The sequence below is a fragment of the Prinia subflava genome, chromosome 3 (assembly GCF_021018805.1).
Source record: "Prinia subflava isolate CZ2003 ecotype Zambia chromosome 3, Cam_Psub_1.2, whole genome shotgun sequence".
Classification (NCBI taxonomy): domain Eukaryota; kingdom Metazoa; phylum Chordata; class Aves; order Passeriformes; family Cisticolidae; genus Prinia; species Prinia subflava.
The window spans coordinates 50760523-50832611 of record NC_086249.1 but is presented as its reverse complement, the minus strand read 5'-3'; positions in this window follow the sequence as shown (position 1 = coordinate 50832611).

The following is a 72089-nucleotide window of genomic DNA, read 5'->3' as shown; positions in this document are numbered from 1 at the left end:
GTGGATTTTTGTATTTATTCAGCTAATTCCTTGTGTCTTTCTGGTTAATTGAAGGATGTAGGAGTTTAATAACAATAAAACAGAAAATCTGTATGTACAATCACATAAATAACTAATGTTACTTAATCTATGTTTATCAAAAGTTTAGAATATAGTAACATGATTTTGATGGCTTGAATATCTGGGGTAAGAGAAAAAGGGAGAAAGTTCTTCAGCAGTTATATATAGCTTGGCTCTAATGGTTGCAACTATTTTTATCAACTCTTATTTATTTGCTCTTATTACTCTATTATCATATGCCATAAATCCTACAGACCAAATTATACGATTATACATGTTGCTTATGCTGTGTATTTGAAAGAATAAAATAAAAGGGAAGAAAATTTTAGAAATATTTTAGCTCATTTCTTTTTTTATTATTACTATTTTTCATGCCCTTCTAGTTTGAGTCAGGTTGGCTTCTTTACCATGCCCTCCAGATCGCGGGATACGCAAGGAGAGGAAAATGGTAGCTAATAAATTTTTGAAACCTCTAAAAATTACCTTCTGTAAAATAGCTTTTCTATATATTAAAATGTCACTATTTTATGGCCTGATGTTGCCTGACCTTCCATTATGAGAAGCTGAGGCCCCTCTTCAGTGGCGTGAAGCTCACATTTATAGCCTTGTGTGGTTGTAAGATACTGGCCCTTAAACATGTTACTTATGGCTAAGAGAGAATTGCCTGTTCTGGGGCTCAGTTTTATTTGAATGCATGGAGAGGAAAATAGGGGAAGCGTGATTTTGGTATTTGTGTCTGACAATATATACTTCAGAAACAGATTTAAAACTAAATATAAAATCCTGACGCTAAAAGCCCCCACATATCATGGACTTTGAAGATTTTATTCCATCATGTGTGTACTTTACCATGGCTCTGTGTGGAAATACAGCAAACTAGAGTACAAGTCACTTTCAAACAATCTTAAGGAATTTATTCCAACATCTATAATGACTTAATAAAGATTTTAATGTAATGGAGTGAGAGAAGTAGCAGACCTTAACTAGGTAATTTTACACAGTGATGTGTAGTTAAGTTTGTTAACAAATTAGGTTTACTTTAGGAGAAAAAGTCATTAGTTTTCCAAAATCCACAAAGCTGTAGTATCAATGTTTATCAGAAAAGTGTCTATTTCACTGTGTTTTTATTGTAAGCCTTAAATTATTTCTTTTTGATAAATGAAACATATATTTCTTCAAAATCTTTCAGTGACAGAACAGGAAATCTTGAATTTTGAATGATCGTGTTTTTTTCAAAGGATTTGCCACCCTTGGTTATTAACCCTCAGTGTTAACAAATTCAGGAAAGCAAACACCTGCTACTGTTTCTAGTTTAGTCCTTTACCAGTCTCCAACTGTTCACTGTTGGAAGAGGAATTTAATTTTCAATGCAAAAAATTATGCACTTTATTTTGGTTAAAAAAAAAAATCTCCTAGCTTTATTGGAATTTTGCTTGCAGTTTGAAAACCTGATTTTTATGTTCACAGTTCAGAGAAGATACATGATGAGTAAATATAATCTGGGCAGGATTGAATAAATGGAGAGAGACTAAGAATTTCTTTTGTTTGGTACTTTATTCACAACCATAAAATTTGTACTGTGCTCTTGACCATGCAAATTCATGTTTACCATATCTGTGTGGGAAATATCTGATACTGTGAACACTCTCTGCACATTGTATTTTTAGACCACAGGTTTCTAAACTCAGTGACATTAGACTGACTATTTTCAAGTGCTTACTTTAGCTTGAAAATCTTTTTCTACTTAGTAAAATCTTATGTTTTAAAGTGCTACTGGAGCTGCACAGGAGTTTTATCTGCAGTAAATCATGAAAGATCACAATATTGAGTCTCAGAGGTTTTAGATATATTAACATTCCAATAGAATGCTAAAGATCTTGTTTTACTAGCAAGAACTTGATATAACTTGACCTTACAATAGGAAAATAGGATTTTTCTATTCAGGATTTCTAAGTGCAGTATCAGGGCAGATGTGGGGAAAAAAACCCATCATAATGTTTTAAAAGCCTCTTAGAGAACTGCATTTTCAGTGCTAGAAAAGAAGTTGTATTTTGGTATTTCTTTTAGGAAATCCAAATTAAGTACTCCTATTTCTGTCTCCTCGTCGTATCTCTCACAGCTGCATTGTATTAGGCTGTTCCTTTAGAAATATTGCAAAGGAATGAACATTTTGTGAAAGAATTCCTGTGCTTCAGTGCAGTTAATTTAAGGAAAGATTAATAGAAATTTCAGCTGAACACAAAGGCAGCCCAGGAACCTTGAGACAGTTGCTTAAAATTGCTTTTTCATGATTGCTGAAGACTGCATTGCTATTTTTTGAAAAAAAAAAATCCATTATGTTGCTCTAGTATGATAAATCTTCTTGTACAGTCTCAGTATTTTAATATTGTCTAGATATCTTCCAGTTTAAATCTTGGGTTGTTATTTGTATTCAGATTTTGATGAACATAAACCAGGAATCTTAGTAAACAATAACATGTTAGATGAATAAATCCTAAACACAGGAGGTGGGGAAACTGCAAAGCAATAGTGGCTGTCAGGTTACAGACTACTTAAAAACAATCTTCATGTATAAAAAAGAAGAAATAAATTGCATACACCAGAAGGCTAAAGCTATGTCAGACACTAAAATAGAAATTATTAGATGGTATTTCTAAAAATTTGAAAGCTTACTTTAAGCATCCTTCTACCTACCTCAAACACACTCCAAAGTTTTGAGAAGCAAAAGGCTTTTATGTACTGCTTTAATTTGTTTCTTTTCCTTTTTCTTCCTCTTCTGTCACAAGGGCAAGAACAGCTGACTCTCAGAGTTACAGCAAATTGATTTTATGTTGTTCACTTAAAAGGAGATTTCTGAAGTTTTGCTTTACTATTATTTGTTCTCAAACATTTCCATTTTTATTATTGATTCTATTTTTTTTTCTTTGCTGTGAAATGCTGTAGGAACAAGAGACATTATTTTCATGGAACAAAAGTATACTCCTGCATGGAATACCTGTGAGCATTTTGGTGTTGTACACCAAATTCAAAACAAACTAGACTAAAAACTCCAATGCATTAGAAAAGAACTACAATGACCATTGTGTGTCTATTTTTGTTAACTGTCACAGATTTTGTGTTTTAAAGGGCATGACCCTGAATATAGGAGGTGGAGACTAGAGGACAGAGAGCTAATCGTGGGATTAATGTAGATTTTATTTATAATCCCTCCTGAGTTTATATGCTTTTATCCACTGTTAGTGTGGAAACAAGACAAATCCCCTTTTAATTCTTGTTATTAATGAAGATTTGTCCAAAAGCTTTATTGTGTCTCCAGTGAAAGCCTCATGCTTGGGAAATGCGTAAGCTTACCATTGCAGCTGGAGGACTTAGAGGTATTATTCCTCAGGGACATGCAGTACCATCTCAGGTTCAACAGAGGCGTTGTGGAAGCACATCAGCTGGTGCAACACAGAAGGACCACGGCTGTGGATGTGGAGGGCAGTGCTTGCCACCAGCTCCATCCTGCCATTCCCTCCTGCATCCTGACCATTGTTACAGTTATGCTGAGCAGCGCCGGCTTGCTCTGAAGAGTGTAGAAATCCTGACTAGGCATGTGTAGGCTCAGGGCTATTAACACAGCACACTGAGCATTAGTCCCACTACTTTTGGCTCATTTAAGGTTTTCATTCATAATTAACGTGATAATGCCCAAACTCAGAAGCGAGGAATATTGTGAATGACTGTTGTGAATGGCATGAGGGAAGGGATAGATAGTGAGTGCAATAATTTCACAAAAGTTAACCATTCCAATTTTGTACCTTTTTGGCCAGAGCTGATTTGCTGAAGTAACCTTTTTCAAATACTAAAAAACCCCTCCCAAACTCTGTTGAAGGTTGCGCAAAGTCCCTTGCCATACTTTATGGTTGGATGTATTTGTTTCAAGGGCTCGCAAGACTTGGTTCAAGATTTGGTTGAAGATTTGGTTCAAGATTTGGTTCAAGATTCAGTTCAAGAGTCACACCATCTTTACTTTTAGAATTTCTTAGAAGTTACTTTGGGGTATTTTTTTGATTATCCATACTTTTGGAATGTGCCTTCTTTCTTTGTTGAGTACACAGCTGCTGTATACTCAATTTAGTGAGACTATCTTGTCAAGGGGAAGGTTTGGTATAAGCTGTCCAAATTTTAGCGCCCTATAAGAGACATAGCTAATATAAACTGAATGGCTTCTGGTTTTTGTTCTTTATTGACAACCTCAGTACAGGATATTTTTGTCAGAAATGTCTGTCTCTGAGTCCTAACCAATCCATTTTTAAAGGCTAAGTTATAATCAAATGTTTTATTATCTTTGTACCTGTTGATGTTCTATCAGATAATATGCTGTTGGGAGCTTGTGCCTGACCAAAGTACAACATTAATAAATAGACTATCTATGCTTTCCTGTGGTTTGAGCCAGCATCGTGGAGTGTGCAGGCTGAGCTACAAAAGGAATGTGAGAAAGAAAAAACACCCAAATACTCACAAGATTATAACAACAATGACTTAAATTATGAAGGAGAGAAATCTTACAAAGGTTTTCTTGATGAAATTACTTTCTTCACTGCATGAAAATTAGAGAATCCCTAGATCCAAGCCCCTTTAATACCCCAAAAAAGACTCTTGCCACCACAGGAAGTCAATTATCTCCATGGTAACCAAAACAAACAGTGAATATTGCTTTAGCAGCCACAAAGAATAAAAATTGCATCTAAAATTCATTTATGTCTTGGGATCAGACACTTGAGATGAGAGAACTGGTCCATAAAGTACCCCAGAGGAGCTAGTAAAAGGAAAAAAAAGTCACTCCCTTTGAAGAGCACAGGGAGCTGTGCTTGGAGTGCATAAATTTGCTTTTTGCATAAAAGAGTATTGTCAGTGTGTCCATATTTGCATGGATATTCCCTTAACTTCCCTCTATAAATCTTATTTTTGACAAAGGTTTGGCAACAGTTGCCTGAAAAGACAATTACCTCGTAATCTCCCTCACTATGTGGAGAATCTCTTCTTTATTGCATTAATTAATTTGGGATGAACAATTTATTCTAATTTCCTTCCTCGTCTAAAAAAAATGCATAGAATTTGTTTTATAAATATTTCAGTGGAATAAAGAAAAAGAGAATTAAAATTTACAACTGTATAAATTTTCCTTCACATTTATAAAGTGTGAAGACAAGCTCAATATAATAACTAGTAAGGTGAATTAAATGGGAAAAAGACACAAAAATCATGTGATTTCTGTGTAACAGTGCAGCTAATCTAGGTTTTTGTGCATTTGCAGGCAACACCGATGCCATATTTTTCTTTAGAATCCTCCTTTTCTACTGCTGCAGGACAAACTGCTTTGGCTTTAAAAACAATTGTATCAGTATATCTGAGATATTGTCTGTATAAATGGGCTTTGGTTCATGCTACAGAGCCTAGGGAACAGCATTCTTATCAGAAGTGCCTTTCAGTCTTTGACATTTAGGAAGACCTGGCTAAGATGAAATCATTCATCACATATACCCTGTTTCTGTCATTAGTCACTAAGCAGCTCTGCTAGCCACAGCTAGGGAGAGTACAAGTCAGCCTCTGGTCTGCTAGGGCATGTCTCATGTTCCTACAGTAAGCATAAATAATGCCCAGAGTCTCATAATGCTTCAAATCTGCCACGTCCTACTACAACACCTCAATAAGTGAACTTTCAGAAAGCTTTTTCTCAGGCTGACCTGCTACATATTGAATGCCTTGAAAGTCTGGCCCTTTGCCTGATTTTTTGTGTCGTTTTTCTTATTTGTGTATTATGAGAAGTGTAATTTAGTTTTGTCTTAAAAGTGTGTTTTCCCCAACACCCTACGCCTCCCCTCCCCCTTTTAAAAAGGTAGTATTTTGACGTTTGTATTTGCAAAAAAAACACCACAAAAATCTTTGGGCCATTAGTAAGACATAGCAAAAAGAGCCTGGAAAGGTACACAGACAGGCAAAAATTGCTATTGTTATTTAAGTTAAATGAGTCTTACCACATCTTTTGGGTTTTGCTGTGAATTATCATCTTTCTATAGCATAATGCAAAGAAAAAAGCTAGTGAAGAATTTTGACCCATATGCTTTCCACAGCAGATGACATTTTCTGCAATTTAACAAAACAAGAAACTGGAAGAGGATTTCTTGCCATTTGAATATTATTGCCAATTATTAAATGATGAAAGAACATTACAGCCAGCTCTAAAATGTCCCCAAAGGGAAGAGCTTGTGCTTGGTCTAATTTTTTTCTTTTGTTAATCTATTAAAAATTGGAAGGAAAACTGCCATATTAGAAATATTTTGAAATTATGGTCTGTGCGCTGAAGTTGATTGCAGTCACTAAAAATAACTGAGAACACCTTTTCCTATTAGCTATTAGAGATTCATCTTCTGGCCTGGCTGACCACTTAATAAGTGCAGCCAGACATGACAAATCTGAGCCTTGGCTCCTGTTTTCATTCATTAAATTTCATTAAAGAAAATGCAGACATTTAAAATAAAGTCCTGCTGCCACTTTAGCAATTTCTTTCATGGAAAAGGGATTCTGTGTGACTGTAAAACATACGCATGAGATAATACTTTTTCCAAGTAATTTGAAGTTTAGACATCCAGGCTGTATTTGTCAGAACCCTCATTGGGACTAACAAAGCAGGGCAGGCTGGTGGCCACTGGTTTTGGGACCAAAATCCTGTGGCTATATGTGACATACCTGTTGTGAATAGTCCTTGCCACATTCTAGTTAGTTCCCGGATTGTGTCCAGGAGCTCTTTCAAAAGGTGGGAATTAGCATTGCCTAAAATCGTGCCAGGCAAAGTGTGAGTAAGTCTTGCCTGAAAGGGATTCTGTGCGTTACTTACCTCGTTAGCACATATCAATCACATACCTGCCCCTGTGTGAAAATTCATATCTTTTGACCAGTCAGGATCATTTGTCTACATTTTAGAGGGCTGAATCCAGAGGAGATAAATGTAAACCCTATAGATACATATTGCATTCAAAACATTTTCTTTAGATGTTATTTTATACTTATCATAAAATATCCACCTCAAAAAGGAGAAGAGAAATCTTTTAGACAAGCTGATCTGAAAACCTCTTGCAATATACTCTGCCTTGGGTCAGCCAGGAAACCTAGAATAGAATCAAATAATATGTAGTAAGAGAAAACAAATGAAGGAAAACTCTTATTTAATAATTTTATTTATTGAATAAGGACAGCATATAAAAAAATAGAATATAGGTCATGTTAGTAACTGTACTGTAAATATTATTTCAATGCTTTAAAGGGGAAATACACTTAAGTAATCAGACCTTGAACAATGTTCTTTTCTAGAACCTTAAGTATTTTAAAAGTTATTGGTAAAAAACCTACTCAAATAATCTCCTACGTGCTGAATGTAACTCGACCTTTTTGTAACACTGCAGGACTCTGGTTCAGTGTTATTTAATACAACACTGTAAATAGGAAAAGTAAAGAAAAACTTAGAACATGGACATATGTCTTTACACTAGGAAGGGGTTAAAATCTAGATGATATGATGAGGTAGTAAATAAACCAGGAAAATTAGGAAACTTGGACAGAATTAATATATTTTAAAAAAGATAAATGAACAAGTAGAATAAATTACCAGTAAAGGCAATTGAAACAAAGGTTATAAATAAAATATGAAATATAAAGTATAAATGAGGTTGGAAGACTTAGATTTATTTCCTAAGAAAGAGGAAAGTGAATGATCACATAGAGAAAAGAGGGAAAAGTGGGAAAGTGAGACTAATACGTTAAAAATGAAAGGTTGCAATTGCATTCAATAATTTACTTTTCATACCTCACTGAAGTAATTATTAAAGACAATTTATAATATGTAATTAAGAAACAGTACTCAAGATGAATCTTTTTTTTCCTCGCAATTTGGAAAGTTCCCTTGACAAAATGGAAAATTGACAAGGAAAGCAGCAGCACAAATAAAGACCATTATGTATAAGATAAGCAAGTGGTGCTTTACCCGGAGAAGTTACAATGTAAATATTTAAAGAGAACAGATGAATGTGAGGACTCCCAACGTAAAATAAAAGAGGAATAATAAATACCATGCAAGTTTGAAAGGTCAAAAGTCTCTCAGACACAGATTAAATTTTCATGGTGTTTTTGCTAGAAATATGACTGTGTTCCCTTAACAGAACCATGACCTCAATTAATTTGTGTTCTAAATAGAGAAAAAGCAATAGAGAGCAGGATTTTTATTGTTGTAAAATAAAAATAAGTATGCTAAAAATCTTCCATACACAACAGACAATTTATAAAACTTTATGGATATAAAGTTTTTCGTCAATTCCTTTTGCACATTCAGTGTCATAATCTCTAGGTGTAAAAAGGCTTGCTGTGAAGCATCTGCAAATGTCCAACAGAAAACGACACTAATTTTTTAAAAAATATTTTGTAGTTAAAGAGAACAATAGCACTATGCAAGGATATGCAGCATCATTTCAAAAAGAGAAAACAGGGGTCTAACACCGAAATAACCTGACTTTAGTGGGATGGTGCCTGAGCATAAAGATACTTTTGTTCCTAATCCTAGTAGTGTTAGTGCCTTGGGCAATACTTTGCAGAATACAAAGAATTTCACCATTTCGGCAGTCAGTGCCACAATACTAACACATCAAGAGCACTAACCTCAGCCAAGTCTTTTAAAGTTGATTTTTTTACCTCAGTGTTTTGGCTTTCTCAAGGGCATATCCCTTTTAATGTTAATATTTTTGCAGCCTTTTATCTCCATAGGAAGAATCAATGCCATTTAATACTCAAACCTCCTGAAGGGGAAACAGCAGAAGCTGGGTTAGGTAAAGTCCAGAATGAACTTTCAGTCAGCATAGCATGAAAATATACAAAGACCCTGAATTAATTTCTGCCTCCTCAAAACTGGTAGCCTGCAGCCTGAAGATTAATTTTCTCTGGCAATATTTTCCTCAAAAGGAATGTGTAATGGCCAAAGTCTTCCCTGTTCCTGCACAGTCCTGTGTTTGCCAGCCCTTTCACTCTGACAGAGAGGAGTAATAGGGTAGCTCTCTTGTAAATGTGAGTGATCCAGTAGAGATCACGGAGCTAAGCTACTAAGGCACAACTAAGATTCCCTTACTGCAGCTGTACCATATTTCTAGCCCTGTGGTTTGAATGGAAGTCTATCACATACAGCAGGGACTACAGCAGTAAAAGGTGAAACTAGAGGTTGCAGGTGACACTCCAGAACTGGAAGTAGTCTGGTCTAGCAGCACTGAGTTACTCATGTTTTGCCATAGGTGTTCATTATCATGTATATATAATGATTCAAATAATTGCAAGCAAGTTAAATGGAAATATTTCCAAATGTTAGATTTGACTCAGTGAGACTATTTTGTCAAGGCTGCCTTTACAGACAGTGGAAGGGAGCTGTTTGATAAGGCTGATTACAAGCATCTAAAATTAGATTTTTATTCGAATCAACTACACAAGAAATCACTCTTTAAAATAGTTGTAAACAAAACCGACATAGGTCACTTTTGATAATGCAAGAGATAGACTTTGTGACTACTTTACACAGTCTCCTCCTCAAATCTCATAGTTGGGATATCTTGGCTATAGCTTTGGGTTTTATTTATTCCGTTGTGGTGCATTATTTATTGAAGTAGAGCACTCAATGTGCTATTGAATTCCTTGGAAATAATTTTCAATTTTAAACACCTGACCTATAAAGGCTTTTCAGGCCAGCAGGGTTTTGGTAGTGGAGGGCTACAGGGGTGGCTTCTATGAGAAGTTGCTAGAAGCTTCCTCCTACATCCAACAAAGCCAGTGCCAGCCTGCTCCAGGACAGACCCACTACTGGACAAGGCGGAGCCCATCAGCCATGGTGGTAGCACCTCGGGGATTACAGACTATAGGGGGGAAAAACTGAAGGAATACAGCCAAATATGTGAGGGGAGCAGCCCTGCAGACACCCAGCCAGTGATGAAGGAGGGGCAGGGTGTGCTCCAGGCGCTGGAGCTGAGGTTCCCCTGCATCCTGTGGTGCAGACCATGGTGAGTCAGGATGTGCCCCTGCAGCCCATGGAGTTCAGCCGGAGCAGAGATCCTCCTGCAGCCCGTGGAGGACCCCACACTGAAGGAGGCTGCACCTCCATGGGAAGCCTGTGCTGGTGCAGGTTCCTGGCGGGACCTGTGGGCTCATGGAGAGAGGAGCCTTGTGACTGCATGGGGGACCCACTGGAGCAGCCTGTCCATTGCATTGTCCATAATAAGAGCTTTGGTAACTATATAGTTAACTCTATAGTTATATAGATTTAATAATTCTATAGTTGTTTTCTATTACCAAAAAAAAAAAAAAAAAAAAAAAAAAAAAAAAAAAGTGAAGAAAAAAATGCCATTTTAGTAGGAGGAAATTCGAAAATTCTGACTACTACAGAGGTGTGCCTTAGGATAAGATGTAACATAACATTCCGTTTTCATATACTATCAATAAAAGGAAATCTAGCTCAGATGTAAATGTTTACATCTTACCTCTTCATGCAAACCCAAGAGTCCACCTGAGTGTGGTGTAAGGAAGGCCTGTTTGCAGATCCCTGTCTCTGATTCTGCTTACAGGCTCATCTAGGGCTTATAACTTTAGTCTTACTGCTCTTGAGTTTCATTCCTGGCTGGGAAACCCACCAACATCTACATATTTTTGATTAATGTATTTACCTTGGTTGAAAGGTGTGTTGTAGGAGAGTCTGTACTCTCTGTGCTAATAGCACTCTTGTCATGCTCACTAATCTTTTGTTTCATTGTGCCATAAGCCTTTCCTATACAAATCAAGTCATAGGGGCACTTTAACATGTAAATCCCAATCTGCTTCACATGTGAGGAATTGATGGATTTTAAATTCCTTGTCTGTGGGGAAGTGATGAATGGTACTTATTTAACATAGACTACTACACTAGGTGCATCTCCAGTACTAAACAGCACGCTGCACAAAGTCTAATATAGTGCTCATAGTTTTGAGAATACAAAAGAGAAGGGCAAAAATCGATGATAAATGTATTTCTTTTCCTCTTTTCATCAGTAGTAATCCTGATAAAACATTTAGTGGTCTAGGATTTTTGCTGAGAATATGGTACTGTTCTTTCATTGAGGAGTGAATGCTTACTTCTAAGGGAAAATGTTACTGAATATTTATTTGTGTCTAAATCTAAAACATTTCACATTAAGAAATGAAAACCAGAAAATTTGTCAAGTCAGAATAGAACTGATTCGCCAAATGACAATATGGTATGCACAAAATCAAAAGCAGAAAAAGTTAGGTAAGCTAAATTTGTGAAATTTGTGAAATTTAAGCATGTAGAAATTATCAATTCTGAATAATATGCGCCTGGTGTATAAAAGGAATAAGAAAAAAAAACTGACCCACATTTTTCCCGTTAAAATTTAAGAGAATTTCAAGAGAAGATGGGGGTTTGCAAGGGAAAAAACACCTGATACTAAAACTGATACCAAAAGATAAAATGCAGAGAGGAATGTCACATATCCTATCACGTATGCCACCATATCAATATAAAGGTATTATGCTAAAAAAGATTTTTTTCTTTACCATAAAAATATAAAATTTGTTTCAATTTGATTTAAGTAAAAAGCTGAAATTTAACCTAAGGATTTAACACATGACCAAATGTTTACATGCTTTTTTCTAGCCATTTTCTATGTCTGTAGTGTGGTCTACTCTCTTTTTAATAGTTAATAATTAATTTCTACCTAAATTTGTACATAATTCTGCATCCCACATCTGTTTACACCAGAGAATGACACATGTGAGTGGGGTTAGTTTTAGAAAGATAAGCGGTCTAGATGATTTTGGTTGGTAAAAAAAATAGTTACACCTTCTGGGTTTATCATTACAAAGATTATAAATATCTAGGTACATTTTATGGTGCATAATTGCAACTTGACTTTATCAGCATTTAAAACAGAAAGATTTCCTTTAAAAAATGCACATCAATATCAACAATGTGACTTTTCTGAAGTTTTCCTTTTATCTAAAGACAGAAGTGTAATGCAGTGCTGTTTAGGAGATCAGAAAACCATTTACAAGTGGAAAGAATCTGACATATCATGCTTGGAAGGCTGGAAGAACTAAAAAGTATTTAACAGGTTCTGAGAGGCATTATGCTCAAACCATCTGAGAAGGAAATTAAGTCCATGTAAAATTAAAATCCAAATCATCTTTGAATTTTATATATATATATACACACAAGTCATTTTACCATTTCCCCCCTTGACATCTTCCCCCACCAAAAATATGAAAATAGTCCGTTTCACCTGTTAGTGATATGTAGCCAAACCCACATTACCTAATTTTCAGATCTTCTCTAGTTCTCCAGACTAAGAAAACATCATGAACTTTTCAGAAACACTCTGAGGAATGAGAACCAGCTCACTGAATGTAAGCGTAGAATATGAAGGACTACATCACTTTATGAAGAGAAATAGGCATTTGCAGGGCATGAATCATCTGTTTCTAAAATATGTCAAAAGACTTGTGCCTTCAAATTCCCATTTTTCTTCTTTGACTAAAATCAGAATTTTAGTTGAATGACTCAAGTGATTCAGACACCATAGGTGTCTAAAATGAGGTGAAAAGTATATTGCCCATAACTATTTCAATGAATTTATTCATTTGAAAACACTTTTCTGAAAATGAGGTTGCATTATTATCTCTCACTTGCCATGCAATTATGTCCGAGTATATCAAACATTTTTCTGTTGGGCTACTTGAAAATTACTATTTGAAACAATAACATTTCAAATTATTAGGTTGTATTAATCATTCTCTAAAGTCTTCTCTGGTACTAAGGCTTTCCCCACATTTGGCTAAAACCCAAATGTCGAATTTCCATCTCTGTCTCTCACACATAGCACTCTTTTGTGTTTGAACTTGCACAGACAGTTGACAGGTTATTCCTGTTTCTTTGCTTTTACAGGAAACACGCTTGAGATTTTAACCTCCTCCCTCTTTTCTCCATGTAGCAGCTTTACACGGATGAATGTGAGCAAACAGAATCCTTAAAGACTACCTTTCCTGCTGTGGTCACAGAGGTCAGATTTATCTCAGCTAACTTAGGTCACCACTGCATTTATCTGCAGTTCAATTAGTTGCTATAGCCTTCTTTTGTAATCAGTAGTAAGAAATAGGTGGTTTAAGACATTATTAAATTAAATATGAAATTCCTGTAGGCAAATCAGTCCTGAGAAATACCTCCTTCTCATTCATTGGAAAGAAACTTAATATGCCAATCTCAGTTATAAGGCAGTTGTACATTTCTCACCAAAAGTGATCCAAGGGGCAAACTTTTGAACAGGAATTAGTGCTATCTAGGTTCTTGTCTCTGTATCCCAGCCGGGTCTCTCTTGCCAGAGAGACAGAACATGTACATGACTGAATAGGAGCTGGGCAATGTCGATTAGGCTTGGGGGCCAGGACTTGTTTTCTTACTTTGACATACACATAAATGTTTACTTAGGAGATTGTCTGCATTTAGTCAAAAGAATCCCATCTAAGGTCTTTCCTTGTATTTATAGTATCCTGGACAACAAGGCAACGTCAAAATTTCTTAGTTTCCCAGAGGGGAAAATAAAATCACTCTGTCCAGGCTGTAGGAAATTTTTTTGTGTGATATCCTTAATTCATACCTCACAACTGGCTACTACTACCCTAGATGAAGCCTATCTGAAAATATGTCATCTATAAGAAACAGGCCTTTCTTTGCCTCAGTAGTTGCAAGTGTGGGGAAAACCAGAGAGAAATGCAAGACTGAATAAAACAGAAGACATTGAGTGGCATGGAATGGTTGTTTTGTATAATGTGTGATTTGGAAATAACTTGGGAAAATGATTGTTAGGGTGCAAATAAATTCATGGTTGCCAAGTTTTGGCTGCTCCTGGCATGACATTTTCCCCTCTCTTTAACATGCCAGTTCATACAGAGCAGTGATTAAGTAATAAAATGCATGACATCTTCAAATAAACAGCTCGAGAGCAGTTGTGGCATCCCGTGGAAATTTAAGCTTTGGTAGTGATGCAGTAGTTAGAAATGTTAGAGAATCATACCTTAGTACATTACATTACTGTAGATAGTAATCTTAAATTTGTTTTTCTCTTTAATATGCCATTCAACTCTTATGATATATGCCAATTTCTTAATTTAACATTTTTACAGTACTTCTTTGGTGCTGAATGATTCTGTTTAGTTAGATTCTTCTAAAAAGCACAATAAGATGATATTTTGTGCCCTTTTCCCTAACATTTATGGCAAAATTATAAAATTAGTAATTCACTGTTTTTGCATAGTTATTTAGTGGTTTTTCCCTTTTGCTGTAAAACAGAGCTGCAAAAGATTGATAATCCCTCTGAGAAAGGTATTTTTTGCCTTCCACTGGAATTCTTCAGAGTTTATTAGGATACCTGTTTCATGTTAAATCCATTATGCTTTTTCAAAGTAATTCGAAAAAGTGCCTATGTACATTTTCAATTTTCTTGCAGAAATGTTCACACTCCTGTGTATCCAAAAGGAGGGTGAAAAATGCAGTGGTGAATTATCATTCCATTCTCTTCTAGGCAAATCCTAACTGCTTGCAACGGAACCTAAAAGAAATGCTGTGGCTTTAGAAATAGTTTAAAGGATCTTTTGTAGGTCAATTGTGGTGTATGAAAAGGTGGTGACAGTACAAAGAAGTGACCTTTATTTATGATCTTTAAATGCTCTTGATATTTTCAAAATAATTTTCACAGTTTCAGTGGTCTGGTGGAAGGGTTTTGTTTTGTTTTGTTTTATTTTGTTTTGTTTTACTTTGTTTGCTATGTTTGAAGGTTTAGACAATATAAGGTCAATAAGGGACTTGTTCTGACTCTGTACCCCTTCATTTCTGCTGATATGAGCAGTATTGAGACTTCTGCCCTTTATAGTAAACAGAGTTGGGTTTTTAAGAGCGCAGTATAGCAGACACAAAATTTTTGAGGCTGTGTTTTTGGTGTTTACATCTTTAAAAAAGAATAAGCTGCATAGTCTCCAAAAGACACAAAGAGGGCAAAGAAAATGCCATCCAAGTAAATGCATAACAAAGTATATTTACAAGATCCTTCAAAAACATACTCTAGGTTTTTTTTATCTCTTCTTTAGATTAATTCTCTTTGTGTCTGCTTATATACATGTATGACTTGTTCAGAAAAAGAAATGTGTAAGAAGAGAAGATGGTTTCTGTTATCACAGTTTGATGTCTATTCATCAGTCCATACAGCTTTGTCTAGTTTTGGTTCTATTTTTTGGGTTTCTAAAAATCATTGTACAGTGAGAATATATGCATTTCTATATACTTACTTATCTGTGTATGTTTTAGTAAGTGGATTATTTTGCCTGGGCTGGCTGGAGGACACCTGCTTGTTGACATGAAAATGTCTCTGCACCTCTTTGTTGCCAGCATGGGGTTAGAGTGTATTTCTGTAAAAATAAGCTCCTTACTATATTTATATTTGCAAGTCTCAAATGATTCAATAATAATATCACCTTATGTATCGTGGAACAACTATGCCATTTTGGGTGAACAAAGTGCTATTGCATAAATAAAACCAGCAGAAGTGCTGTTCACTGTTATATTTTAACAAATGAGGAATTTAAAATCCATCAGATTGTCATGTGTGAGACAATAATGTGATTTGCATATTAAAATGCCCCTGTGGGTGGATTACCATAGAAAAGATCATTACATAGTAGGGCTGTTTTTCCCCTTCATCAAAATCTCTTTTAAAATGTCTCTTAGAGAAACAAGTGAAGTGAAAACTGTCTTGATTATATATCTCATTTCATTTCTCTTGTCTTTAAAAATCAGAGAAGTTGAAAGCATAATGAAAAAGAAAAAAAAACCCCAAACCTTAAGAAGGAGGTGTAAAAATCCTTGACAGACTGAAAACAGTTTTGGAAAGAGGAGGGAAAAGGTGGAGCAGAGGAAGAGAGTAATGTATTCTGAGTTTATCAATTCATGACTTGAGTTTGCACAAGCAGAACAGGCCTAAAATATTTATGTCAAAACCCAAACGGGAATGATTGTTCCAAGATCAGCTACTGTCATATGTACAAGGTCGACAAACAAGTACGTATTTATTCTACAAAAAAATTAATTATTGGGTGCGTTTTTCTTCTTATCTATTAACAGCACAAGAACAGTAAAATTGTGTGGGCAGACAAAAGAGGGCTAACATATGTAGACAGTAATCCTACTATATAGTGTGTGTAAGACTTTGATTGAAAGGAGTTTTTGGTGTAGCAGTCAGTCCTGCATCTCAGATTTTGTACTCTCATAATTCCAGAATGACTGCTTTTGCCTGAGAGATAAATGCTAACACTGACAGTTCTTGGAGTTACCATTTCCACCTGTAAAAGATATCCACATATACGGATGTCTGCATGCAAATTTAGTCCTTGGAACTAAATTCAGTCCATAGAACTGATGCTATAAAAGCATCTGGAGAAGTGCCCATACATGTCTTTTAGGCAAAAGAAGAGAATAGCTTTAAAATTAGGCTATGAAGACCTAAATTTCCTCACAGACTTATTTTGTGGCAAAACTGCATGCACTGGTGATTTTTGATTGTCAGTATGGCTGCAAGGTTTTGTTTGGTCTAGGGTTTTTTGTGTTTCTTTTTTTCCTTTCACAGAACAGACTGCAGTGTCTTTTCCCTGATTTACATCCACTTCCTCTGATGAATCAATGCAGTTCTGCTTTGTAGAATCAAACTTGAATAGTTTCCTAAACTGTAGCCTGTGAACTGCCTATGACTTGCAGAAAAGTCTTGCTTTTTCTATATAGATTGCTGCTGATGACATAATCCATCCCTCTTGTTTTTCTTTTCTCTTTAGAAATCATACTAAAAAGAAAAAAAATCATCAGATTTGAGATATCAATTTCCTAACATTATGGTCTGATAGAAATGATGGCTACTGTGTCTAATATTTAGTTGTTAATGGTCAATGTGAACAGAGGGTGGTCCATGAGACAGATGCAATGTTTAAACACATTCTAAAAAAAAGTTTCTGGAAACCTTATCTTTTGAAAATTAAATTGAAGCTGACAAAATGTCTCTGTGCTGGTTGCCACAAATTCCTAAAGCCTCTAGCTGCTGATATAGAGATTTTTTTGAGATTGTATATTCTTGAGGCAAGTCTAATAAAAACATTCTGGTTTTGTATAATCAATCTTTTTGTCTGTATGTTTGCTCTGATCCAAAACCTATTAAAGTCAATTAGAGTGACTGTGTAAATGAAACGATGCAATGATAATGTAGGAGTCATTGTGCTGTGACTTGCATTAAGCTCTAAGCCAACTTCTTGTAACTCAGCTATTTCCATAAACCTCAGCAGATTTGGACTGACCGAGTGATCATTCAGTTAATGAAAATGTCATACTCTATCTGTTGATAAACCTCTCTGTGAAATGGTTTCTAATAGTTCAGGGGATTTTCCATGTCTTTGCCTCTAAAATTCCTTTTGTTTGTTGATTGTTCGTGGTCTATATCAAGTAGCACTGACATTCTTGGACTTGTTATCATATGAAAATTATACTTAATATTAAAAAATATTATTAAGAACATACTGATGACATAAGAACTGAATAAATCATTATACTGCTTTGTCTTAGTACTTATAAACTCTGTTTAGTACATGCTTAGGAAAAAATGGGGTTTTTTTACTCCCATTTTAAAGAAAATAATACTTAATTTAAATTGGATGTTCCTATTTGCTTTTTTGTTTGTTTTTGTTTTGAAATCTAACATTTTTTCTTACATGATATATACATGGACAGAGAAAGAAAAAATAGCAGAAGATAAGAAGAAAGTGGATTATGAAGATGGATGTCAATTTATTTGCTAAAAGACTGTAAGGATGTGTGACAAATCACTATTACCATCATAGGGTCTCTAGGCTTCTAAAAATATTTTGGTTTTGTTTGTTTGTTTTTATTTTTTCCAGTGTGGCACAGTCAAATGTTTTTCTGTTGGTCCAGCATTGATTTTAACATGAAATCACTGTTAAGAATGTAGAAGAGTAAATGGCAAAACTGGTACACAGAAGATTGATAGAGCAATAGGAAAAAGATAGGGAGTACTAAAAAGAAGGCTGTTTCCATTTGTTTTTAGGGAACATACTGAAGGAAGTTCTGTTATTTGGTTTCCCCTCTTAGTTTATTCTATAGCTATTCTTTAGTGACCAAGAAAGGAGCAAAAACCAAAAAGCAGAAAACAACATTGTTATCTTGAGTTGCTAATGAGGACTGAAGTTCCCTAAAAGGTACGAATGAGAAATAAAATGCCAAATGAGTCAAGAAATGCTTTTTTAAAATAGACATACAACTTTTCTCTCACAACTATCCATCAGATCAATAATGCAATAGTGTAAGAGTTGTGTAAATTCATACACCCATCCTACTGTAACAGCACAGTGGTCTTGGTACTCCAGCAGTGCTGTAAACTTGTCTGGACATATGTCCATGTAGTTAACAATCCTAATCCAATCATCATCCTTTTTATTTCATCCAATTTTTCTGGGTTTTCTTTCAATAGCAGTTTTACTCCTGTCATGCAGTTTTCTGAAATGGCTGTTATTGTCACAATTTTTCGGTTTTTCTTTCTTTTTTTTGAAAGCAGAAGGGCTTTAATTGACTCCCATGAAAGTAAAGTTAGCCCCAAGCTTCATATACTCAGAAATTGAAAATCATTATATTTGCAAATCTTTCTGTGATCTTCAGCCTTACTACAGTTCACTACAACCTGCTTAGGACTTCTAACTCAATGTTCTTCAGACACAAAGATCAAAAGTCTTGTAAGCAGCTGTTAGTCATGTCACATACTTCAGATAAGGAAAAATTAAATATTTGGTCTGAGCTAGATGCTACCCTGTGGAGCCAACACACTTGATCTCCAAAGTGTCTTCTCCCATTCCAAAAGATTTAGGCCAGTTGTTCTGAATGTCATTTTAATGGGGAGTTTCATCTCTTTCATAAGGATTAATTCTATTCTTTAATTCTGAAATCAAACTTCCATTAGATATGTGTTTCTTAGGTAGTTACAGCTACGTGTGAAATCCCATTGCTCAGGAAGAATTTGACTCTGAGCATGTATCTACCATAAAGCATTAATATTGCCCTAAATAAGATTCCTCATAATTTCCCAGTCAGGAGCTTTTCTCTCAGTTTTACAACTGCCAGAGGAAAAAATTTCCTCAAATTTATCAACCAGAGGCAGAATGCTAAGGAGCACCTTGCAGCACCTTGCAGTCCTATTTCTTGACAATGGAAAGTGCAAGCTTCAGTCTCTTTAGAATATTTTTATAAATTACATTTCAGAGATTCTAAGGTACCATTGAAAGTACTGCAAAAAATATTAGAGCAAGACAGTAAGCTGTATATTTCTTTCAGTAATAATCTTGATATCACACTGGGTAAGATAGAGTGATGCTAGCAGAACTTCTGCCTTTATTATGACAGACCATCTTCTGCTTGTCTAGTACTGTTGGTGTGCTAATACTAAGGGGGTCACTCATTCATTCCTTTAATAAACACCCTGTCTGAGCATGAAAGACTAGGCCACAGCACATATTCTATATTACTTTGATTTATCTTTATAATCTTACTTACATCTGCCTGTTATCAAGAAAATAGCATGAAAATGAAGACACAAGCAAAATATGCCAAAGCTTCAAAATTTGAGTCAGGACATTTTTTGGCAATGTAGCAATTTGGACTAATTATTGTACAGTGCCAAAGGCATTCTCGTCAAAGAACGATGAAATTCTTTCCTCCCACGTTCCCATTAATTTACCTCTGCGTAGTTTCTGCTAATGTCACTGTGATTCTGTTTTAACAGAATCTGAAAAAAAAAAACCTGACCTGCACCACCTCAGGAGAAATTCTTGAAGTTTTTATGCAAAACTCTTCAAAATTTTCAGTGTATGCGTAGAATATGTGGTTGGAACTGCAACATCTTTGAAGGTGATTGTCTTTCACTGAGATAGGATTCATTTTTGTGGGGACGAGTTAGGTATATCCCCATCTTCTTCATATCTCATCCTTTGGGAGCACTGGGGGTCCTGGGAGAGCAGAGAAGGGGCACTCCATACATGTAACAATTCTGATTGTTTTTTATTTATGTGGGATACTCAGAGAACCATAGAATACCAGGTTGAAAGTCACACCGGGGATCATCTGGTCCAAGTGCTCTTGGCAAAAGCGTGGTCCAAACAAGATGACCCAGTAGCCTGTCCTGCTGAATCTTAAAAGTGTCCAGTGTTGGGGAATCCATCGCTTCCATCAAGAGTTAATTCCAATAGCTGATTGTTCTTACTGAGAAAAATTTTCCTCTTGTCTTCAGTTGGAATTTCCCCAGGAGGAACTTGTACCCATTACCCCTCACCTTTTCCACATGACTTCTTGTAAAAAGAGACCCACCATCTGAAGATGCTTTTTCTGCTTGTTCTCATCCTGAGAGGCAGCTAAGGAACCTTTGTTACTGTTTTGATTGTCCTGGTTTGTTCCCCAGTTGCTGGCAATGGGATTGCCAGTTTGGACCTCTTCCCGGCCTTTGTTTGAAGCCCACTTCCCCAGGATGGCCAGCCCTGCTACCACAGGCTCCCTTGCCATTCATAATAAGATAGGTAAAAATCCAACGCTATTATTTCTGCTTTTTGGCATGGAAACCAAGTTTAATTAGCCCCTATATAATATTTGTTATGTATAGAAGAAAACATATAACAATTAAGTTAGCATGCTCAAATAGAGAAGAGAGAAGCAGGCAAAAAAGTACCTAAAAAAATATCACCCCTGAGTTAATATTTTTTAAGCATCACACTTAGTAATAAAATAAGGATTTTCATTTTACTTGCTTCCTAATCAGCTATCAGAAGAAACTCCCAGAAGCTTTTGTGTTGACATTCAAAGGCTTCGTGGGCTGCTAAAGCTGCACATACTTCTATAGAAGACAGAAATTATATGCCTTACAAGCCAAGATTTTGCTGGTGCCAACTGGGGCAAGCTGTACAGTTGCTGTGTGAGATATCTGTAATAAAATTTTACTCACCTAGGGGGACAGCTGAACCACAGGTTTCCATCCTTCTTCTGTTGCTGTTGCTGTGTGTGTGATCTCTAGTGCATCATTTTTTCTGTTGACATAAACATAGCTTACCAAAAAGTATCTTCAGTAAATATTTCAGAGCAGGCTAATACAGTTTCTATCTCAGTGTTTCTTTAGAATTGAATTCCAGGCTTCTGAGTGACACCAAAGAAAACAAAACCATTTTGTTTCAGTGAATGAAATAAATGAAATACACTAATTCATATGAAACTCAAATAGTGGCAACTGAGGTTTCCTCACACATCACACCCTCCTTAATTTTCTTTTGAGGAAACACTTCACAGCAGCAATTTTAGATACGCAGCTGAAGCACAAGGGTAATTTCATTTGACTGTTGAAATAAAACAGCACTGACACATACTTGGGTGGAAAAGCATAGAGGGAGATTGTAACCATACTGAGGCTATCTCACCTAAGTTCTAGATTTCCTCTGCCAACAAAAAAACAAACAAAAGTTTTTGATGTACTGCACTGTACTTAAAATCAAAACCTTTCTTGGATTTTATGTATTGAATCTCTTACATCATTGGAAGCCAGTTTTAATTTACCGAAATGGCCTCTGAACTGTAAAGAGATGGAAGATAGGATGCAATTTGTGACAGCTAAATAACTTGCACAATTTCTCAGCTTTCCAAGAAAATCTACACAGACACATATCTCAAACTGTGTTTTACTTTTAGGCATTCTAAAGATAGATGGGATGATAATGACTTACATGTATCACCACACTTTTCATACAGAAAGATTAAAAATATAAGTCATAAAATGAACATACAAAATAGCCTGACAAAGGGCAGGCATATAGTCACATCTGTATCGTAAATTCAGTAAATGTTGAACACTGAGCACCACTACAAAAAATGCATAATGGAGAGCAGAGAAAATTATTCTATCTAATTGAAAAACTGCAACAGGGAATTTGGTTTGTGTTTAATTATTCAGTCTGGAATTTTTTGCTCTATTCACCCAGGTTCTGATACAGCCCTCACCCAGGCAATATGTGAGCATAACCTAAAGATCGTTAATTGATGTGACTAGCATTTGTCACATCTTATTCTCACTCCTTTCTTTCAAGTGGAAAATTATCTGAAGTTTTTTGACCTAGGAAGATGCATATACTTGCATAGTTCATGCCTGAGATGCCATGGATGTTTGTGATTGAAAATAACAGCAAGAGAGCTCTTACTGGATTTGAAATGGCAGCCACTGTAATTCATGTAATGATCACAGTATCTGGAAATTTCTTCTGCACCTTGAGAGAGGACCACAGACAGCTTTATACAAACATACTGTGTTTCACACTGTAGTTTCTGTTTCGCTTGCTGGTTGGTTTGTCTTTGTGTTTGTTTTGTGTGTGTGTGTGGTTCTCAAGTACTGTTTCCTTATTTAGGAATAGGAGTTTCACTGTGCAATAATGCACTAAGATCCATTGGTATATACATCAGAGAAATATATGAACTATGGATAATCACAGTGGTTAGCAGAATTCAGCAATGCTATCAATTGTCAGTATAAAAGAACAGTAATAAAAAAGAGAATAGAATGATTGTATATTACTATTTTTTTTAGGTTCATGTTGCGACATCCTTTATAGATCTAAGACTCTTTGAAGAGACTTTCATATTTAACTAGTTGACTTACACTGTTCTAATGAGTGACTAAAACCCCCCAATTTACTGGCATAGAATGGTTAATTGTAAGAATTTCCTTATTGCCAAGAGAATATTTTATTTTTTACTTCTTTAGTTTGTAGTCGGATATTTGTGACTGTGAGGAATCTATCAAGAAAAGTGAAACTAATTATTACCTTTTCTCCCATAACGTGGTAATTTGAGAAGCTGGTGATGAAGCACTGGAAAAGAAAATGAGAAATTGAAGAGAGCTGCTGGAGGATACAAAGAGATATCAGGCAGATCTGGAAAGAAAACCTTGAAAAATAGATTTTATGAGATAAGCGGAGTAACATGAGAAGAAAAAGATCTCATTAATCTCTCATGTTTTTCTCTCCTTACAGGCTGAGCACTAAAACAGAAATAATGCAGCTGTTTTGAGATCAGCAGTTTTGTTGCAAATAGAAGTCTGAGGAAACAGTTCAGTGAGCACCAGAGTGTTATAGGGATAAGGATGCAGATTCTCCCTTAGCTCAGCCTTTCAAACCATTCCAGTCTACTGTGATTGTTCTTGAAAGGATAAGAGAGGCAGGACTCCCAGACCCATAAATCATTTAGAAAAGTCTGTTATATTAAATTTAAAAAGGAGGAAAAAAATCTCAGTACCACTGTTGCAGTAATTCTGCTCCATTGTTGATTTACTGTATTCTAGCTTTAGTATGAGTCCTGCATGCTGTTTTGAGTTTGAACATTTGAAGGAACATACTGTAGGGAGGACTTTCCTTTGCGTTTAAAAAAAAATACAAAATTACAAAATTTTTCATTATTTTTTAATCTAATAAAGATTAGATTAGTAGTGGTAATCTTAAAAGATACAATTCCTTTAAGATCACATTTGAAACTTCTGAATTGATTTAGAGTTTTACCTTTAATAGTAGTTTCAAAGGTCAAGGAGATACTATGGGTGAATATACACATTCTGATGATATTGGCTAAGTTGTGGATATCTATTCGATTGTTATCTTTTAAAGTGGATTGAGACGTCCTTCAGAACTGGTCCTCCCTCTTTTCTACCCTTGCTCTCCATTTACCCTGGGAGCCATCCAGACTTTAAGATTCTCAAGGTCAAAGCAAATCAAAACCACCTTATCCCTCTCCACTAATTCATTATCTGTGTATTCCCACATGCACTGTGTTCCTTACCTCAAAGACATAAAATGCTTCTGCAATAGAAATTATCTCTGCCTGCTCTGCTCTGAATTGTAGCCCCATGGTGCTGTTGACAGCCAAAGGTACATGTTTTTAGCATGTTTAGAGGATGTCTGGTTACTATGGCACAGTCTGAAGCCTCTCTTGCAGGCCAGATGAGAGAGCTTGAGTTAGCTCTTCTGTCTCTGTATTGGTGCTGTTGGAACATCAACAGCTGCAGTAGACTTGGCACGATGATTTGAAACTGGAAGGCTTCAATGGTCCTTCCTACTTGTATTTTAGCAGACTGCTTCCAGGGTTCTCAAATGAAGATTCTGAATTTTGCAGTGAAGTAAATTCAAGAGTCTTGGTCCTTTTATTGAGGAAGCTCACTCTTTGTGTTAGTGAGAGACATAAGTCAGTATATTTTCTCTAATGCTCCCCAAAATTGTGTTACAGCAGTTTCTAAGTGAGGAGGCACATCTACAGATTGTAACTGTGAACGAGTTTGGGTTTGATCCATGAAACACAGTATGGACCTGGATAAGACAAAGAGTAAGATTCCTCCTGGATGTGAATTGTAAAGCCTATGTTGTCTCATGGAAGGAGAGCAAGAAAAAGGATAATGTTGTGCAGAAAATATGTGAAGAAAAAGGTCTAAAAGACCAGGAATTATTGAAATTGTGTGAGATGTAAATAAAGGAAATGAATTCTAAGAATTCTCAGATTTTGATATAGACTTTCACCAAGAAATGTAAGAGATCTCCAACAACCAAAACATGCAAATCCTTAAAATGAAGTTATTTCACTGAAAAATGGGCTAAATCCATTGCTTCCTAGAGAAATACTAAAAAACTCAACTCTGTATCAATTTAAAAAACTGAGCTGAATCAGGCTTTGAGACTGAGCAGAGAACTGCAGCCTCTGGCAGCACTGCTATATCAAATTTAATTCAGAGCATTTAATGTATAATTTTCTTTCTGGTCCACTATTTTCAGGTATTTTCTCTATAGATGTTTGAATGAATACAAAGTATGTCATTCATTTCAAACGAGAGACACGAGAGACAGCTGCATCAATGTGCCTCTTTTGAAAAGAACAACTGTCTAATGCAGATTCTCATCTAGCAAGGATATTGTCATTCTTAAGGGGTGTTATCACAGTCATCCTCTCTTTTCCCCTTTATATTGATCTTTAGAATAGACAGATTTTTTAGCCTTTGGAATTTATCACAATGGCTTTTCTTGCCTTCAATTTTAGTGGTTTGAGCTCTCTGTATCTGCATGGAGATCTTTGCTATCCTCTTGTGTTCCTCACATTTCAAAAAGTCTGTCTTGTTGCAAAGCTCTCGTTAGAAGACATATATAAATATTTTTTGGTTTTTAATCTGAAAAAGAAGTGACTAAACTCTTCAGGAATTAAAATTAGGTCTTCAAAGGAAATAACTCTACTTCAGAAAATCCTGATGTCTAAAGAAATATTATTATCTCTGACACAATCCCATCCCTACCATGCCATTTACTGTTTTTCTTCTCTCTTTGGATTTGATCATATTTCTGCCAGAACATTTAGTTTTATTTAAATGCAGTGACACAAACATTGCTAATCTGGTTTCCCTTCATTCGTTTGTGTACTCGCTGTCAACAATGGTTTTATCAGCCATCAAAATCTAATTGAAATGGCAGTGCTGCATGTAGTCATCCAATAATTACGAAATAAATAGACTGAACTTTTGAATGCATTTGAAAAAAAAAGCCCCTAAAGTGACATAAACAGAATAAGGTAATTAAAGAGCTCCCTCTATGATTTTTATTCTTTTAAAATGCATATTTAGCTGAAGACATCACTTCTTAGCTCCAGAGGTAAGTTCTTTCTGCCTTGTTTCTGTATTTCAAAAAACAGCCTGGCTGGATGGAGTTAATTTGGAAAATTGTTCTAGTAAATAGTACAAAAAAGCACTTCATCATCGTACCACCAAACCATGCTTTGCTTTCTCTTCAGAGAACTCCTGCAGTAACACACACATGACAGTTAATAATAGATTATAAAAAGCAGTGCCCTTTATTTGAACACCAAATCTTTAGAGGCTTGCAAATAGAACAGTCTGTTCAGTGATTGTAGAAATGTGACGTCAAAGGCCTGTTCTAGTTCTTATTTGAAATGTCTTCATGGTACTCTAGATACTCCACGCCCTATCTTAGAAAAAATCAGGGTTGTGCATTGTAGTACACAGACAACAGAGTTTTGCCTTAATGGAAACCATACAGCAGTAGCATATTTAAACTTTTGGAAGAAAGGGTAACAGAGCTCTCAAAATAAGCCCTGGTCATGAATGTATATATATATAGAGCTATGATGGGTTGGCATAGCAACTATTTCTTAGAACTCTGTTGCTGCCTAAGTAAACAGCTAAAGCACTGAGAATGTCTCAGCTAAGCCGTGCTCGTCCGTAGTACCAGCATGTATTGTACATGAACACTTCCTTCCAAAGACGGGGATAGGCTACTGCTGCTCATTTATGCTGCCATTGTTGTCAGTGTTTTTATCAAAAAGCCCAATTTTCTTACTGATTTCATGATGTAATTTATCCAAAAATTCTTACTTTTTTTAGAGCATAGCTGGGCATAAATAGTCTCAGTACAGACATTTTTATGCCCTTAATTTTTATAATTTTAATGGCATGTTTTTCTGAATGCCAATAAAAGCTAAATATGAACATAAATCACTAGTCATGGCAATCACTTAAATGAGCAGCATACCAGATTGTACATATCATGAAAGGCTGCTCCATAATTCAGTCTTTTATTTGTATTTGTGACAATTTTCATTAATTGTGTCACCCTAACATATTTTTAAACGCTAATCACTTAAGCTGGTAGCCTTTCTTAACTGCAAAATATACATTTAAATGTATATCATCGGATCCTGAAAAACAATTGAAGCTTGTGATCCTTTAAATAAAGATTAATTTATGAATAATTTGTAATGAGTTTACAAAATGATTCTTTAATAATTTATAATGAAGTCTAACTGAATCATACGTGTCTTATAATCAGTTCAAACACCTATCAACATGTTTATAATTATGTGCAGCAGATGGTACTAATGTCCATAATATACTGGCAAACTATTAATAAATCCTGTATAGATGGCAATAATCTGCTCATTAGAATTTACTATTGATAAATACAAGCTCCCTACTATTCTTTCATTCAAATCTTTAAAAAATGACTAACCATTTTAGTTAATAAACCTTTGCAAACCATTTATACATTTCTAATGAATGAAAGAATGTTTCAATTAGTGAGTTCTAAGTGTCTGATTCCCAGCACGGAATGTTAGATTCTCTTTGATGTGGTTTCCCTGAACATTTTTCTCTGCACCTGTCTCCCTAGTGAGCTTGACAATTCATGCCATCAAGGCTCAATAACGCACTCTCCTCTCCTTGTGCTTTAATTTTTCTTTCCTAAGAACCTCTTATGGGTACTCTTTCTGCTGCTTAAGAAGATGTAATTCACGGGGAAAGCTCTCATATCCCACCTGAGAGCATTTGGGTGCAGAGGATGGTAGAGAACCAAAATTGTTTTGCTCCTTCTCTGATGTATTTAGATATTATACAAGATACAATGCCTGCTAAAATACATCACTACAGCATTGAGAGTGAGTATAGTATTGTTCTGAGGTGGGGTTTGTCTCACTTCACACTAGTCCTTCCTAGTTTTCTTTCAGTAAACTGCCTCTGAAATCACTAAGGAGAAATAAACGTCTCTGAATAGGCACATGAGATCTTAAGAGAGGTGTCTTAGTAGATTGGAAGAATCAGCCTCTGGAATGGTTTAGTTCTCAAGGTTCTGATGACTATGGAGAGAAGTTGGCAATATGCTTTGGCTGTATACCAAGTTCTAGATAATTCAAATTAAGTGATGTGAATATGCCACTGGTGTGTGCTTCAGCCAAAGGTTAAAAATCTTAAATTAAGTTATGTGTAAAGTATCTATGCACCTATATGTGCACCAGGTATCTAAACTTCCATTGTAGTTGGTAGCAGCCTGTCAACACACCAGTCTGGAGACTGAAGAATAACTATCCTCTGTAAAACAGGCAGATCTATTCCTTCAGATGAACACTCTTACGGACTTCCTTCCTTGGCTGTGTCTGTTGTATTTCCAGTGATTGTAATAGGATTTTGTGCTTCTACATTACGTGTAGTTGCCTACATTTTCAAACAACAGAACTGAAAGGATCTGAATTTTGTCACTTATGTCCAAATAGCTTGCTTCAATGAAGAAATAATCTGTGTTGACTTGCAAACAAAGTGCCAAGGTATAGTTATGGCTGTGGTCTGTTCCAAAGCCTGCTGGGATGCTGTGTGACTTCACTGTCTTTTGTCAAATACCACCATTAGAATAAAAACCTTTAGCAAGGATGCTGTCCTGTAAGCTAGCTTCAGTTTCATCATAATCATGACAAAGCCATTTCTGAGATGTCAGATGTCTTGGCTTAGTGCAGCACTGCTGCAGAGGACGCAGTGTCACTGCATTGTGGAGGAGTGGGACACCATTCCTGTAAGACTTCAGTGTGTGCCTGAGGGAATTTATTTTTACTGACCTTGGGTTTATGATTCAGTTGACTTTATATATGATGCTTTGTTGAATTCTCAGCTCATCTGGGCCGTTCCAGTATTCTTGGGAAGCAGAGAAGGCTTCTCCCACAGCGTCTGGCTGGCCTGACACAGTGTGACAGGATGATAGATGCAAGCACTTGTAAATCTATGTCTTGTATCATTTGTTCTTAGATATGTTGTAGCCCCTACCTTGAAACTGCACATAGCATACTTAGCTGATGCTTCTGTCTCTGTGCATTTTCTGCATTAATATCAGGCTAGAGATTTCACATTCCTGTTAAGTTACTGTAATTGTGCACTGCAAGGCTGCTCTGGATAAGAACTCAGCAATGTATTTGTCAGTCTCTTTCATGCTTACACTTCACAGTTTCAGTATCATACTCTAAAGGCTTTCTGTGACAGACAGTGTTTTTTAAAATGTGATTTATGGGCACTTCCTACTGGAATATTTTATCTATCTTTGACTATATTGGTTATTTTTTTTGCATGCAAACACTGCTACCAGAAACTCCTTTTCTATTTTGACATTTGGATTTCAGTGGCATGATGCTAGTAATTTACTAGATGCTAGTAAACCTGAGCTTCACAACTCTCTTTTGTAAGAGTACTGCCCTGTGTCCCATCTCACTAGCATCACAATGATAACAGTTCCTTTGCTCATATTCATGTCTTGATACTTTTAATGGGTATGTTTTATTGAACTATTTGTGGTATGACATCTTCTTTCAGCAGTACCTTCAAAGATTTGCGCACATAGGTTGTTTTCCTGCCCCCATAAATGCATTTTGTAATTACTAGTAGTCTTTGTGTAATTAGTATCTCAGGGATAGACATTTCTCACTTTGTATTTACTTTTTTAGATTTGAGGTGTTGGGGGAAAAAAGAATGCTCTATGTGACCTATACTGCAGTGAGTATTGCTCACCATGAAGTCATCTTGAATTTACGCACTTTTTGACTGATTTCCCTGACTCTTGTATCATGCAAAAGAACTTTAAATTGGGGTCTGTTATACCTTCTACAATAGTGTGTCCGTCCAACATCAGCTATGATGTAGTTGGATTAATTTTCATTCCAAGAAACATCAGCAGAATGTGGTGAGCACATTTGTTGCTCAGGAATACTTGCCAATATCTGTCTTTTGAATTTTGGAATTTGGCATCAAGTTTTTTCCTGTAATTTTTAATTTTTGCTTTTGCCTAGGCAATATTTCATGACTCTAGACATTTGGCAGTGAGCACATTTTGTGTTTTATTCAAATAGCTCGAGTCCATTCAAATGTGGTTTTTGCCTCACATTTCAGTATCTGCCACACTGTATAACCAACATGTATTCTCTGGCTTTCACAAAGATGTCTTTATCTATCGCATCCTTACTGGCCCCTCTTCTTTGTATACTCTTTTTTTTTCCTAACACACTTGATATTTAGACAGAAAGGTGCTGTTCCAGCAACACTGCTTCAGCTATCTTCATATGTAATACAGAAGAAGACATTTCAGGTTTTCTAAGACGTGTTAACCTTTGGTAAACAAGTATCACTGTGTGTTTGCCTGCTCTATGTGTTTGGGGTTTCTACGTTTTTAAATTTTGATTGCTCTCAGCCTGAACTCTACTAAATTTTTAAATTAACTCCTTTTATCTGAAAGCACGGTTACTGTGTTAAATAAGACACTTGAAATTCCAACCAATTTCTTTGGTTTTGTGCTTGCAGTTGTTATTGAAAATATCATCATATGTTTTTAAAATAGGTTAGCCTGACTGCAGGCTCTGTTGCTCATGTAATGCTAAGGAAATCTGCATTTAGTGAACTTGCTATCTGCCCTTAAATTGCCCGTTTTCTCTATGATCTTGTCTTTGCAGTTGATGATAGTCCACACTATGTAAATAATTCATTTTTGCTAATTTCCACTGCATTACTGCGATATATGTGAAAAAGTCCTTTGTATCAACACTTACTTTTCTGACTTAGCAGACTAATTTCACTTTACTGTAACTGTTCTATATGTCATCATTTGTGAAGCTTTTCCACCACTGAGGGCTCAATTCTTCTTTGTAGCCTTTGCTCTGCACTTTGTTGTGCTTAGCCTTTTGGATGACAGGTACCTGTTGCTTTCTGTAGAGCTTCTTTGGGATGCCTGAGCATTTACATTTCAGCTGCTCTATCTTTCATCTCTATTACTGGTTTATCACAGGTTTTCTTCTTGTGTTGAGCTGATCCCAGCTGACATCCAGCCAGTCTTTAACTCACCCCCACCCTCAGTGAAATGGGGGCAAGAAACCGAGGGAAAATGTGAAAAAAACTTGTGGGTCAAGGTAGACAGTGAAGGGAAAAACATCAAGGAAAGCATGAGGTGATGCAAAGGCAATCACTCACTGCCTCCCACCAGGAAATTGATGCCCAGTTAGTCTTTCAGCAATGGCTGCACTGGAAAAACTCCTTCCCTCCGTTTTATTGCTGAACATGACCTTTTAATTGTTTGTGATATGTTCTTGGTCAGTCGGGTCAGCTTTGTGCCCTTCCAGATTCTTGTCCACACCTCAACTCATCTGCTCTGTAGGTCAGAGTGAGAAGCAGTGAGGATCTCGACATTGTGCAAGAACTTTTCAGCAACAGATGGAACATTGCTGTTCTATCAACACTGCTTTCGTCACAAATCAAAAACACAGAACTGAATGGGATGCTGTGAGGAAAATTAACTTCATTCAAATCAGACCCAGGACATTCCTAAAATTTCTGAATCACACACTAGTCATCCTGTGAAATCTAGCAATATATTTTTTATCAGTCTTCATTTTAAATTATTGAGAAAAGTCATGCAACATTTTTGTGTATGCATAAACTGTTCAGAAGATTTGTTTTATTTTTCAGTATTTCCTCTAAAATACATAAATTCCATTAACGCTTGGACCATGCATTGCAACTTATGGAACATAATTTTGGGCACTGAGGAATATAACAGTGCTTTTCACACTCAGACCCTGATGAATCTGTCTTCTGCACTGTTGGTCCAACTTTGGAATAACATTTTCTTTGCCTCTTCTTCATGCCTTTATTCTTGTATGAAAGAAATCTGAGTTTGAAGGAGGAGTATGGTGTACTTCAGGTTTGTCTTACAGCTTGAGCAATCAAGGGAAAGGACAAAGGAGGCACAGTCTTGGCCTCTAATCTTGAAGTATTTTTAGTTTGCAACATTTTAAAATGGATTACTTTCCAGTTTATCCTGTATGGGCTAAAGAACACTTAGAGAATATTCTTGTGCTTATCTCCTTATGGGCCTGAATTGTGTCCTTTTCTTTTCCTAGTTAGTTTTTTTTTTTTTCCCTTTTATTTTTCCTGGTTCTTTTTGTTTCTGATTTTACATTTCTATTGGAATTAATTTCTCATGAAAAGTGATCAAAGAGAATAGAGAGAGACAAATAGGGGTGTGGGAGTGAAGAGAGGAGAGGAGCAGAGCAGAAAGCCAACAGTGCACCCAGATTCCTTCCTTTATTCCAGCTGTTGTTTATTACCAATAACCTCCTGGAGCAAGAACGCTGTAAGGTCCTACTGATCACAGTTTTGGGCCATCCTGTCAGGACACTTTATCTTGGCAAAAAGAACTATGAATCCAAGATCTGAATTCAGCAATAATATAAATATCTGGATCAACTGGGATCTCTATTTAGTGATGATGGTGATGATGATAACAGCAATAATAATAATAATAACAATGAAAAACTAAGATCTATTATTAGTTTGTGATCCTACAGTTCACAGTCCCTGCATACTCATTAACAGTAATTTATCTTACTGTCTTGCAGAAGGGCTGAAAGTTTTAATCAGTGCTTGTAGATGGGATTAATATGCTTGTATGAAATATGTACAGAAGCTGTAATGAAGTAAACTGTTTCTTTCAATGTAGTTTTACACCTCTGATTCTTGTGTTAAGACAAAGTGTTCTCTGTACTAGATCATATGATGAAAGTTTGAGTATTTTTATTCAAAAAGTAAATACATTGGATACTGACACCTATCAAGCTGCTGTCTTGCATACAATGTGACTACATTATAAAAGCTTTAGAATTCAAATCTCTTACATGTGCATGGTGTATGATGGTGATTGTAGATTTTTTGTGGTGATAGAATGCAAGAGCTTTGAAGGACATATTTGGATGTATAATAGTGATACACTGTAGATTAAAACACCTGTTGTTTCTCCTCAATAACAACAAATTAGAATTATTATGGTCTATTGGTCTCAACAATCTGAAGAATCCTTTTTTTTTCTGTTTAATAACCTACAGAATGGAAAGGAACAGGCAAAAAATATCTGAAACCTGGGAAAAATATAAACTACAAAATTCACATTTTAAGTTTCAAAACTATTGCTTCAGAAGGTACGTATTGATTTCACAGTCCTGGGAAACAACAGTGAGGCAGAGCTTTGGAAATGACATTGCCACACATAATTTTTCTAGGGCAAGCAACATCAATTTCAGAAGTGCAAGGTAAAATTTTGTCCTGTTCCTGATGGAATCTTAGAGGAAAAAATGCCTCCCAGATTTCATTTTTTTGCAGCTTTACTACTAATCATCTGCTATCTTGTATCTTTCAAAAGCATGAGAAATAAGTCAAGAGGGTGTTTCAGAGTGGAGTGCAAATGTTCTGTTGAATTCTTGGTGGCTGAGGTCAGACAATACTCTGCGTAGGGTTATGTGATGCGGTTACAGAATAGGAAAACTGCGGGCAAGAAATAAAAGTTGTGGCGGGGAAATGCTCTAAGGGTCTTGTGTGAGATGCTGCAATGACTTAATGTTAGGTGTCGATGCAGACAGAACATGCCTGGGGCTAGAAAGCTCAATCCAAAAAAAAAAAAAAAAAGGACATAATGTTGCACTTTACAATGCCTAACTTTAATGCCTCAGACCCTGGACTGCAGTCCAGGATTCTCTAAGGCATCTGCACTCTGTGCAATGTGCAGGAAGAGACAAACACCTGCAGAATGTATTCACAGTAAACAGCATAGAGCACAGGTGCTGTCTAGAGGCAATCCATAAAGAAATATGGAAGAAAGTGATGTTTCTGAATGCCTTCCTCTTTCAAAAGTCCAGGCATGTAGATACTGTGTTTTTCACAGCTAAATCTATAAAGCAAGCAAGAAAAAATCAAAGCATGTATTTTTATCTTTGTTCTATATACATCATACCTTTCAGAGAAATCAGGAATTGTGTTTTGTATAGAAAGACTAGTGTTCCAGGAGCTGTACACTGCAGAAATATGGTTTGGGGTCATGTGTGTGGTTGTTTCAAGCAAAAAGCACAAAGAAACTATTGCTTGGTGCAGCACAGGGTAGTGGCTGGAGAGCACACTCAGGATTTTTCTAGGGTCAATTATAAAAACAGGAAACATTTCCACGTGTTGACTTTGGAGATACTCCCTGAATGGAGCTCATATAGTTGATGTGTCATCCTGCAGAGCAGAGTTGTGCCAAGGAACGAGCTCAGCTACCCAAAGCAATGTTGGAAGAGACAGCTGTGACTGAGCCAGCAATCCCAGCTCCTCAGCAGAGTTAAATAGGTTTAAAATGTACTCTGTAGATAGTTCTGTACCCCTTTTTACTCAGGAGATGGCCTCAGTGATGAGGCTATTCCAGGGTTTTCATATCATACTCTAATGTTTGTTGGAGACATGCTTGAAATGTCTTGATTTGCTATTGACTGCTTCATTACACTGGTCTGTATTTTCATACTGACTAGAGTAAGTTGTTGGATGCTTCAGGGTAAAATACTACCCATGCTTTTTTTTGCTATTTGTTGGGATAACTGGTACCTTGAGAGTGCCACAAACATCGATTGTCTAAATCACAAACAGACAGTCTAAAAAATTGTTTCTATTTAGACAAATATGTGCACTTCTGTCCTAAATGAGTGATGACGTGCAACCTGTGTGAGGTATAGGCTTGCAGGCATGAAAGTATACAGACAAATGCTCATTACAGTAATGTTAGCCTCCCCCCAATCCATTTATACATTGTTTAAGGTTTGACACAATTGAAAATTAAACTTTGTTGGGTAAATGAAAACAGGCTTTCATTAAGGCCTCAATTGTTTGATGATAGAATAGGTAAGGTCTTTCTGTGTTAACCCGACAGAATCCATTATAAAAGCATTATCTACAATCTTTAATAATAGCTGAAATAGCACCAACAATAGCAATAATATGTTGGGGTTTATTTTTGTAGAGAGGAACCCTTTTTTTTTTTTTTTTTTTTTTTTTTTTTTTTTTTTTTGATCATTGTGTTATTGATCTGCCTTTCTTTTTGTTTAAAACCTGACAGAGCCTTGGGGAGCTGTGTCTGCAACATAGATGGAGAGCTGCAAATACTGCTATACTGTTTCTGTGTATGGGGGTCTTTTCTTTTCTGGTATTCTTGAAAGATAGGCTCTTGATCACACTAGCAGGGATCTATTGATTTATACCTTTAGGCTCAGCTCCTCAGGACAAGTCATGCTATATTCTGTAAGCTGTATAAAAATTGCTATTGTATTCCCATGTGTTGATAAATTCTGTGAAGAAAAATACATATTATTAAAAGAACTCCAGTGATAATACTTGTAAAATCTTAGCATGTAGGCGAGACATGACTTTTGTGCCATATTGTCCCACCAAAGATCCTGCAGTTATCCAGCTCACATTACTGTCCACACACTCAAATACTGTTCCAGTCTATCAATCTTTCCTCTTTGCTTTTAAAGCTCTGAAAGTCAGGGTGAAAGGTTCTACACAAAAGCAGCCTCCTTATTTTGGGAGGAGACTTAGAAAGAGTCTTTCATTAGCTCACTCATACTCATGCTTTTGACCAATGGCTTCGAAATTTTCCTTCCATGATGGAACAATTAATATTCTGCTAATATTTTTTTTAAAATACTGGAATACCTGGAAACATTATCTGCTGAGTGTTAGTGGTGAAATGTTCAGGAAGTTTATGCTTGTTGTCTTAAAACAGGATGGTTAGCAGAGAGTTTCTTCACTCATGTCATAGCAAAAATTGTCTCTATATTGCTTCATCTTGGGTAATGTAACTTCCATTATGTGTTGCGAGCACCTGAAAAGTGTAATGCTGACAAAACATTTCCTATTTAAATAAAAAAAGGATGACTATGAAAACTTCACACTGTTGGGTTTTTTTTGTTGTTTTTTTTAAGTTTTGTGGCCAAATCACAACATCACAACAAATCACAACAGTGCAAAAATTGCATTCTGTTTCATTTTAAGAAGAATTTTTTCGTTTTGGTCTGAGTAAAATGGAAGGTTTTACAAATATATTTTCAGAAAAAAACCCAAACAATTTATGTGCTGAAAATGAGGGTACTTTCCTTTTCCAGATATCTGTGTTTTACAAGTTCAACTTAACATTTTTCATTGCAATTTTCATTTCAAAATGGAAAAATGCATTCAAGTATCTTAGTTTTTCTAAATTCAACAAATTCACTTGAGCAATACTTATGTAGTTTAAATTTGCCTATAACTTCATTTTTCATCTTAATTTTTTTGCCTTACAGGGTTTGCTCAGTCATAATTTGTACTTGCAAGTTTCTCTGGAGACATGAAAGTGCTATTGGCAAAACCCAGTTAGCCTGTTCATATAGATAGCATGATTTCTTATTTGACTTATTCTGATGAAGTTGTTCCCTTGCTGAAAGCATCTAAGACAAGATGGCAGGGAGCATTCCTTATTTCCTTCTTCTCAGGAAAGTTGAGAAAGTATCACCCATTGTATCATCCTGTCTGATGAACAACAATTAATTGGAAAACTATTTAGGTGCAAGAGATGTTATGTGCTATATTCATTTAACTTTTACATTAATTGTTGGCAGCTTGCCATTCTTATCACTTCTTTATTTGAATTTGCCCTTGCATCCTTATGCAAATTTTTGTGGGTTTTTTTTTAATGTTTCTTACATGAAAGACATATTTGTTTTAATTTTTTTTGTAATTAATTCTCATAAAAAATAAATTGTCAAGATGTAATGCTTCACTGATGTTATCCTTCAACTTAATTATAAGATGATCAGAGGCTGATTTCACAAGCTTTTTGAATTTGAGCTATATTTTCACATGTTTTCCAACTACCACTGAAAAGATTCTTGTCTAACCTTTTAGAAAGAAAGACAGTCAAAAAATGGGAAGTAACACCTTTAGATTTAGATGCAGAAAATTGCTTACCCTCATGTGTATGGGTGCATCTAACTCCTCTGCAAGTTTTTTGTTATCTGTAATCAAAATGCTTCCGCCCATATTTAGATGTTACTGTGTTATGCACAGTACTTTTGGCAGGAATGGGTACAATACACATAACCATGGAGTCAGCTGTAACATCCATTTACAAAGCTGGCTCAGGGAAAGGAGACTATAAGCGTAGGAGCAACAAATTTCTTCAGTTAACATAAACAAATCTGTGCCTGATTTGTGATCCACATGCAATTCATCCTGTCACAAGTATAAGTTCTTTTTCTAGTAGGGCTTTTGTTCTTGTTCAGTGAGGTAAACACTAATATTTACCTTACAGATATTGTTTCCAAACATTGTATTTTGTTTTGGTAGGCCTAAATGGTCTTACCATATCTTTTTCAGCATTTTTTCCTATGTTACCTCGAGTTCACCATGTGTGATATCTTTAAAGAATTTTACATAAATCTGAGAGCTCTGGCTTCAGATAAGACTGGTGACAGGTGATAACTATTCCAATCCTAAGAGTTAGGACTGCTTTCTACAGCTCCCCCTCCTGAGCAATTATTCTGAGGATCACAATCTCCATACTTTCTAGGGTACTTGTTAAATATTCAGTTTGATGAACCAGTATCTCACACTTTAATCAGTACTGCCTCACTCCTGTCAAATATTCTGGAGAGAGAGTCCACAGCCCTCAAATCTTTCTTAGACTCGTGTTTGATTTGCAGACCTGATCACCATAATAAAAGAAATATATATTCTTTTTAGGGAATGGGATCCACTTGTTACAGCTTAGTCACATTACTGGCAACTGCATTTTAGCAGCTAGTGAACAAGTTTTCTAAAATTGTATGCTTCACTTCCAAGTGACTAAAAAGCAGTAGATGCTTGTGAACACCTCCAGGGGGAGATCCTGTCTGCTGGTTTCACACACCTAAGTTTTAACAATACATGTCAAAACAAACAATTTGTTTTCAAATGCTGTTGGTGTCATGCAATTAAAGATGTGAGCCATGCCATACCCGGTTACTAAGGCTACACAGGGTCTCCTTCTGCGTTTGACCATACTGACACGTGGGTTTCATTAACGATTGTGGCTCACAAGGTGATTGGGACTAGACTGCTCTTACTGGACTGGATGTGAATCTGGAGACAACTTAATTTCCTTTTCACTGCCAAAGCACCTTTGGACTAGGGACTCTTTTCTTAAGATCTTTGAAAATGTTTCTGAAGATTTGCAAATATCTGTCTTTTACTTTCTTTCCACAGAAGCATTCCTGTTCTCATTACAAATATTTTTAATACTTTACTATTTCAAGGACTCCTTGTATTTCTTTCCTGTCGTTTTGGGCTGGCATGAGGATCACAATCGTAATCACTTCGAAAAAACCTCATAACCTTTTATGACTTGCAATGTTTTCCACGTTCATTAGTCCTAGGAATCTGCATGCTTGATTGTTTAATTTGAAATCTGTTTCTCTGTTTTTCTCCAAACCTTTCCAGAGATACAGATGATATTCTGCCTTTTTTTTCCTCTAGATCAAAACATGAGCTTTCTGACTCTTAGAACATTCTGTGCCACTAGAACCAAAAGACAGTAAATGAACTAAGCTAGGCTTTTCACTTAAAAATATCTACCAGAAATCTTTTGATATATAATAAAAAATAATTATCGGATTGTCTAAGTACTTCAGTACTGTTTTCTTTTTACTTTTCTGAAAGACTCACATAGTGCTTTTTACTTATATTTCAGTAAAAACTTGTGGCCTCTTTTTCTCTTTAATGACCACTGAGTGTACTTACTTAGTGGCCATTCAGGTGACTGTATGATCTTGGAAAAATATGTTGGATTAATTCTTGATTTGCCTTTATTAAATTTGAGCTTTTTTTTTTTGTTCCTTGAAAGAGAATGTCAAACTTCTAGAATTCTTTCTGTCTCTCATACCTCTAACAAGTGCAGTATTGCCATAATGTTAGAGCTCCACATGAATCTTTTTAAAGTATGCTTTTACATCTACATCTTTTATTCATTATAAAGTCCACTTTCAGTTCATTTAAGATAATTCTAATCTATATCTATGACCTTTTATGGAACCAGATAGTCGAAACTGTAGCACCCCCTTCCCCAAATTCAGCTACTTGTCACTATCCAAAGCACTGAGAGCACCTGCAATGTGCCCATATGGCTGAAGGAGCTTTGCTAGTTACTGTTTATGAAGATGTGCATCTCTGTGAGAGCGATGCAACTCTAGAGAAGCACATAGGCAAGGCTCTAAGCAAGGATCAGATATATTTTGAACAAATCTTGAGAGTGCAGCTTGAAGAAAAGGTAAGAGTAAAAGCTTTTGAGAAAAGTTCTGATAGAAAAAAGCACAAACAACTGTGTCCTAAAGCAATGTTTACTAAATCTTTGATCTATTTCTTACTAATTTCCTACTTTCAGGATTTTTATGAAAATGTTCAAGATTCTGAACATTTTTATAAAAATACCAAGATTATCAAAGAGAGCTCTGACTCTATTACCAGTTTCTCTTTGAGATAGAAACCATAGTTACATCTTCTTGTTTACGTAGAAGGCACACACAAATATATGTGTACATATGTGCATCTCTCTAGCCTTCTAATGCTGATTTTATAAATGCAAACATAAACATAAATAAATAAACATCAGAAAACTTAGTCTGAATGGAATGATCCGTATTCCCTAAGTCTCTGTGCTTTTTATTTACCGATTACACATTACCTATTCACTCTCTGTTTCTTACTCCATTACAAAACCAGTGTGTCAAAACACTGGTTATTGGTCTGTGCTTGCAGAAGGATGTGCCAGCTACAAAACCTAGACAGGAGCATGTGAATTCTGACAAATCATTTTTTCTATACATTTTTTTCCATAATAGACATAAGTTAGCATAGCATTTCGTCTTCATTTGGACTTTTATTTTTTGCTTATTATTAAGGAGTTGTGGCCTTTGAAATGGTTTCCATATTCATTTGTATATAGGTTTGTACATATATTATTTTTATTTTTTTAAAGGAGATTGAAATCAGATTGCTGTTTCAGTAAATAGTTGAATACAAATTTACCTTCTGAAGCATTAATTGTCTATTTGTTTAAATATGCATTAGGCCTTTTATGAAATATATATTATTTACTGAACTGCTAGTTCATAACATAGCACTTGACAAACATGCAATTCTGCAATTCTAAAAAGTTTTTGTAATATCAGTAGTCTTTTTGATTTAACACTGCTATTTGTAACTTTCTGTGCTAAAACAAAGTCCAGCATACATTAATATCAGGAAATACCTACTTAAGAGCAAAATGAGGCAGTTTTTTATTGATGAAGAAAGACAAAAAAATGCCATCTTGGTTTCTCTGTTGGTATCTGAATATTGCAGAACTCAGATTTATACCTTTCCTGCTTTTCCCAAGGGGTTGCTTTGCTGCATTAAAATCTCACAGTAAAAATCCACCTGCTGAGTAGGGTTTTTTCATCTTTCTTAGTTCTGGAGATCTCAGTCTGTTCAGCTGGGATGCTTCCCTTAGGAAAACAGGAACAGTAAAATGGTTCTCCTCTCCTGTTTTTTATCTCCCAGCAGACAGTTCTAATAAAGCTGCAGAGATGTATATTTAATGTTGTTAATAGCGGTCTTGAGATTTATTGTGGTATGTTTGAACAGTCACTCTCTGACTTGTATCTACTCTCTACATCTTGCCTTTTGTATGCTTAGTGTATGTTGTTTCCTTCTTGCTTTCTTTGCAGATCTTTGGGATGCTGAAAGTTAACCTAGGGCTTTGAAAAGCAATGACTTGGCTCTGTGCTAATAAGGGTTTTCCTTGCTTAGCTCTAAAAATGTAAACATTTTACTGTTAAGTTGAAGGTTTGTGCCTCCACCTTCAGCCTAGAGATTCTTAACGGTGTATTGGTGAAGGCCAGTTAGATGTGTAAAGAAGAGAACGTGGAATGGTGAGACCTTCAAGCTGGAATGTGGCTTCGGCAGAGCTGTTACTAAAGTTCGTGTGGATGCTGCCAGCACCCTCCTGTGCACTCTTGTGCTCACTGGTGAGAGATAGTGCCATCCCCCCATGGGTGCTGTATGTTGTGTGCAAGAGCACGGCAGGAGCTGCCTTTAGCTGGCTTTGCATGTTTGTAAAAACAAATGTGAGTTGTGATTCTGCACAGACCTAGCACTGTGACAGTCTTTTGGTATGGTGTCTTACCTAAAGGGAAAACTGGATGAATTAAACTTAACTGGATACAGTTTCTGCAAAGAGATATTAATATATGATATTGTTGGCATAAAAATACTTTTTATTGACTTTACTGACTGGGAATTTTTCCTTTCTCTTTTCATGAATGGGATGCTTCTCAATAATTTTATTTTATAAGTGAGCAGTTCTGTAGAAAACTGAAACTTAAAGGATTGCAGTCTTCATAGATCTTTGTATTCAGGCTTAAAAAATTATATTCAGCATTTTCAGAGATAAGAAGCACTGACTGGTGTTCACATGGATACCATTGCTTCTGATGGGAGAATATCAACCGTTGTATGTGGTTGATTTGCAAAGCTGTCATTAGTAACAGCATCTTAGTTTTCTGTCCAAAATTTGCTAACAAACATCCTGCTTATGGAATTTAAGATATGAATAGTGCTGGCTTGTGAGGCAAGGAGCTTGCTTTTGATATACACTCGTACAGACATTCCTGCTTTTCTCTGCCAGTACACCACAATCTTGATTAGTGATACAGGCTAATATTCCAATCCTTCACATCTCCTGAGTCCAGATTTCCAACCATGCAGAACTGTGCCATATTTGGAGGTTCAGTGGGGTGTGATAAACAACTCATTTGAGACTAAACGTAGTTTTTGAATTTGGATCTCTTGAGGTAAAAGGCTAGTTCACTTATAATTTATGTTATCTAGCTCATTCATGACAAAGATTTTCTGCACCAGAAACACCTTGACAGGTGTTAGTACAAGACACTGTAGTTATAGTTAATGAAACAGCTTTATTAAATTTGACATTGACATGTGTATTAATAATCCTTGGACTGGCATAAGAAAATCACTCAGCTATAATTTGAAGGTTTACTTATACATGTGCATATTTGTGCTTGGTGTATCACACCTAAAGCCCTTTTTCCTTGTCTAATGCCTTCTGTCACACCAGTATTATACAGCAGATGTTTATTATAAATTATACCTCTTTAATATATGAGTATGTAAGGATGCAAAGTGAGTTTATGACTTTTCAATATTGTGCCTAACAAATTAAACTACATTTTCGTACAGATTCATTTACAAATAAGATTACCTGAAGTGCAATATTGCATAACTGAAGTCTAAAACTCTTAAAGAAAGTATTACCAACAGCTGAAGCACCAAAACATATCAAGTCTAAGAGAGACAAAAGACTGTTAAAAACTCTGTTCCCACTCCATCATACTCTGTTCTTTGCATTAATATTCTTGCTATCGACCTTCGCTGCTGTTAAAAAACTATACAAACTTTAAAAAACAGTGCTCAAAAACTGTGCTCTTTCAAGGCATAGTCTTTTATAAAATGTTTCACACTTCTTTTTGTTTGGAAAATGAGAAAAAATGTAACATGAATAAATCTGAAAAAGATAGATTTTTATGTGTGCCTTTTCCATAACTGCAAGGAAAAATGCATTCTCCTCCACTAAGAGAGGGAAAAATTTCTGCATTGTTTCTTTTCTTAATATTATTATTCCTCTCTCTGTTGTTTAAATGCCTTCCTATTCTGAAAAAAAAAAAAGATTTTTTTAAAATTGTTGAGTTTGTTTGACATGGTAATTTGAAAATTTAAAAATTGTCTGAAGTAATTGTAATTCATTGTCATGATATGATTTCCTCTGTAAATCTCTTAATTGCACTTTAACCATTGCTGAGTTGATGGCTTTGAGTCCAGCTATAACAGTAGTGCATAAAATTTTAATCCCTTTTCTTTTGTCCAGAATTAGTGCTTGTGAGTACCTTAACATGAGTGAAAACAAATAGAATTATTTAGAATGAGTCAGAAGGAAATGGAACCAAACTAGGAAAAATAATGCTTACAGTAATTTCAAAAATAAAGAATCCTCTGAAGATTCATTTTAAAAATTATTAAAGTCTGTATTTTAGGGAAGAGCAACATTCCCCAAGTTCATATATTTTGAAATTTATTTTTATGGGGAGACTAACAGACATACCACACAAACCAGACTTGCAGTGATGGTGAGTTAGGTGACCTTTCAGTCTAAAATTAAGGGAAAAAGATAATATGCTTCTTCTGACTCACTTCATGTAGATGAACAGAGGTATTTGAGTTCTTTTTGAGATGCTGTTTGACTTTTTATATTTTTTATATCTTTTTTAACTTTAAATTTGTTACTTAGCTTTTGAATTTTAAGTTACATCACATGTAGTGGACTTTAGCATTATTTGTTCTCTTAGTCTTTTTTCCTCTTTTTCTCTCTTGGTCTTGTTTTCTTTTTTGTCTGGAATTTATATGACAAATTACAGATGTCTACACTGAGGGTGTGCAATGTAGATGTCCATGTCTGAACTCCTGTGGCTCACCCTAAAGAAAGGCAGACAGTACTGCAGTATTGTTTGTCTCATCCTAATGTAAACATTTCAAACGGGTCAGAAGAGACACCTTAAAAATGCCTGTTCCTCTCTATTGACTGCAAAAGGTGACAAGGGGGAACAACAGAAATGGTAATACGAGGAGTCTAAAAGTAATATAGACATCTAAAAGGATGTGATATGAAACACACTTTGTTACTGACTCTCTTATATAGCATTAATTTCCATGACTGTTGCTGATGCAAGCTCAATCTCTGCCATAGGGAAGGCTTCTCCTTGCCAGTCTCACTCTGCTTTCCAGTGGCTGGATTTTTTAGAGGAGCTGCTGCATCTCCATTTTATTGGGGTGCAGGAAGGAATATCAATATTGCCAGTGATGAAGGAAGAGAGCAAATACAGCTCATTACACATTTTCCATCCAGTTTCTGATAGAACAAATGCATTTCAACTAAACAAATTTTGATGAGAATTGTTTGTTTTTTGGCTTTGACTCTCCACTTAGAAAGAAATAATTTTTACATTCTAACCACTTTAGTACTGAAACTCAAGTAAGTTTAGAGCAATAAGTGAGAGTAAAGCTGAGCCAGGATTTCTGCTGATTTTTGAATCAGTTCTCCTTACACAATTTTGTATTTTTCTTATCAAAGGCTTACAAGCCAACACTTAAACATATTTTCTTATCTTTTTAAGACAATGCTACAGTTAGAAGGTTGGAGATCTAAGCAATGTTATTCCTCACAGTACTTTTCCATGTCTTCATGTGCCAGATTTCTTTTCCATTCCTAGCAAAAGTGATCTTCTGATTTTTTAAGACTCTATTTCTAACCAGTCCTCTTCTTGTAGCTTAGCTTGTGGCTGCGTTTTTTCCGTCAGGATTCCTAGTGCACAGCAATTGTTCATGAAATGTTCAAAGTTAGTTATGCCTTCTGTTTTCATTTGGGAATGCAAACAGCATTGTGTTATTTGGCATAAAGGTGGGGACCAGTGAAAATACCCCAATGGAACCAGACAACTGAAACAGTAGCAGTCACCAGCAGGACATTTGAAATACATACCAGTGTGAAGGTATTTTCTCTGGTTTTGTGTTTTTAAGGGTATGAGAACCTGTGACAGAGAAGAAAAAAGCTTGAGAAAGAAGGAAAGAAACAGGCTATGAATGAAGGAAAAGGACATGTTTTTAGTAGCTGGATAACAAAATAAAGTCTGAATGGGTTATTTTTGAAGCTGAATGTACTGTTGGGAGGAGAGGGTTAAAACTAGATTTGTGAAAGAGGAGGGAATAGTTTCATTCAGAGTGCCCTTGCAGCTGCGAATGCTAAAAATGTCACTGTGGGGAAATTCCCATTTTTTTATGCCTGATGTTGTCCAACGTCTCCCTGTTTTGAGAATTAGAATTCCTGTAGAGAGAACACACTCTCACAGACATGACTGAAGCTTTTGTTATAGTGAGGTGCAGAGTGCCCCTCATCCCCCTCTGCTGCCCTCCAGGATGAGCTGAGCCTAACCGAGCCTGTGTGCCCTTGTGTGTCTCTGCTGCCTGGAGTTGTCAGAGAGGTAATGAAATAAATCTGCTCTTTGCCTTTCAGCTGTGGTTTGATGGTTGCCTTTGGTTACCTGTGTTTGTTGATTCACACACCTACCAAGAGCTAGAGGCACTCAGCAAGGGATATGCCTTGTCTGATTCCAGTTGAGCTCAAGAAAATCAGAATGTGCAATTTGTTATAGATAGAGAAGGTTGAATCAAACATATCTGCAACATCAATATGTTCCTTGAGTTGATTTTCTCTTCCCCAAAGCAGTGTAAAATTAGATTAATTGATCAAGTGAAATAATCTAATAGTACACAGGGAGGTAGAATAGTTGACTTTGGCCTAAATGTGCAGAAGAAAACAGTAGCTTCCAAGAAATACTGATTTTTTGCCTCTTTCTTCTGTCGTTTTAGCATTTGAGTGGCCTGTGGGCTCTATTGTCATTCCAGCCTAACCGCTCACTATTTGCCCTGGTGGCAATATATTTTTTGTAGGTCAAAGTGATCCTCCACATGTATTTTACTGCACTAAACCTGAGGGATTACATTTTTTTTTCCTAGGTGCTGTTCTGTTTCTTGGACTATCCCTGTGCTTCTTATCAGCATGAAAATTGGACATTCTTTCTCATGGTATACCCTGATGAGGGCAATAGATGCAAACATTTTGAATGTCAAACTCTTCATTATTGAAACACTTGAAAAGCCTCATTAGTAAGAAACAAAATAAAAACACCTAAATCTGTTTTACTTATCTGTGTCATCAGTGACAGTTCAGAAAGACAAACATGTTTCCCCTCTATCACTGGCATCATTCAAATCATAAAGCCTGAAGGAAAAAAAATGCAAATAAATACACGAAACGTTCTGAAATAATTATGGCTTTAGCCTAACATACCAACTGAATATAAGCCAGTGTGTGCCCAGGAGGCCAAGAATGCCAGTGGCATCCTTGATTGTATCAGCAACAGTGTGACCATCAGGACCAGGGCAGTGACTGTCCCCCTGTACTTGGCAATGGTGAAGCCACACCTCAAGTCCCATGTTCTGTTTTTGGCTCCTCACTACAAGAAAGGCATCGAGGAGCTGGAGTGAGTCCAGAGAAGGGCAGTGCAGCTGGGGAAGGGTCTGGAACACAAGCCCTGGGTTCCTCCTGTGAGGAGAAGCTGAGTGAGCTGAGGGTGCTTAGCCCAGAAAGAAGGGGAGGCCCTATTGGTCTCTACAAATCTCTGAAAAGAGGTTGTAGCAAGGTGGGAGTAGGTCTCTTCTCCCAGGTAAAAACAGAAAGGACAAGAGGAAATGGCCTCAAGTTGCTCCAGAAGAGGTTCAGATTGGATATTAAACATTTCTTCACTGAAAGGGATGCCAAGCACTGGAGCAGGCTGCCCAGCAAGTTGCTTACATCAAGAATCCCTGAAGATACTTAAAAGATATGTACATGTTAGGGGCATGGTTTAGTGGTTGACTTGGCAGTATTAGGCTTATGTCTGAAACTGAAGATCTTAAAGGTCTTTTTCAACCTAAAATTTTCCATGATTCTGTGATTTTATGTATTGCAATATGATTCAGAGCTAAATAATGCCAGGAAATACTTGGCAACATCCCATTTTTTTCAATGACATCCAGTGCTCCTTGAAGTCTGAAGCAAAATATCTGTATTATTTCCATAGGAGCTAAGATAAATAACCTTTCAAGAGCATTTCAAAAGGAGAAGAAAGGATTTAATTACTTCCTTTTTGATCTAAACCCAGAAAATAATTTGTCTAAAACTTAGTCACTGAGAAGTACACATGTGAAACCCTCACAGATCATCCTCTGAGTAGTGCATTTACAAAAACTGCTTCTACGTTATTAAAACCTTTAATTACTTTGGTTGTCAGGCTTTGTTTTTTTATTTTTTTGTTTGTTTGTGGTTTTTTTCAAGAAGAGCACTATCTGCAAGCTATTGGGCAAACTGTTGTCTGCAACATAAAAAAACAACCGGTAAATGGATCAACTGCACAAATATATGTACTACGAGATGATAGAAAGTACTGTGAGTGCAGAACTGCTACCACACTCCCCACAGTCTCATTCTCACTTGTTTCTCTGGTATACATGTGTGGTTGGCTGGCAAGTCGCTTGATTACAATGTGGGAAGTGTCTAAGTTCAAAGTTAGTATTGCATCTCTATTTTCCCTTTGGAGACTTTTCCTTACCAGTCTTTTTCTTGTTTCTACTTTTTATTTTTTGAAGCGAAACATTATAGCTCTTTATTTCAAACAAACTTTTTCATTTCACATTTTGCTGTACATTTTCCCCCCAGAGGATTAGAAGATGGCTGGAATAACTTGAAAATAAAACCAAATATTAAGCTGAATTTTTGTTGTTGGTTTCTCAACTGAATTAAAAAAAAACACATCCACGGTTCACACAGTTCTGCTTGAAAGGCTTTTGTAGGGAGTGTAGAGATGTATATGAATAAGCATATAGCACATAACTCATGCAGTAAACATTTAACTTCCCAGATAAAATGCCTATAGCATTTGGGTTAATGTAGCTCATTGTGCCTGTGTTTTGTCAAGGTCTTCTGAGATCTTGTGTCATGCTTTTCATTTGCTCCACCTGGGCTCATGACTTACTTTCCAGTTATTCTGTCATTTACATCACTTCTTTTTCTCCACAGCTGCTAGTCACTTGTGCCCATGAGGAGACACATTTATTCTTTTCTTGAAATGTGCCCCATTTTATGTTTTAGCACTAGAAATATGATGTGTTTTCTGTTTATTTTTATGTAAATGTCTTAGGTAGCAGTGTTTTATTATTTATTTTGTTGCCTTTTGAATTCTACATCCTAATAGCAAATCAGTTCTTTCTCATAGCTTTCTTTTATTCAGATGTTTATTCAGGATTTCTATTGCAATGGAGGAGTCAGAGGATGCTTAATTTTTTTACACTACATAGTTTAAGTACAAATTCTTCAAAGTGAATGTCTTTACTACCAGTAGTAAAGCCAGGATTGTGAGATGTGTTTGGAAAAATAATTCTTGTGCCTGCATTTGCTGTAGGTAACCCCAGACTGATGTGCCAGCTGAGCTAATGGGAAGCAGGCTGGGGAATGTGAAATAGGCTGAAGAGGATATGGGACAAAATAGTTTGGAGAATGCAGCATTTTGTTATTGTGAGTCTCACTGTACTGAGAGCCAGGGAAATGTGTGTTCTGTCCATCTGTAAAGCTAAACAAATAAGATGAAACTGCATTAGTTTTATATAGGAGTATTATAATTACAATAACATCAACAGCAACAACAACAGCAATAAAATAATAATAATAATAATAATAATAATAATAATAATAATAATAATAAAGGATATAATTAAATTCTTTGCAAAGCCTATGCTGGGTAAAAAATATCACAGATTTAAACTGACTATATTTATTTACAATATTTTCTTTCAATTCTCCTCTGCTTTTAGTATCACAAAACCTCAGTTCTTTCAGTGGGATGTTGCTGCTTCTGCTGCTTTATTTTGAGCTTTTCAAAGAATTTATTATTGATAATTAATTTTAGATAGGAAATGCAGCTCCTTTCTAGCCATCAAAATTACCCCAATGAAACTAAGAGACAAATAAGAATAAACTTTTGACTAAATATATAACAAAAAAAGAAAAAGTATTTTTCTTATATTCACCTCTTATATTTTTACTTTTAATGTTGTCTGCCTTTCTAACTTGGTTTTAATCTGCTTTCCAGGGTTGATCTCAGCAACATCATTGTAGTAGAACTAGTGCAGGCAGCTACGAAAAAACCCTGATAACTGGGTTTTTTTTTCATATTTGATGACTGTTTCTGAGTCCTGAGACAGTCCTAAAACAGTAAAGTCCATTGACTTTAGCTCAGCTTAGTTAGGCTAGGCTGATAGCAGTCTGTCATATCAGCCACTGATTTATTGTTACTCTGTTCTTTTTCTTTTCTCGGATGCAGCTTAGATTGGATGATCCAAACGCATCCTAGACTGGATGTGTTAGCTAAAGCCCATTGCAGCACTCGCTGAAGCCCTCTGGATGGGAAGGAGCTCACACGTGTATCAGGGGGTTGGTGCCTTTGCACTGTGGAAGGTTTCAATGTTTAATTTGTATAGTTGTTTAGTTGGCTTATAGCAAGTCTAAGAATCCTTAACTATTTATCCTTACAGCAACTCTGAGAGCTAGGGACTTGCTTTTCTCACTGTTTTACAGCTAGAGAGCTGAAATGTGCTGCTAACCAGCTTGCCCAAGGTCACATCAGAAATCTGCAGTGCAGAAGGAAGCTGGCTTGAGCCCTAACCTCTACCAGTGTGATCCTCCCTCTACCAGATACAAAGCAAGAACAGACTAAAACCTAAGCCTCAGAGGGAGTTTTTCAGGCTGCTTTGGCAGCAAGTTGTATTTCTAACTATTTCTATTAGGTAAAGTTTTTCCTTTACACTTAACCTAGATGTTCTCTGCTGTAGCATAAGCCCATTAGTTCTGTCCTCATTGACTACGGAGAATAATTTGTCCCTATCCTCTTTAAAGCAACTCAATGTATTTGTAGACATGTCATGCCTCCCTTCAGTGTTCTTTAGTTTGAACATGCCCAGTTCACTTAACCTTTTCCCACAGATCTTATTTTATCATTTTTGTTGCTCTCCTCTGAACTCTTTCAAATTTGTCTGCCTTTTTAAAAATGTTGTGCCCGAAACTAAAGTCAGTAACCCAACAGAGGCTTAATCAGTGTCAAGAAAACTGCAATCCCCAGCAATCCCCAGGAGCAATAAATCAGGCAAGGAAGGCAAGAGACTCATGGTTGGGTAGGGAACTGCAGGTCAAACTAAAGGAAAAGAACAAATGCACAGGCACTGGAAACAAGGACAGATAACCTGGAAACAAGAAAGAGTACAGAGATGAAATTTGGTTGTGTAGCGATGGGGTGAGGAAGGCCAAGGTGAAGATGGCACTGAGCCTGGCAAGGGAACAAAGAATAACAAGAAGGGCTTCCACCACTATGTGAGCCAGAAAGGGAAGGTGAAAGGAGGTGTACTGCCCCTATAAACAATGTTGGTGAACAGGTAATAACAGATGAGGACAAGTCTGAGGAACTCCACTTGGGGAGCGCAGTCCCTCCCACTGTAAGTAAAGATCACGTTCTGGGCACCTGGGGAACCTGAATAAGTCTATAGATCTCAATGAAATACATTCCAGAGTCCTGAGGGAATTGGCTGATGTAGTTGCCAACCTGCACCCGGTGCTAATTGAAAAGTCATGGTAGTCAGGTGAAGTCCCAAGTGACTGGGAAAAGGGAAACATTGTCCCTATCTTTAAAAAGGATTGAAATGAGGATTTTGGGAACTACTGACCTGTTAGCTTCCCAGCTGTCCCTGGGAAGGCCATGGGACAGATCTTCCTAGAAGCTTTGCTGAGGCACATGGAGGACAGGGAGGTGATTCAGGACAGGCAGCCAGCAGGTCAAGTCCTGCCTGACCAACCCAGTGACCTTCTGTGATGAAGTGACTGCATCAGTGGACAAGGGAAGGGCTACAAATGTCATTTATCTGATCTTCTGTAAAGCCTATGACAGAGTCCCTGAGAATATTCTTCTCTCTAAATTGGAGAGAGATGGATTTGATGGGTGGACTGTTAGAGGCATAAGAAAGATGTTACCCAGAGTGGTTAACCAAAGCCACATCGTCTACTATGGTTACATTCAGGGGGTGACAGTCAACAACTCAGACTCCCAGTCACATCAGTGATGAGTGATGTCCCTCAGGGACCAGTGCTATTTAATAACTTCATTAATGGCACAGATGAAGGGACCAAGTACACCCTCAGCAAATCTGCAGATGACACCAAGTTGAGCAGTGAAGTTGACACACCTGAAGGACAGGATGCCATCCAGAGGGACCTGGACAAGCTCAAGAAGTGGGCCCATGGGAATCTCGTGAGGTTTAACCTTCAGTATCAACACAGGCTGGGGAATGAACAGATGGAGAGCAGCCCTGCTGAGGGCTTGGGGGTGCTGCTGGATGAGGGGCTGGACATGACCCAGCCATGGGCACTCAGCCCAGAGAGCCAAACGTGTCCTGGGCTGCATCCAGAGCCCCGTGGGCAGCAGGGCCAGGGAGGGGATTCTGCCCCTCTGCTCTGCCCTGCTGAGACCCCACCTGCAGGGCTGCATCCAGCCCTGGGGGCCCCAGTGCAGGAAGGACAGGGACCTGTGGGAGTGAGTCCAGAGGAGACACACCAAGATGTTTAGAGGGATAGAGCACCACTCTTGTGAGGAAAGGCTGAGGAAATTGATATTGTCCAACCTGGAGAAGAGAAGGCTTTGGGGTGACCTAATTGCAGGCTTTCGATATCTGAAGGGAGCCTACAAAAGAAATGGAGATAATTTACAAGAGCATGTGGTGACAGGACAATAGGGAATGGCTTCAAACTGAAACAGAGTAGGTTTAGATTAGATATGAGGAAGAAATTCTTTATTGTGTGGATGCTAAGGTACAGGAACACATTGCTCAGAGAAGCTGTGAATGCACCATGCCTGGCAGTGTCCAAGGTCAGGCTGGATGGTGCTATGAACAACCTAATCTAGTGAAAAGTGTCCCTGCCCATGGCAGAGGGGGTTGGAAAAGATGATCTTTGAGGTTCCTTCCAGCCAAAACCATTCTATGTTTCTATGACTCTATAAAAAATAAAACAATTGCCTTACTTGTTTTACATGTGATATGTCTATTATCACAATTCAATATAATATTTATCTTCGTTAAAGCATGCTAGTGTGATTGTATTTAGTTTTTAATTTACAACAAAGCCAATACTTTTCATGTAGCATTATTCTTGCTAACATCCTATCGTTTTCCATACCCACTGACTTGGTAAATATACTTCACCTATCCTTATTACTGTTACTGCTTGCTGTCTCTGACTAATCTGACTCAGAGTAAGTCTTGTAAATTAAGGTGGGTAGGGTCCCTTCAGATTCTAGTGGACTAGAAGGCACATGAGAGTGGATGGAAAAGAGAAGTTTGGTGGAATTTGTTGAATTACTACTGTTTTACTAGCATATTACTGAGTTATGCCTGAGTCTGCTTTTAAACGCATTATCACATTCTTCTTTCAAATGTCCCTGCTGAAGAGCTAACCATTCCTTGATTTTTCTTAACAAAATCCATGACTGTAAGCAGCTTTGACAAAAATATCTTTGCTTTTTTCCTTCATGACCAGTAGCAGCCTTTCTGCCAAGAAATGTAGGAATAAGAAAGAAATATCAAATAATATTGCTTTAGATTGGGGGATTTTTGGTGGGAATCTCTCAAGGGTCACTGGTACCATCCTACTGTGGACTTGTCTTTATTGACTCATATTTTATTTACTTTCAACAAAAGTAATCTCTCAAACACATCAGTGTTATTTATTGTAAATATGTTATTCAATGTTTATTATATATATATATACACACAATATCTATAAAATTTTTGCCCAGTTTTAATTACTATGGTAGCTGAAATTGTGTCATATGTCTCTGTCTTTTAACCTGTGGTTAGTCATTATACAAATGCCAGTTCTCAGTCTTCTAAACATTTGTATATTTCTATGGTGTACCAGTCCATAATAGTTCAGCCTTGAAAGTTGCTGCATGAATTAATAGTTCCCCCTGGTGACAGCTGGTATACAGTGATTTACATTTGTCAGCATGTAGCCAGATTTTAATTTATTTACTCAAAATATTGAAGATTAATATTTCAGTTATTAACCTAAATATGAAAGGACAGCCTGCCCAATGCTGAATGTAAACATCTTGAGTCCTGTATCAGCTATTACAAAAAGAAATCCTAGTTAGATATTAGAAAACCAAGCTCCAAGACAGCTGCTGAGTCAATGTAAACCAAACATCTTTGAGTGACATATTTGCCTCCATTGTTCACAAAAGGCCACAGCCTTAGCCAGTTTCTAATCACACTGCACTTCAGTATGAGGTGCTGTAACTTAGAGGGAGAAAGCAGTTTGTTAAGAACTATAAATCAAAACACTCTGTATCACACTACAGTTGAATTAGCATTCTTTTGTTTGAGGCTGCTACCTGACCTGCATCTAGCTGGGCACTCATCAAAAGGGAATGTGTAACTGTGTTAATTATATTCTGGTTATTGCATACTGACCTTTAACATCGTAGAGAAAACAGAGAAGTAATGTTTCCTTTGTCTTCCGTTAAAGTTTGCTTTCCCATCACAATGTCTCCTTGTGTTTTAGTATTTTGGAAACAGAACAGACAGTGTGGTGTATTTGTAAAGTTGGATCTGGTGCTAAGGAAGAGCAGCTAGAGCATTTACAGAGACCTAGGTGTTAAGGACTACACAAGGCTGATTTAGATAGCATTTTAAGTAATTTGTGATGTAAGACAAGAAGGCCCATAACAGGGTGTTGATTTGGGCCTCATTTATTGGCATTGCAGCAGCTTTGCTCCTAGTCCAGTTTATTCCTTTTTGTCTTTATCACTGGATGTAGTAAAAAACATAGTAACCTTTAGCTGCCTGGACTGACCAAGGCTGTGGAAAGTAGTGTATCACCGTGGCCCAACAACAGTGTATAGTGTTGGAGTCTCTCAATGCTGCAACAGTCCAGGTTTTAATGGGAGAAAATTCCATGTGAGATGCTGTGTCTGTTTCTGCTGTGCATAATTTACTGCGCAGCTTAAACGATGGACCTGTTTCACTGTCCTAACAGCAGAGCTTCTAGGCCAACAACTAAATCAGCTGCAGTGCTTGCAGTGCTCTGGATTTCTGCATTTGCAAGCAGACCTTATGATTTACAAAATGTAAAATGTTTTTTTCAAAGACATAGCTTTTATAATGGTTGCCAAGAAGGTTGTCAAAGGTACAAATACCCTTTGGTATAATGAAAACCTTTTTTTTTTTTTTTTAAAGAGATATAAACATTTCCAAGTATTGTTAATTCATTAATAGTGAAAATTCTAGAGAGCTCCTCTGGCTGGCCATGGTAATACATTAGTGACTTTTTCCACACTGCTCTGTGGCAATGATATTTCTTGGGTAGAAATGTGGTAAGCTGGTGGCAGCTGGAGAGCAGGAACAGGAGGGAGGACTTACATTGTCTCATTTGTAGCCTATGTTTTTTTTCAGTGAGGGCTGCATGAAAGAAAGTTCCCTGTTTCATCCAGATGATGATTTTCAATGCTAAGTTCCCATTACATTTTTAAGCAAATTATATTTCTATCCTAGTGTTTTAGTTTCTATTCCATTTGAAAGTATCCCAACGAATTCCAAGTTCTTTAATTAAAAAGACAGCTATACATCAAACATCCAAGGTGACTTTTAAAGATGACAAATTTTGTTTATGTAGGCTAGTTAATATTCTATTCTACTGAATATTGCTGTTAGGAAGAAGGAAAAAAAATACAAATTTTAATTTCTTACTGAAATTTGGACTTTGAAAAGATAATAAAAGAAAATTCTTCAATAACTGCAACATTTTGTGCCATAAAATTTCATTAGATATAATGAAACCTGTCATGTTTAAAGATTCAGTGCCCAAATTCAGAGATCTTCTCTCTCTCATTTCTCCTCCATTTGTGTTTCTTCCTTTCATTTCTTGCTTAATGCCTAGGGCAAAATTTCACAAAATTTACTAGTCAGTGCTTACATCAAGAGCACACTCCTTCTCAGTGTAATACTTACTGACCTCCATATCAAATATTTGCTACAAGACAAATGGAGTAAAACTACTTTGATGCAATTATTCTACCCTGTTTGGTTGTAATACAATTAAATTATTTAAGGACCCTTCGGAGGAAATTACTTTTCAGCCTGCTTAAATCCAAGAAGTTATTCCCTCCTAATAAAGGTGTGAATATTGTCAAAATAATGAGGCTATTTGTTCCTTGAAATTTAGATTTAAAAAAAAAAAGTAAAAAGAAAACATTTTCCAGTGGTAATTATTTGTATTTTGAAAAACTCCACAGACCCTGTAGTCCTACTTTTCCTGAGCTCACTATTGCTAATTTATGTTTGTGTTACTCAGTGTAGTTGTCATCCAAGCTTGTGTTGCCTGTGTAATATGTATTAGAGAAATATGAAAAAAGTAAAATCTCTCTGATTTTCTCCTAAAATGTAGAAAAGTCCAGTTGTCCACTTGAACTTGACAAACTACAGAAAAATACTGTTTGCTTCTCCAGCAACTCCAAGATACGAAACTCTCCATGGCCGTAACACAGAGGCACTTGTCTTGCATTGCAGGGTACTTACTCTTCCTGTTGGGGCTGCTTGTATTTTTTTGTCAGTCACTGTTTAAAGCTAAATCACTCTTCCTCTTTAAGACAGTTACGCTAGTGCAAAAATACCCAGTCATTCCAAGTCCTTAAATCAGTTTGTTTCCTGCACTATGTTTCATGTCTTCTGTTGTTCCATCCCTTCTCTTCCTCACACCCCTCTCCTCCAGCTTTCCCCATTACATGAATCACTTTCATGTAAATTATCACTACTGTTTGTCACTCAGCCTAACCCTGAGAGAATATCACCCCTATTAGAAATGTATGCATTTTACAGAGCTATTTGGGAAGAATGTGATAAATAAAAGAAAATAGAAAAGAAATGTTTTTACCACAACCTGCCTGCAGAATTCTCTTTCCATTGCAGATGTATGGCAAAACACATTGCAATCAATGGATTTTTTCAGTCTAGTTATTCATTTCAAGTGATAGGTATTTATTATTATTGTTATTATTATTGTCATTGTTGTTGTCATTGCTGTTAATATTATTAGGAAAAACAGTTTTAGTATTTTTTTCTGTGTAGTTTAAGTAACAAAGCAAAAGTGTCTTGTTTCTATCACAGAAGAACTCCCCTTTTTGTTGTTCTGTTTTACTGTTTTGCATTATAAATGTACCATAAACAGCTTTTAAGGTCAAGCAGAAAGGAAGATTTTCTTTTCCAAACATCTGTCAGCAACCACATGGAAGAAAAGACAGTACTAGCATAATTTAGTGTGCTTTCACTCTGTGAAAAATGTTCCTTGGACACTGTGTCAGGACATGTACTTTACTTAAAGCTTTTCCCAAGTGCTTTATCTTAACACTGTATGGCTTTGCTTCTCTTATACTAATATTTTTCATTTTCCTTATTGTTTGAGGCTACAAATATGTCAGAAAAGGATCATAAATGTTATTTATTCTTCTGGCATCCAGGCCTCATTCTGATAAGAGTAAGCAGTTGCTGCTCTGCAGATGGCAAGAAAACCGGTTTCAGGTTTAAGTGTACCTGGATGTCATTGATGGCTGTGCTGGAACACAACAAGCTAGTGAGGAAGCATTAGCTTTGGCAGGCAGAGTGTGGTTTGACACGTGTCCTTTTCCATCAGGGGCTGCCACAGGGCAGTAATAACTACACGTACCCAAGGGACTGGAAAATTATTTTCAGTTCCCTCCTCTCATCCCCCCCCATTTGCATTTAGCGTAAACGTACAATGAAGCTGTTGATTCTGTTGAGTCAGAAAAAGAAAAGCCACTGAAGAATATTAAATCTGAACTGATTCAGTATAAATGCTCTTGGATCTTTCAGTAAAATATGGCTAAGCTGTGCTGGAATTATCTCCTTGGGTAGGAAGATTTTTAAGATATAAAAGCATAAAATCCTATTCATTGCAAAGCAACATATATGAAAGGAAGCAAATTTCTGCAGAGAAAGTAGGCTTTAAGCTTAATAGAAAAACTCTGACGCTAACCATAATCTGCATAGTGTGCAGGGTTCAAAGCCATAACCCTGTCACCTGGCCAACACAGTGAGGAGCCCAGGAATCCAGTGAAAACTGAAAGTGTTCTGGAGCTGAAATACTGTCAGGTAACATCAAGGTCTGTAAAGGCACGACATATACAAAGGGGGTCCTCTTTTCAGTCCAGCTTATGATATGAAAACGACATAGGTAGACTTCAGGACACAAAGTCCACTTACTGGGTTAGACATGCTTTTTCCTACTTCACTGGAAGATATGAGATATATGGCTTCTTCCAATTAGCCTTGTTAAAGAATTCTTTCTCCTCTGATAAGGATTTTATGATTAGATTACCATATCTGCATTGGCATCCATAAATTGCATTTGTAAATTTAAACAACTCCAGAGGGGAATTTGGGAGACATTTAGGGTAGGTCAGAGGAATTACCTCTAGAGGCCTTTTTTTACCTTCAACTGGGAAAAAATCTGGCTAAAGACTTAGATGTTTACATTCTGTATGTTACAATATATGAATCCCACCTTTGTGTCTTACATGCTGAAACCATCATAGCTGAAATACTATTGCTTATAATTTTATTGTAAATAACGTATATGAAAGGATTTTATGGGATCTACAGAAGCCACTTCTGCTGTCTGCTTACACAGCAGGTTGCATATATAGCAGTGTAGTTACATTGCCAATGTGTTTTTTATTGAACAAAAAAATATATATAATTATATTGCTGTATATTTCTACTTATCTTCTGAAAGAAAATAGTGGGTTGTTATCACCGTGGAGGCCTAACCAGGAAAAACAGGCTGGAGACACAGATCTGGGTGCAACAACAGCAGCAGGGCAGAAGACCTGCCCCTCAGTTTATTTGCCATTATATACCTGTGTCAAGGTGACCATGGATTGGAGAAGGGTATCGCCACCTCTCCATCACATTGGTCCAGGAGGCTGTCATTCAACCTCCCCTTCTCTTGGAGAAAGAATTCATAACATTGCCAATATTTACAAAACATGGTCCTGTGTTTACAATTCACCAGCGTGAGAAACTGCACGTTTCTCCTTTAATATGAACGCTCAGCAAACCAGGAAAATTCATGGCAACAGGTTGTGGTGCCAAAGGAGCCTTCTACTGATACAGAAAATCATGAGATATCACCACCATACAAATAGTAGTACAGGACAAACTCAAATTAATAAATAAAAAAATGGCTTATGAGGTAAAGAAACCTTGTATTTTTCTGCAGAGACAGAGACAGTTGGTGTACTATCTCTCCATAAGAAATATGACTTTTCTAGAATTGATCACAACAAATGCATTTATTCTGTAATAAAAGAAAAAGAAGTGTTGAGAAAACTACATTTTCAGAGCTTAATGAGAACTCTGTGCAGACAAACTTGCAAGCAATAGAAACACACAGTATGCACAGCAATTGATGCACACAGTTCTGATATTTAACTGACTTTACTCCTTCTAGAGAGTGTCAGCTTTATTCCCTTTTTTCAACCATGGGGCTGCTGGCTATAGCTTTATAGCAAGGTCCGATTATCTAGAGTTGCTGCATATATAATGAAGATGTGTCAGGATTTTTTAACAATATGTCTTCAATCTGAAGTGATTTTAGAATCTTGTTCAGTTGTAAATAAAAGCTTGTGTGAAAGTAGGAATTTTAAATTATTTTACTTTTAAAATTTAGAGTTTAGGGGAGGAAGTTTATGCTATGGGAGAGAATTTCCTGAATGGTCTGTAGTTCAGTGCCTGTGGATTTCCACTTGAACTGTGGAAGAGTCAGCTGCAGACTAAGTCTGTTGCCAGACTTGGCTTCTCCTGCAAATATGTTTGTGTGAATAAGGAGGTGTTCAGAGAACCAGACTGGTCCAGATTTTATTTATTCTTGAATTTAGACACTTAACCAAATGTCTACACCAGCAGTTCCTTATTTAGTGGTTATCTAGTGGTCGTTTTTATTAATATTTTTTCCATTTTGATGTAAAGATCTACAACATAATATTCAGCTCTCTAAAATTTCAAATTTCTTTCAGCTAATCATTTGCTCATTATTGAGTAGCTAGATAAGTAGGATGGATTTGTGCTTACATAAAAATAAGTTGAATGTATTTACCAATGTAAAACCTGGCAGCAGCAGATTTCATATTGTAGAATCACAGAATCACAGAATCAATCAGGTTGGAAAAGAACTTTGAGGTCATCAATCCCAACCTATGACCTAATACCACTTTGTAAACTACACCATGGCACTAAGTGCCATGGTCTAGTTTACATGCCATCCAGTCTTTTCTTAAATACTCCCAGCGACTGTGACTCTACCACCTCCCAGGGCAGACCGTTCTAATATCTAATCACACTTTCTGCGAAGAAGTTCTTTCTAATGTCCAGCCTAGAGCATCTCTTGTGCAGCTTGAGGGTATGTCCTCTCCTCCTGTCACTCCTTGACTGGGAGAAGAGACTGACCCCCATGTGGCTACAATCTCCTTTCAGGCAGTTGTAGAGAGATAAGGTCTCCCCTGACCCTCATTTTCTCCAGGCTAAACAACTCCAGCTCCCTCAGCTGCTCCTCACAGGACTCACTCTCTAGACCCTTTGTCAGCTTCATGTCCCTTCTCTGGACTTGCTCCAGCAGCTCAATGTCCTTCTGGAAATAAGGATCCAGAACTGAGCACAGGACTTGAGGTGCAGCCTCACCAGTGCCAAGTACAGGAGACAATCCCAGCCCTGCTCCTGCTGGCCACACTATTGCTGGCCTTCTTGGCCACCTGGCACAGCTGGATCATATCCAGCTGAGTGCTGACTACCATCCCCTAGTCTTTTTCTGCTGGGCAGTATTCCAGGCACTTTTCTGTGTGTTTTGTGACTTTGTTTTTTTTAAGTTCCAGTTCCTTTCTAAAACACAGCAAAAAGTAAGTAGTTGAACTACTGATCAGCATTTTTCATAAAAAACTTTTTTTTTTGGCTTGTCAACTATTTCTGTTGAGTTCCTTAGTGTTATTTTTGTTTCCTAGCCATCTAAACTAGACTGGAAGCGATGAAAGGCACAAGTTCTGATAGGTTTTTTTATTATGGTATGTAAGAAGTGTTTTTTAAATGGAACTGATCTTTTCTTTATCTCACCAAAAAATAGCCAGATTTCTGAAGAGTTCAGCAGTGAATATGCTGAGCTTTGGGGAAAAAATATATGTAGTCTTGCAGCTCTGGACAAAAGTTACAAGAGTCACCCACTCACTTCAAAATACGGCTTGTAATATGTTGTGGTAGACATTTAATCAGTTTGGTTAGATCAATGTCTGTTGCAATGTGTTAGTTTCTCCACTGAATTCACCTGGTTGGGGATTGTATCCTGATCAGTACTGTTTTACTATATTTGAATTTAAAAAAATCACATTTAATACTTGATGACCCAGAAATATTCAGTCAGTGGGATATAGAGATCTTTCTTGCAGCATATTGATTACAAATCTTTAGTAGAGGTGGTGGGTAAACACCCTACAGTCTTTCATGCAGTAGACACACATGCTCTTAACTCATTCTGATGTCATCTTCCTTGGAGCAGGTTCCTGAAAAAACATTGATGCAAAAGATATGTTAAAAAAAATCAATGACAAAATGTCACTGAGAATCGAACTCCTGTAAAGATCCTTAAAGTGGTGGAATATAAAGTGAAACAGATGCTGTCACTCTGCTATTATCTCTTTGATCCCATGTTCAAGAATAGTATAGGCCTCCAGCAGTGCTTAAACTATAGCACAAGAGCAGCTATTGACCTCAGCACTACTGAGAACTTAATACCATTTATTGGAGTTAGGTTTTACTGATTTTGAACACTGACAATGTTTCTGTAAAGGCAGATCTAAGAAAGGTTTTATTATTTCTCAGTAAATTCTCCTAATTCTCAAAACAACAACAGCAACAACAGCAAAACCAATCAACCCACCAATCAACCACACAAATTAAAATAAAAATCTCACTCACAATTGTTGAAGACTATATACAGGAGTTTGTAATAGAAATGACTGAAAAGGGGAAAATACATTTTCTAATTTATTTCCATAATATGACAGTAAATAGCACAGATGAATAATAGTAATTCACCTTCTGATGCATGGAGATATTACAAATATCACACTGCCCGCAAATATGCATTTTAAAAGAAAATATTCTGTTTTGAAAATGTATGGATTTTATTTTTCCCAAAACTCATTAAAAAGGAAAGAGACTGATTGCAGACTACATAGATTGGTCATTCCAAGAAGCTACTTTGCTCTTTGTTCTGTGATTATAAATCATGTCTGTGGTTTAGTTTCTAGGTCAATGGTAATATTTGAGTATTAACATGATTCTGTATCTTAAGTTCAGGAGAAACAAGCTGTCAACTTTTCACTTGCAGGTTTTATCCCTCAAGTGAAATGAACTCAAAGTGAACACATCATGGTGAAGTGGTCTTGCCCAGGCATAATGAAACATCAGAATAACACATGCTGAAGCCAAGTTTTGCCTTTTACAGTACTGGAATCCCAAGCCATGTGGGGAACCCAGAAATATTTTGGACTTCTTTTCCTGACCTCGTCCTAGTTTGAAAAGAAGTTTCCAACTAAGAATTTGTGTGTTGAAATGAGTGAAGAAGCATGAATTCTTTCCTGCCACATTTTCCTTTTACTTGTCCACGATCAGCTTGTGATATCATGCACCTCAAGTTACACTGAGTAAGCAGTGGCAAAGAATGTGTCTCCCCACTAATAGGTACAGCTTTCCAAATTATGGTTATATGTCTGCTTGTAGTGCACTGGAGGGGAAAGGTGGTGACTTGTTTTTTTAATGTATAAAATATAAATATACAAATTGAGTGACTAAGTGTGTGTTAGCTATGAGGCATGGATGATGCTTAAAAATATGTTTGACTAATTTTCTGCTCTGCGCTGGTTTACATTTCCTACTTTCTATGCTTTACATTGTTAGATTAATAAATTGAGTGATACTGATAAAGACTGGAACAGCATGGGCTTGACTGAGGCAATGAAAACTTTTGGACATTTGTCTTATATCTCAAGTATTTCCTCCTTTTGATCCAATTTAGCATGGGAAAACACATATCCTGAGCATAAGTCACTTTTAAAAATAGAAATTATCCATATAGCAGGAAAAGAAAAAGTAGCATGAACTGTATTCTACACAGAGATGTGTATGTATTACAGTCTGCAGTTCACACAAGTGTACTGTAAAAAGCACAACTGAAAATCACCAGTCACTTAAAATGTCATAGTCTGGAGTATGCCTGAGTTGTGCTGTCAGTATGGGAAGTGAATTCAAATAATAGGTGCCATTACTGTAGCGTGAAACTATTAGTTAAAGTTCACAGTGCTTGACTAGATCACTTAAACCTTTATTAAGAAAAAAAAAGAAAGAAATTTTGAATGTTCTTATTTTCTACCTTAATTTGAGCAGAATCTCAAAGTTTAACCAAAAGCATCTGGAAATAAGTTCCAGTGCTGTGCTCCTGGTTCAAGTTTGAAAGAACAGAAGGCAAAACTCCCTGAGCACAGTGCTAACTAGTATCATGGGGGTGTCAAACTTGATTTGAGGTAGATTGACATGTCATTATTCCTCACATTTCTGCTTGCTTTTTAATGATCTGCACCTGAGCTCTGGTGTGTATTTTGTGACACTTATTAGCAATCTAAGGTCCGAAAGAACTGTTGTTTATCCATCTCTCACCTGTTAAAATGTTAACAAGACGAGACATGCCACAGTGTCTGGTGCCAACTGAAGGTCATGGATGGAGTGAAGAAGCCCCTGACATCTGTCTCTCGCAGTGGGCTTTGCACTGTGCTTCACTGAGAACAGCAGGCTGAGCCATTCCTCACCATTAATATCAATGGGACCTGAATGCTTACTACTGGCATGTATTCCTAGGCTCCAGCAGTGGAAGTGTGGAGCTATTAGCACACCTCATTCACATCTGAATTAAGAATGTCGAAACAGTTCCACATGGCAGATAAACCAAAGAAGTCATTAGGCTTATTCTTGTCCACATGCACTCTAGTGCCTGATGGCAGCGGTCCCCCACAGTTTTAAATCAAGACTCATGAGTGTCAATCAACCTGGATTAATCTTTTCTTGCTCTTATTTTTCTTTTGTGAGGGTCTGCTTAAGAACTACTAGGTCTCATTGAGTAAAACATTTATTTTTTATTTTGATCTCCATGTTGCAATATATTAATAATAGTCTAGTATTATTGGCACTTGCATTTTGGAAAATTCTCATACCATTTCATTTAGAACTTTTTTAGGATGGACTAGATGCCTCGCATGTAAAATAATTTCAAGTAATAGAATCATAGAATGGCTTGTGTTGGAAGGAATTTTAAAGATCATCTAGTCCCGAATCTGCTGCCTTAGGCAGGCATACCAATCAATACACCAGGCTGCTCAGGGTCCCATCCAACCTGGCCTCAAACACTTCCATGGATAGGGCATTCACAACTTCTCTGGACAGCCTCTCCCTCTCCCTCTCCCTCTCCCTCTCCCTCTCCCTCTCCCTCTCCCTCTCCCTCTCCCTCTCCCTCTCCCTCTCCCTCTCCCTCTCCCTCTCCCTCTCCCTCTCCCTCTCCCTCTCCCTCTCCGTCTCCGTCTCCGTCTCCGTCTCCGTCTCCCTCTCCCTCTCCCTCTCCCTCTCCCTCTCCCTCTCCCTCTCCCTCTCCCTCTCCCTCTCCCTCTCCCTCTCTTTATCTTTTCAGTGTAGTGGCTTCCTTTTGTGTGTTTTTATTTAGCCCTTTTTTGTTTGTTTGGTTGGTTTGGTTTTTTTGTTGTTGTTTTGCTTTACTTTTATTTTTTTTTCTGCTAGTAACATTTTCTTTCTTTTGAAAATCATTCAGACATTTTAGCCCATGCTGGGCTGTCACAGACACTAACAGCTTGTTGAAAAACCCTTCCATTTCTTGTGGAGCACATGAAATTGTACCATCCAGCAGAGACAGTAGAAACAAGGTGCTCAGTCCTTTTGGTTTTTATTTATGGCAATGGGGAGCATATTGCTGGAGGTACAAAGAACAGGTTTACTTTCTGAAAGAATCAAATTTGTCTCAATTGTCTCTGGATGAAAATCCATCTATCCCAATAGCCATGGAAACTGCTCTTCTGATCCCCTGCTACTTTGTGTTCTGAAATATATGTATGTTTCGTGAATGGTTAAAAAACTTCACTCCTAATGTCATCAGTATAAGGCTCTCATGCAAAACCCACTGAAAACAGCTGAACAACATTCCCAAATTTGAGTGGATTTTAGTTCTGACACTAACAAATGTCCCACTGGCTTAGCCGTTCAAAAGGCAGACAAATGAAAAATAACTTTAAGGACTTCTATCAAAAATAAACACCATTTGTTTTTGGAGGTCTGTTTCCCAGTTGTTCCTATTGATGTAGGCTATAGCAGTCTTTGGAATATGACATATTTTTATTGGCTTGTTTCTTTTAAGGCAAACTCCAAAACATTGTTTTGTTTTGTTTGGGGGGTTCATGGCTATTTAGAACAAACTCCCAACATCTTGCAAGTTACAGTTGTACTTTAAAGTACAGTAGTGGGAAATAAATAGGGAACATTAAGTATTCTGTATCTGGGTTAGAGTGGAACAACAAGAGACTGCTGCATTCTTTCAAAACAAACAAAAAACATAATTGGAAAAATTCATTTATATATTCTCTTACATTAGATGGGGCCACTGAGTGAAACATTCACTGATGAAATACTCCTCTAATCTGTGGAGGAAAACCAACTACTGGTGAATTAGAGTCCTGGAATAGAGCCATGAGACCTAAATGGCTAAAAATGAAAACAGGCAAACATTTGAAGAGTATTCTACAGAACACAGATCTTTCAACACCTCCCCCTTTCCATGGCTAATTCATTGTCATGGAAACTGAATTTATCAAAATGTTCGTGTTCACTCCTAGTGACCCAGTGAGTTGACTTATAGAGCTGGTGAAAGGTATCTCAGGCTGAAGCAATTTTTACAAATGATATGCAGCAGTTCATAAGTCAGTAAATTTTGAATGGAATCATTGTACTTCCCAAGTAGTTTTCCCTAGTCTCAAAAGACTTTCTGTCTGCAAGCTGGAGGTGTTTGAAACACTTATTAGTAAGTTAGCACGGGTGGTATGTATGACTATAGCTGATTTCTTCCCCTCTGCTCTCCTTTAATTTGTTTTTCTCTTACCCTGTGAATTTATGCTAAAATTTTGTTGTTTGTGTTATTTCTTTACTTGAAACGTTTTCCACAGCGTTTTCCTGTGTTGATATGTAGCCCAAGGACGCAAAAATCCTTCATCACCTCATCACAAACATCTCTTCGTATCTGTTACTGAAGATAGGTGTTGACTACCAAGTGTAATGCACAATGACTACTGTACGCAGCCAGCTCTGCCAAATCCAAAATAACCCTGGAACTCTGAGTGCTTTCACCATATCTCAGAAGGTGGGATTGCTTGTATTTCTTCATTATATATGGAAATTGTCATATAATTATTTGGAAGGTTTTTCATCTTCCATGTCACTGCCAAATTCTGTCAAGGTTGATTTTTATTTTATTTTCTCTTTGCAATTAGTGACTTGTTGTCATGGAAACCATACTTCACATGATTCTTGAACTTAAATGGATGAATATGATCAGCACCCTTCATTCTTTAGCCTTCACAGTTAAAGACTTCTTTTTTTGTGTGATCTTGATTACAGAATCACATAAAATATCTATAAACACACAAAATAATAGCAGACGGCTACATCAATTAAAATGGAGTATTCAATAATTCATTCTTTAATTAAAGCTCTTCCTTCTCCTATTGCCGTAACCTTTCAAGTGTTAAAGCAGATATAAGAGCTAATCATTTTTATGCAGTATGTTTTCTAATTAGCAGTTTGTGAAACAATAATGAAGAAAAACAAAAAATGGATATTTAAATACTTTTGCTTTTACTCTTAATGCAATGAATGGGAACAAAAATACTTTAAAGAAAATATTTTCTAGAGGATAAGTCTGTATCTGTGTTTGTGGACAGTATGCATCTATGTACACTCATTCAGCATTTTGTTTGTAAATAGATGAAATTACTTCATCAAAAGATATGTCACAATATAAGCTCAATAAAAGATAAATTTGAATTTGTTTATTCACTGAATATTTTGCATTTGCAAATCAAAAGCTTAAAACTTTATTTCAGAGGCTATATTTTTCAATATAAACTACACCAAGGGATTAATATATTGCTTTTTTTAATGTGAGTGATGTTACCACTGTTTAGAAATATTCCAGAAATATTGCTGCCTCATAAAGAGCTGTTTTCAGTGATGAATTTTTAGATACATTGCTCTAATAATAGTGGCAGAGTAAGCTGAAGCAGGTCAATATAAAGACCTGTGTGAAGACTTCTCTTCCAGATCCTAATCCCATTCCAAACTATCTGAATATTGCTATTTGTGTGTGTGTACGTGTGTGTGTGTGTGTGTGTGTATGTATGCACATCTTTAAACACATTTTATTCAGAAAAACATGTAAGAGTTAGGCAGGCATTACTACAATATTTTAAATTCACAGTTTGCACTGGTTCAATTTCTTTGTCTAGATAAATGGTTCTTGTGGTTGCATCTTCTTGTCCCTGTCAGACTCTTGAAAAATGCTGAATGGTCTGTAATCAATAAGAGTTCAAGTTATTTGAACCTTGTAGGAAATTATGAGAATCAGGCCTAGGCATGTGAAATTATAAATGTCACTAATGAATGCTAATTGGTAGACAGTGATTTTTGAAGACTTTCCTGGTGCTTGATGCATGAGAAGACCTCGTCCTGAAAGGACACTGTACTTATTAAGCTTTTCAAATGCCTCTTTGGAAAACTAGAACCAAACTGAACTATTGGTTAATGTAACTATCAGAGAAAAATGTAGTCCAAAGGCATGATAAGACATTTTATTCCCTGTGGTAGTATCTGAATTCAATGTCAATTTCCCCTATATCTCCTCCCATGTACTGGAGGCTCATTATTTGTATTTATTAACTTTACACAGTAAAGTTATCCATTTGTTTCAGTGATACAAAAACAAATATAAATGATTTTAACATGCATTTGGTGAGTTCAGAAGTTACAAAGAAGCAATCGTAAAGTTTTTAGTGGAAAAATGTGCAAGTATTTATACAGCATGTTATAATAACAGCAAACATTTAACTGAACATATTTTTTTGAGAAAAAAGGGAAGAAAAATTGGCTAAACTCTGTTTCTTATACTTGAGAAAGAAAATACATCTGTCATAACATAGTTATAAAATTTAACCTGTTTGCTGAATATTTTTGTTAAACTTCAAGGGAACAGGTAGATATTTCACTATTTGCTGTCTGTCTCTGTGCTCACTCAAGCTCTAGGAAATCAAAGCAATTATTCCAAAAGCCATGTGGAAAACAGTCTGAAGCCACAATTTACCTCATATTAAGATACACTGAATTCCATCTTATCAGACCAAGTATGGCATTTCCTACTAAAGTATGAATGTGGGCTTTAAGATTTTTTAAACTGTTCTCTGGTGTTAGTGCATCAGATTAGTCTTAATTCTTATTTCTCTAGAATTACTCTTAATATATCTTTCAATTACACCTAAAATTTGTTTGAAGTACAGTATATGCATTAAACTTTTAAAATCACAAAACTAGTATCAATAATTTTATTTGTTGTGATAGCTACAACACGTTCTTTCTTGAACACCTCCAGTACGTATTGCTTTTCTAAAGATTTGAGTTTAACTAACACTTATTACTAGTTGTACAATGTCTTTGTTTTCACAAATGTGTGAAATTCTATCTTTTTTTTCATTAAAAATGCACAGAACAAAAAGCTTCAGATTATTAATTCAAGTTTGTACTGGAGTGAAACATTTGACCTTGCATTTGTACAGGGTCAAATAGTTCCACAGAACTATTGCTATTATTACAGCAATTTTAAAGAGAATATTATGAAAATAAAAATACAGAACATGTTTCTTCAATATGTACAATCAGGAAAAGAAGTTACTTCATAAAATCAGATGTAAATGTAATTTAAAACTACAAAGCTAAACACCAGCTGATTTTCTTTGTTGCCTAGGATTCCTTTGGGGTATTATTTCAGTCTTGTAATCTTTTAAACTTTTTTGTACTTGGAAAGACAATGGAATATGACAGGTACTTTGACAGTTTGCTAACACGAATTAACCTCATTTATGGGAAAACTCATTGTGCGTGAACATCTACTTTTGCCGTGCTTTTTAAGACAATCTCTAAATTGCTGAATTTCTGGGAGGTTTGCTTCCTAAATGTTAAGCATTCTGCTGAGTAGTAACATTTATAATGTGACGTATCTTCTGATAGGCTTGCATATTGATGACTCTATAATATTTGTAGAGGAAAAGGAAGAAATAAAACATGCTTGATATGTTCTTTCAAACTAATGAAAATTCACTGCTGCTTTGCATATGATTTCATCAGGTAACAAAGTGGGGTATTTGACTATGGTTTATTCTTAAATTCATAAAGAATGGTTCAAATCAATCTTATGAGATTTGTGGTGGGAGTTTGTAACATAGAAATAATATTAGTTTAAGGGAAATATATAAGACTGTATTTTATTCTTTCTAGACTGAAAAATGAATACATTATTATTCCGAGGAACAAGGAGAAGAATACAGGAGAATCTGACCTGCATGTAATCCCTTATAAAATATTTTGGTAATCAAAATAACTGTTAGGCTTTTCTTATTTTTCTCAGTTTCATTCTTTGTGGGTGGAACCTATGTTATAATTATATTAGAGGTACTATATAAGTTGGGTGATGATGATGAAGAATATCTACCAAATAAGATACAACACTAGTAGATTTTAAAAATAATTTTATAAAAGCAATGGCCCGAGGGTCCTGTCTATCCACCTTCTAAAATCGTGTATTTCTCAGTACATTTTAAGATATACTGTATACTGCAGAAGACAAAATGTTGAACAAAATCCTGTGTTTCCTCATCAACAATTTTGGGGTTTTTTTTGTGTGGAACCTCTGATGCTGAAGTAAGGACCACAAAAGTTTCACGGAGAGTGGGGACAAATGCCATAATATAGTCTCTACAGTTTCTACGACATGAGAAATCTGCAGCTTTAAAGAGAAACACTAGCTCTGTGTTAAATAAATAAATAAACAAACAAATTTAAAAAAAAAATATGCTGACTTTTTCTTTAGTGCTCTAAGCCCAGACTGAAAATTTTCACTTTAGGCTACCTTTTTTGAAAGTTTTGCTATCAGTTTTATTTGTTCTGGATGACCTACATTTATGGTGGTAAAACCTTAAATGTATAATCGTATCATCATATTTTCTGTACATGCCGCATATGTCAGAAATAAATTAATTTGGGTGCATATCAAAGCATTAAAGTATGTTTATGGATTATCTCATACTGTTAAGGTAGATTCCCTGTTTACTGTGGGTCCACTTATGTGAAGGTTAGAGAGGAAGCCTTTGAAATCTCTAAATGTAGGTTAAAAGAGTTTCTCTATATCTAAAATGCCATGACATTAACATCCAGTATCTTGGGATACTCCAAAGTTAAAAACTGGGAAACTGATCCTTTCCAGTGGCATAGAGCTCTAATTTCTAGCCTTACAACTATTCAAAGAAATGGACCTACCTTCTGACATTTTAGAAATAAGAAAGGTTTTGTGAATCTAGCTCATCCTGTATATTAGGAAGCCGTATTTTCTGAGGAAGAATTACTGATTTAAAAAGGGTTAGAATGAATGACTTGGTGTTGTATTTAATTAAAAATAATAACAAGAAGAATACTAACTGGTTCTTTATGGGTATTCTATAGTTCTGACTTTTATAAGAGGGTATCTAGGGCATAAAAATGATATAAGTTACTCAAAACCATATATAAATTATATTATAATCAACTTCCTATTTATGAAAAATGGACCTAATTATGTAGTCCTGAGTGAAACTAGGGTTTGAAGACGCAGACATAAATGCTTTTTATGAGTGGAGAAAAGAGATTTTATTTGTTGCTATTAAGAAGTTCAATTATAGAGAACAATACAGATGTAGTGTGTGCTCAGTTTTTCTTTGACCCAATGCTCATCAGTAGTGATTGTCTGTTCTGGGTTTTTTTTGTGTGGTGAGACTGAATCTATAATTAATTGGAGATATGAATATAAAAAGAAATTTACTTTCTCAGTGCTCTTCAGTAAAGCATTTCATTGAGCTGGATGACAAATCAGTGTCTGAAGTTGTGTGTCACAGCCTGACTGCTTTTCCATTTAGGGCCTATTTCACACTGACTGAAAAATGGTAGAGTGGTTCAGCTCCATTTGCTGAATAACCTGGAGGTCCTTAGGGGAAAAGGGGAAAAATCTGCTGTGTTTCAGAGAGTGTTAGATCTAACTTGAATTCTTGGCATGTAAGTAGCCTATGTCTCTTCTTTGCAATGATTTGTATTAAGCCTGGCTTTGACTAGTGTGATGGGAATATCAGACATATCCCCAGAGTAATATTTTGCAGTACAGAAGAAAAAAAAATGCTGTTATCTTTATGTTTGCACAGAAAATTATATATACATTTCTGAGCTGGATCAATAATGCTTCCTGATGTTGTACATGCCAGTTTATGGAATAGAATTCAAATCCAAAAATTTCAGAATTGCTAAATGTACTACCATTTTACTGCCTGGATATCTTGGAAAGGCTTTGTTTTTAAAATGTGAATTTTCACAGCATTATGACCATCATGTCATGAATACTGTGGAAAAAAATGGAGAAAAACAAGTTCTTTAGTTTATGTTAATGCAGACCAACATAACTTCAGAAACTTATCTACCAAAGTTCATTTTCGCTTACACCAACTTTACTATTTTCTACAAAATATCTGCAAAAAAAGCATAGTATATGTGAATATATAGGCATGTTAAAAATTGCATGTAAAAGGTATAGAACTAGACACATATATCAACTGCTTTAATGTATAAGGGTTTTAAGAAATTCTACCTTATAGCTATAGTTGATTATGTAGCAAAATAGGCCTCAATATTTTGTTTACATAAAATATAATTTAATAATGATCTATAAAAATTATCATCACAAACAGTGATGACTCAGGAAAGGTCAACATGTTTTTTGAACTGCAGAAAACCTGGAATATTTAGACCCTGAAAAATCAAGAAACTTTTGAATTTAAGTGAGTAGAAAATGCTTGCTAGGTAGTGAAAGCATACCTGGTTGAATATAACTCAGATATCAGTTGAGCCCCTTATTTTCTTTTTACATTTTCTCTTCCTTCTTATTTTCTTATTTTATCTTGTCTTCTTTCTAAATGTGAGGTTCTAAATCAGTTATTCTTAGTCATCTAGCAGTTCCACAAGATTCTTCGAGAGGTAAGAATGGATAAAATTGGGTAGATTTTTTTCTCCAACTTTTTGCTTCTTGCTGACAGATGTTGAACATGATCTGAAGCAAATTTTAACCCTAAAGAAGCTTTATAGAGAAATTCTGAGATAACCCTCTTATAATGAGTTCATTGTTAACAATTCTAAGCTGTACTTTCATATTATCTATCGTGGCTTATACACAAAGAATCCCTATAATTCTCTCTAGACAATTCAGCAGATCTGACAGTGTTCTGGCTGTGGTGAAGTGTTTTTGCATGTAATTGGGACATGAAAGCATCCTTCACTGATATTTTCTGTTCCTGGGAGGCCTTGAATAGAAAGAGGATTGATCAAATGGTGTCCTACACAGGTAGGACCATTGCTGCAGGCTGGTCATTTAGGGTGGCCAACCAAAATATAAGGCAAATATGAGGAAGAAAAAAATAAAAAAGTACAAATAAAGGTAGCTAGAGGCAGAAAAAAACTGTCAGCCCATTCTTTTGTTATAGCTGTGCTTCAAGCATCAGTGCATGTAAGATGCTCCAAAGTGATGGCCCTAGGATGAAGCTCTGTAATTAGAGGCAAGCAAGGCACAGATGTTAGTTTTTTATTAAATATCAACAAAATTTAACAGTGCCAACAGACCATTGCTGAAGGAAAAGAGAGATGGGAAGGAAAATCCTTCTTTAAGATAATTTCATGTTTATTGTCCTTCAGATCTGCTCATCAGACCTGTCATTATGCTCTGTGTGTCTGACAGAGTCAGGTTAGATATAAATACCTTGGTAGTTTTATGCACTTGAGTTCTGTATAAAGAAGCTTTTGCTCATGAGATGCTGTAGGCTGTCCTGCCTGGCTCCCAGCTGTTGTTACTGAAAGGAACAATTCCCTCATGAGTCCAGTGTGGTATCT